Genomic DNA, 72,089 nt, shown 5'->3' on the forward strand with positions numbered 1-72,089 from the left:
CTTCCTTGTGAACTTCAGCTACAGTTTCATCTATGACATCACACTGGAAGATAGAATGATCTTCTGGAGGGTTGTTTATAACTCCATTCAGATTGAAGATTACTATTCGGCCATCTATTTCAAAAGTGTATGTTCCTGAAAAAGCATCCAATTTGAATTTTGATGTCTTCAGAAATGGTCTTCCAAGTAGGATTGATAATGGCTTATCTAGTCATTATGGGGCATCTCCAAGATATAAAAATCAGTGGGAAATGTAAGCCCTTTAATGTTCACCAAAACATCTTCAGCAACTCCAGTCACTATAATAATGCTTTTATCTGCTAACACAAAACGAGCTGCCGACCTTTTTAAGGGAGGGAGCCTCAAAATATCATATATAGACAAAGGCATTTTACTAACACATGCTCCTAAGTCACACATGCAATCATAAATTACTACACCACCAATAGTACAACTAACTATACAAGGACCTGGGTCACTACACTTTTCAGGTAGTCCTTCCATTAAAACAGATATGGAACTACCTAAAGGAATAGTTTCTAATTCATTAATTTTGTCTTTATGTATATATAAATCTTTTAGAAACTTTGCATATTTAGGTACCTGTTGAATAATATCAAAAAGAAGAACATTTACCTCAACCTTTTTGAATATCTCTACCATTTTAGGATCGGGTTCCAGCTACTTCCTGGGCTTCCTTGCAAGTTGTGGAAATGGAATGGGAAAGGTGTTTTCTGTAGTGTCTGTGCCTTTTGGTGCTTCCTCCTATGGTTGGGCTTCTTCTTTTTTAGCTATGTCCTGTATGTCCTCTTCCTCTTCAATATCTTCTATTTCTACTACCTCTTCAGCTGAGGCGTGTTCTGGTGGGCTTGGCTCCTCCTGATTCCTCTCCTGCAGTGTGGTTCCAGACCTTAGGGTGATGGCATTAATGCCTCCCTTTGGATTGGGTAATGGTTGAGAGGAAATTCCAGTGGAGCTCAAAGGTTGGTTACTGGGGTTATTCATTAATCCAATCTGTGAGGCGAGAGCTTGTACAGCAGAGGTCAGACCATTTAGAGTGGCACTAAGGTTGTTTTTCATGGCCTGTTGTCTCCTATCAATAGATTGTAGTAATTCATCATTAGGAGATGAAGAAGAATAAGTAATTTGAGAGGTCTGCTGTTGGGTATTCTGTGGTCCTTGGGATTGCCTTAGGTGAGGTGCTCTATAAGGTTAGTTCTGCTGCCTGTTGTTGTTATTATTCCACCTCTGATTTCCCTGATTATCTCTGCCTCCTCTGTTATTGTTATCCTTCCAATTCTAGTTAGAATTGTCTTGCCATCCATGGTTATGATTTCCACCTTGATTGTACCCTTGGTTGGGGCGGTCATAGAAGTTATGAGTGGATGCCACCATGTTGTCTTCCTGTTGGAGCTGCGGGCATTCATCAGTATAATGGCTATAATCAGCACAAATTCCACAAACTCTCTGTGGGACTAACTGTTGGCTTTCTGTGGTGGAGGAGGTTGAGCTTGCTGAACTTGTTGTTGATTCAATTGCATCTGCTTCAGTAAGTTGGTCATTTCACAGATACTCTGAGCTAGAGCAGCAGTCTCTCTGCTAGAGCTAGAGCAGCAGTCTCTCTTCAGCTAAGTCGCTGATCAATTACCATGCCTCATCAGTGGTCTTGTACTTCTTCATAGACCTATTGCTAGCACTTTCCAATGTGGTCTTATCTTGGGGCCTCAGGCCCTGTGTGAAATAGCTGAGTAACACTATCTTGTCAATCATGTGGTGGGGGCATGCTTCTAGAAGATTATTGAAGCATTCCCAGTATTCAAAGAGAGTCTCGTTGTCATCTTGAACAATCATGGAAATGTCTTTCCTCAGTTTATCAATAACTTCAGATGGAAAGAATTTTTCCAAAAATTCTTTTCTGAGTGTATCCCAGTTGGATACATTTGCTAGGGGTTGAGTGTAGTACCACTCTCTTGCTTTTCCCTCAAGAGAAAACGGGAAAGCTTTCAGCAAAATTGAAGTTTCATCTGCACCATCACGCCTGACAGTAGAACAGGCTGCTTGGAAATCTCTCAGGTGCTTGATAGGCTCTTGAGCAGGTAAGCCATGAAACTTGGGCATCAAATTGAGCAGTGCGGTCTTTATTTCAAAATCTGTAGCCACCGCTGCGTGATGCGCTTGAAACGGTTGCATTGTAAAATCAGGGGCTCCTTCCTCCTGGATAGTAATTCTCCTAGGTTCTGCCATGTCGTATGCACGTGAATCAACCAAATCAGTAGAACGGGGGCTGGTTTCTTCTTCAACTGACGTTTCAAATCCACCCTCAGAGAGGACTAACCGACGCCGAGCTCGCCTTATTCGTGAAATAGTCCTTTCAATTTTAGGATCGAATATTGGCAAGCTTGGATCAGGAAGTGAACGCGTCATTTGACGAAAGAAACATGCAGCTCATAGTAGCAAAATAAAATAAAATGCAAATAAATAAATTCTAATTAATAACTTTAGCACTCTATTGCAACTCCCCGGCAACGGCGCCAAAAATTGATGGTAGCAGAAATTGGCGAATTAAAAATTGTTAAAATATATACGTTGCAAGTATAGTTCTTAACTCGCCAGAATTCCACTTATCAATTTAGAAAGGTGTTAAAATACTGGGAGTATGAATCCCAGGTCATCTCCCAACGAGTTGCAGAAAAGTGTGTTATTTTATTAATCAGAGGTTTTCAAAAAGGTTTGAGTTGAGTAAGCAGGAAATTAAATTGGAGAATTTGAATAATGTAAATAAAAGCCTTGATTGGGAGTTGATTAGTTGGAATCCCTATTATTGTTGGAATACTCTCAAGATTAATTAACAATTAAAAGTTATCCTGTTTAGTTATCCTTTACTAGGTAAGGGAAAGTCAAACAAGTTGGAATGCTACGTCTGTTCACAAGTTGCAATCCACTTAATTAAAAGAGATTGGTGTTAGTGACTAGAAGGCAATCCAACCATAAACCCAATTACAATCTTTCTTTTAAGCTTTCCAACTCAAGGGTTCTCTTCAATCGACTCCCCATCAAGTTAGAGAATTACTCGCTCATTGTGAATGTAAAATTCATAGCATACGAAAAGGAATTAAAGAAAGACATTGTAAACAAAAATTAAAATGATTAATTAAAAATAAAGATAATCCTTATATTAAATAATCTAAAAATATATTCCAATGGTAAAATTAAACAAAGCAAAGAACATGGAAGAGTAAGCCAAGTAAAGAAAACGAACTAGAATGACGAAGTCTTGATGAGGTAATAACTCTTCTCAGTGTCCCGATGCAAAGAGCAATCGAAAAGTAAATCCTAAGAACTATGAATGTCTAGAGAGAAAACCTAGGGGAGGAGTAAAAACTAGATCTCAAAACTAAAACTCTATAGAATGAATGTTGTCTTTGGTTTCTTCATGTTCTCTGGCTCTAGTCTGCTGTTCTGGGCCGAAAACTGGGTCAAAATAAGGTCCAAAATCGCCCCCAGCGAATTCTGCAGATTATGCAGATCACGCATGTCACGCGATCGCGTCATCCATGCGGACGCATCATTCGCGTTTTTCCCTGCCACGCGTTTGCATCGTCCACCCCTCCGCGTCGCTTGTGCTTTTCCAATCCGCGCGGTCGCATGAGTCATGCGGCCGTGCCACTGCGATTTTTCCTCTTTCGCGCAGTCGCGTGAGCCATGCGGCCGCGTCACTTCTCGCTGGTTATCTCCTCAATTTCTTGTGTTCCTTCCATTTTGCTAGCTTCCTTTCTAATCTCCAACTCATTCATGCCCTATAAAGCCTGAAACGCTTAACACACATATGACGGCATCGAATGAAATAAAGGAGAATTAAAATGTATAATTAAAAGTCTCTAGGAAGCAGTTTTCAATCATGTAATAATTTCAGGAAGGAAATATAAATGCATGCTAAATTAATGAATAAGTGGGTAAGGATCATGATAAAACCACACAATTAAACACAATATAAACCATAAAATAGTGGTTTATCAGTGATCTCCCCACACTTAAGATGAAGCATCGTCCTCGATGCTACGTATCGGGCTCATGGTGAGGGTCAACGGTCATATCTACGTCCTGCTGGATCTCAGAATGGGGCACTGGCTCTGCGGCATGCTGTGGAATATCCTGGGTATCCTATGTCTGCGGAGGTGCCTCCTGATGAAGCGGCTCCTCAACATGCTCCTCTGCGTGTCCTGCTTCACGCTCCTCCTCATGATCTGGCTCATCGGAAGCGGGAGACTCGGTGAGAGGGGGTAGCTCAATGCCCTGTGATACAAACACTTGGTCTATGCGATCGAGATGTCGCATGATGCGACGCTCACTACGCTCCATGAAACGAAACAGGCACTATACTAGCAGGTAAGTTGGCTCGGGTGCTGGTGGTGGTGGTAAAGGTGCTGCTGCTGGTGCTGAAGAAGAAGAAGGTCTTGCTACTGCTGTGGAAGATGAAGGTCTAGCTGCCTCGACTACTGCTCTAGTTCGAGAGCGGTGCTTGGAAGGGGGGTTTCTCATGCACCCACGTACCCCACGAAATAGTAACCTCTTTCTCGTCCTTGTCTGGGGGTGGTGGAATCGCATCATCATCCCTCCATGGGGCGCCAGCTAGCTCAATCATCCTAGTGACCATGGTAGGAAATGGTAGAAGGCCGCGGATGTGTGCTCGCCACATGCCTCTCCTGATTAGTCGGGGGAAATATACCTCCTTCCCCTCCATGACATAGCCAATCAGGAGAAGCATATCCATCGGAATCTTAGAGAAGTGTGTAGTGGGCAAGACATTGTGGGCAAATATCTGCTGCCAAGTCTGGGCCTCCCTAGACACATAGGTGAATAACATCCCATTGGGCCTTGTGTTGCTAGAATCCATCACCCAAGAGGCGTCCGGTGTGGCAATAACACTCTTCAGTGCCTCATAGTCAAAAGTAATAGTATTAATTGTAGTCTCTGCCTGCTGGTATGCACATGCATCACCAGTCCAAGGTAGACAGTGCAAAACGCCCTCAATAGCTGCCTCAATGATCGAGATCTGCCCACCCCGTAGATGCACTGAATCCAGAGTCTCCCGAAAGAAGTTACAATAAAATTCCTTGATCCATGAAGTGTTAATCCGTCCCAAGTTCCTATCAATAAAGCCTAGGCCTAATCCCTGAATACAGGCCTCAATGGGTTCCTTCAAGTCGTCGGGTAGGGCCAATTTCTTCTCAATATTCAGGTTTGTCTTCCGATAGGCAGGAAAACAGAGCTCACAGTAGAGGTTGGGAAACATGTATATATCGGTGGGCGGTAGCATCTGATTTTGCTTATCCACTTTATTCAGTGGATTCCTTGCATAGTTGGCATAAGGAGAGAGGGTGGTGGCTTGAGATTTCTTCCTCTTCCTTGAGGTAGTAGCCATTTTTTTACCTTTATCAGCCATCCTGAAGGCAAATTTGATATGATATAAGCACTTAGGCAATTAGGAAGATAGCATGTAAGTAATGGCATACTCATGAAGTGACTTAAAAGAATGAAAACTTGGAATGCAAGTAACCATAACCAAAGAAGATAAAGTCACAAACCAAGAATTCCACCATTAAACACATCATGCTTGTTTATTAAGTTCAATGAGCATCATACCCAAAAGAATGGTCAATGGGTTAGCTTAAGCCAAAAGGAAAGTTTGTTAGGTAAAATGAGTTAGAAGTTAGAAAATCTAGTTCAAAAGTTAGGGATAAGATGGTCATTGTCTCAATCAAGTGAAATTCACAAAGCAAGGAAAACAAGCATGCTCACAATCATGAGGAGAGTGCAGTCATTGATGATGAAATATAAAATTACAAAAGAAGCAATTAATTGAAAACGAGTCATCAATCAATGCCTTGGTCATTAGGTTTGCAATAATTGGTGTTGCAAAAGTTGAAATGCACTTTGTGTAACACAAACCAAGATAGAAACTAATTTGAGTGAAAAAGAGTTACACAAGTTGAATTCACCAATTGTTGCAAAGCATGAACCATATTCAACAAAATCACATGTTAAATCAAATGATGAGTGAAGCACAAGTTAAAGACATTTGACTATCTTGAAAAGTGTAAGCATGGAATGGTTCAAAGCAAGTCATGGGAAATATATGAAATACGGAAAAACCGACCCAAAGGCACCCAAGAATGGAACTTGGTGTAACCAAGTGAGTATTCAATTCCAAAGGTAACAAGTTCAATTATAGGTGACATGTTTAAAAGCAAAGCAATATCTAGAAAATTGGGCAGCATTTCGGCAGTAATTTGGACGTTCCCGGATAGCAAATAGTAGTAGAAATTCAGTCATATGAGTTCAGCATATTAAACATGTAACACAATCAGGGAATTGATATGACCCAGCAGCATTAAGCAAGCAAGACAGTAGTGAAACAGCACATATAGAACATAGCATAGCACGCATCACTCGGCATGGAATATTCAAACAAATAAACACAAATGGAACAATTATCAGGCCTAGAATCCTCTAACCACATCCTAACTACCTGACCGCAGTTATATCTATCTATCCTAACATGCAAAATTATCCAACTAACTAACTAAAACTAACTAACAAAAATTAATAAATAGCAGTAAAGAAAACAGAGCAAGAGCGCAGGCTATGAAACCTGGAATGAAGTGCAGAACAGTATAGAGACAGAGGGGTGGGAAGAAGGGCAGCAAAGCTGTGCTACCAGAAGCGGCAGTACACGGCGACTATGGAGCCGGGGAGGTGAAATAGGGAACGAGGCCGTGAACCCAAGTAGGTGCAGAGGGGAGGTACGAGGAAGGCAGGAGACATGGATAGGAGAAGAGGGAGAAAAGAATGGTGATGAGGGTGGCTGCGGGTTCACCGGCGGTGGTTGGCGGCCGCGGCGGGTGGGGAGCAGAGAGAGAGGAGTGGTGAGAGAGGTGAGAATGAGAGGGTGAGGGAGAAGGAACGAGCGAGAGAGGAAGAGATATGGGAAGACGGAGAGGGAGGGCAATAGTGGTGACGGGGCCGGCGTGGTGGTGGTAGCTAGCAGGGGCGGTTATGGAGGAATAAGGAAAGGAGAAGACGTTAGGGGTAGGGGAGGCGAGGGGTGCGCGAATGCGCTGATCTCCTCGCGCAGGTAGGGTTTTAAATTTTTTTGAATCCGCGCCCTCGCGCACAATGCGCGTCCGCGCGGGAGGCAAAATGGACGAGGGGTGATAAACCATTATTTTATGGTTTATATTGTATTTAATTGTGTGGATTTATCAAACCTTTACCCACTTATTCACATGATTAGCATGTATTTACAATTCCTTCCCAAAAATTACTCCATGATTGAAAACTTGCTTCCTAGAGACTTTTAAATATGTATTTTAATTCTCCTTTATTCTATTCGATGCCGTGATCCATGTGTTAAGTGTTTCAGGCTTTATAGGGCATGAATAACTTGGAAATTGGAGAAGAGGCTTGCAAAAATGGAAGGAACATAAGAAATTGAGGAGATGACCAGCGAGAAGTGATGCGGACGCATGGCTCACGCGACCGCGCGAAATAGAGGAAATTGCAGTGACGCGCTCGCATGCCTGACGCGAACGCATGGATTGGATGCTGCACCAGTGACGCGAATGCGTAGACGACGCGCACGCCTGGCAAGGCAAAACGTTGGATGACGCGAACGCCTGGATGATGCGATCGCGTGACGTGCGCGATCTGCAGAATCTGCAGAATTCGCTGGGGGCGATTTTGGGCCCTGTTTTGACCCAGTTCTCGGCCTAGAAAAGCAGATTAGATCCAGGGAACATGCAGAGACCAAAAACAACAATTCATTCCGCATAAGTTGAGTTTTAGATCCAACTTTACTCCTCCTCTAGGTTTTCTCTCTACACATTCATAGTTCTTAGGATTTCGTTTTTATTGCTTTTTGGATTGGGATATTGAGAAGAGTTATTACCTTCGCCAAGACTTCGTCATTCTAGTTTGTTTCCTCACTTGTCTCTTACTCTTCCATGTCCTTAATTTATTCAGAGTTACTATTGGATTATTTTTAGAATTTATTAATACAAGAATTATTTTTATCTTCAATTGGTCTCTTTGATTATTATTATTTATCATGTTTCTCTTTATTTCTCTTCCTTATTTTGTGAAATTTACATTCATAATGAGCGAGTAGTTCCATAACTTGATTGGGAGATGATTGAAAGGAGAACCTTGAGTTGGAACACTCAAGAAAAAAATTGTAATTGGATTTATTGTTGGATCACCCTCTAGTCACTGACACTAGTCCCTCCCAAGAGAGAGGATTAGGACTTGTGAATAGAAATTGCCTTCCAACTTACTTGACTTTCCTCTACCTAGTAAAGGATAACTAAGCAGAACAATCTTCAATTATCATTTTGATCTTGGGAGAACCCCATCAAGGATAGGGCTTCCAACTAATCTACTCCCGGTCAAAGTTTTTATTTAAATTACATATACTCTCTGATTTAATTTCCTGTTTATCAATTCAAACCATTTTAGAAAACATCTGATTAATAAAATAGCACACCTTTCTGCAACTCGTTGGGAGACGACCTGGGATTCATACTCCCAGTATTTTAATTCTAATTTTGTGACAACCCCTTCTAAATTGATAAGCGGATTTTTGGTTGGTTAAGAACTATACTTACAACGCATTTCTTATAATAATTTCTTAACTTGCCAATTTCCGCTACGTCAAGGGGCGCGGAAGCGGCAAGTGCGTGCGCGCATAGACAGCAGATATAGGTATGGGTGCGGACGTGTACAGTGCGCGTCCGTGCGAACGGGAGTTGGGCTAAATGCTTAATGCGAGCCCAGAGCTGGCACAAGTCTCGGATCATTGGCCTGGAAATGGTTTTGGCGAATCGACGCACACGCGCCATGTGCGCAGGCGCGCGCATTTGCAAAATTTGGATATTGGCGCGTATGCGCGTAGTGCGCGCACGCGTACACTCGGTTGTGCCATTAGCCCAGAGTTGGCACGAGATTGGCCCAACTCTCTGGAAAGAGTATGGGCCTGCATATGCGTATGGGCACGCACGCGCACAGCGTGCGTACGCGTCCTTGACAAATTTTTTTTTCAGAAAAGGCAAAAACAGCTTAAACCCTTTTTAACACTACCTATAGCTCAAAATTAACTCCAAAAAAAAATAGCAACAATCTTTTTGGCTTTTTGAGAATTATCAAATATGAGCACGGGTTACTTGCCCCACAAGCAACCTACAACTAATTTATTGAACCAAGTATATGGAAAGAAAAACTAACTACAATGGTAACTCAATTCACTTATTAAGCAAAATTGCAAGAGGGTGGAAAGAGTTTACCATGGTGGGGGTGTCTCCCACCTAGCACTTTTAGTTCAAGTCCTTAAGTTGGACATTTGAGAAGTTCTTTGTCATGGTGGCTTATGCTTATTCTCATCCTTGAATCTCCAAGGATCTTCACTTCTCAAATGGTTGACAGAAGTTCCAACCGTCTTCACCAAGTTTGGATGGAGTTCCACCCAAGATATGAGCTCCCAAAGTTGGTCTTCGTGCTTCGATCTGGGATCCCATATCTTATTTTCGCACCCGTCTTCGAGTTGATCTTCATAAAATTTCCGTTTGGGCGATTGACAAATGGAATTCTCTCTAGCACACCAAGCTTTCTTCCTAGACCCATGTGAAGTAGCATTCATCCAATCATGGTCCCCATGCCTTGAAACTTTGACCTCAATGAGCCTAATTCCTAACTTCCAACCACTACACAACTCCTTTCTACTCTTAATTTCACAAAGAGCTCTAAGTTGTCCATCATTTTCAATCAAGCCATATTCAAGTGAGAAAGTGAAGTTTAAGAGTGAGAGTTTTACCCACTTGAATGGTATGTTGGATGGTGGCTTGGGAGGGAAACCTCTCCACACTTAGACAATGCACGGTCGGTTTCCTTTTGCTCTTCTTTGTATATTTCCACCTCTTGACAACTTCTTTCATCTTCTTCTTTCTTGTTGACTTCTCCCAATTCCTCCTTATCTTCAATCAAATCAAACTTAGGAGGTTGCGTGAAATCTACTTCCATATCAACTTCACCTTTTATGGAAGAGTCTTCAATGAGATTGTCAACAATATTTGGTGTTGAGTTGTCCTCAATAGCTTCAATTTCATGTCCCATGGGAGAGGATTCAATTATTGATAAGAAATCATTGATGATTAAATCCATCTCTTGATCAACCTTCTCATATTCTTCAATCTTGATATGCTCTGGAGGTTGTTGAGACTTCCATGGTAGTTCCGCATCTCCTAGATCTTCAACTACTTCTTCCTTTTCTTCAATGACCCTAGGCTTCTCCAATTGCTCCAATACAAAGTTGGACTCCTCCTTTTTTTCCACCAGATTTTCCAATTTCTCCTTCATACTTTGCTCTTCTTTTGATTTTTCACATGTGGCCACGGAAACACCTTGAGTATTCAAGCATTGGTAGGCTAAAGTATGCACTACCTTAGTCAAATTAGTCACAAACTCTAGGGTGTTCCTTTGCATATCTGCTTGGCCTTGAAGTAGCAAGGTAAGAGAATCATCTCTTGGGGCTTGGGGTGGATAGAAAGGTTCATTATTTTGGAGAGAGGGTTCATAGTAGGAAGGTGGTTCTTCTTGGTAAGGGTATGGAGATGGTGAATATTGAGGTGGTTCATGGTAGTAATCTTGATAGGGTTGTGGTGGTTCTAAAGGTTCTTGCTCATAATGGTCATGAGAGTATGGTATGGGTGATTGGTCATATGATGGATATGGGTCATAGGAAGATGCTTGGTATGGAAATGCTTGTGAGTATGGTTGATGTTCATGTTGAGGACAAGAGTCATAGGCATATGATAGTGGTAATTGATTGGCACAAGAATATTCACCATAGCCATTAAATTGACATGCATTAGGATGGTGATTGTACCTATAAGTATCCGGAGGTTGTTGCCAATAGGAGTGATCAATTCCTTGAGGCTCCTCCCATCTTTGTTGGTTCCATCCTTGATACATGTGGTCATTGAAGCTCACATTTCCTATAACACAATTAGAATCAAACTCATTGCCAAGAGGGTGAAAATTCATGATAGCAAAGACAAAAATAAAAGGCACAAATAAAATCTAGCTACTAAATCAAACAAGCAAACTATTCACAATATTCACATATGTACAATAACCAAGAACATAACACCATTGCAATTCTCCAGCAACGGTGCCATTTTAATAATGGGACTTTTGTGTGGTTTAGAATTCACAATAAACTCTCGTTGCAATATAGTTTCTAAACCAACATTAATCATTTCATATAAAAATTTGTTTGTCACAAGTAACAAACCCCTAAAATCTATAAACCGAAGTATTGAAACCTCGGGTTGTTCTCCCTAGGAATTGCAATGAAGTGTCTTGTTATTGGTTATGAGGTATGTTTGGGGTTTTTTTTATAAGAGACAGGAAATGTAGGCAATGAATTAAACTAATAGCTAAAAAGGCTCTTGGCAAGATATGAGAACTAGAAGTCCTATCCTAGTTATCCTCCTCAATTGTGACTACAAATTGTTCATTGCTACCACTTAGTTAACCTCTAACCATGGAGGAAAGTCAAGTGGATGAATCAAATTGATTCCACAAGTCCTAGCCAATTCCCAAGGGAAAGACTAGCGTTAGTGGTATCCAAATCAATTAGCAACTTCTAATTAGCAATCAACAAGGGAATTAGATAACTCAAGCGTCACTAATTACTCCACCTAAGCCAAGAGGAATAAAATCTATACTAAAATCCAACCAAGCATTTCATCAAACACTTGAGAGGCACAAAAGAAAAGCATAGTAAATTGATAACAAGAATAGAATCTAACAATAATTGAATGTAAGAAATCAACAACAACAATCAAAGAAAACAAGATCTACATGAATTACCTCAAATTACATTAAAAGAAAATAGAATGAACAAAAGTAGATCTACAAACAAAGTAGAAGAAAGTAATAATAAACAATAGAAGAATGATGATTGTAACAACAAAGAATTAAGAAAAAGAAGAAGAGAGTATGAATTAAAACCTAGATCTAAGATCTAAACCTAACCCTAATCCTAATTCTAGAGAGAAGTGAGAGCTTCTCTCTTTAAAACAAAACTAAAACCTAGCCTAATGTGTGTGTATGATTCTACATGATGCCTTCCCCTTCATCCCTTGGTCTTTTTAGCCTTTTTCCGCCAAAAACTCAGCTCCAAATGGGGCTAGAAACCCTCCAAAATTGCCAGGCACATGTTCCTGTTTAAAAATCACGTGCGGTCTTCGGTGCGTACGTGCACAGTGTGCGTGCGTGTCCCTGAAGAATTTTGCGATCTGCGCATAAGCGCATAGTGCGCGTGCGCGCCCATGGACTTTTCCAAATTTTTGGCTTTTCATGATTTCCCCATTTTGTATGCTTTCCTTTCACTCCTTTGATCCCTTCCTGGCCCTTTCTCAACCTAAAATCACTAGCAAACACATCAAGACATCTAGTGGAATCAAAGGAAGATTAAAACTATCAAATTAAAGGTCTAAAAAGCATATTTTTACATCTAAGCACAAATACAGAGACAATCAGAAAATCATGCTATTTCATTAAATAAATGTGAGAAAAGGTTATCAAAATACTCTAAATTTAACACAAGATAAACCCTACAAAGGGGTTTATCACGCATTCAAATTAAGCCCAATAAGTTGGTATTTTAATGCACCCAATAACATGGTGAGATAAATGAAAGAGGTTACTTAATTGTGTACACATAGGGTGGAAGTGGAAGGGTATAAAGAATTAAATTTCTTCCACTCATAATAAATATAATAAAGTCCAATCATGAGCACCAGTTATCAGATGCAATGAACTTAAGTTAGATGTCAAAAAGACACACAAAATAAATACCAATTATTTGGAAGAAAATGAAACAACCCTTTGATCACTAATGTGAAATTTGTAACTACAATTTCAGGAAGTGGCGGGGCCCACAAGGTATTGATCATTCATCAAGAGAGGGGAGTCAAAGTGTACTTCACACTTTGGAACTCACAATCTAAAGAAAGTTGAACCACTTTCAAGTGGCGCTTCTCCCACGCTAGGCGCCAATTCCCATCCTAAAAATTCAAGTTTGCCATAAATTACATACCCTTCCAGACTCTTCTTTCCCTCCCTATATATTGCATTCACCCACCCCTCCTCATCACACCATACCCACACATCCCTTCTCTCCTCCGAAACTCCTACTCTCCCTTCTTTACTTTCTTATTTTCTTTTCTTAATTAGGACAATTAAGTCCTAAGTTTGGTGTTGAGCAAAAATCCCTTTTGCTGTGCTTTTCTTCTTCTTCTTTCTTCTACCACCTCTTTATCATACTCCATAAATAGCACCACCAAAGATCTTTGGCTCAAAGAAGATAAAGACCAAGGAAACCTCTGGCTCTTCAAGCTACAATGAGCATAAGTTCCTCTCATTCTTCCACTAAAACCAATTCTTTGGGTGGGTGAGTGAGAGGCAAATCATCCTAAAGGTTGGCTTCCAACTTGGAAGAGATGAGCACAGAAAAATCAACATTGAGACTAATATTATGGGCTGGGCAATATTGTGCAATCCACCAAAGAAGGTGGTGGTGAGCTTGGTAAGAGAGTTTTATGCTAATGCTGTTCCACAGCCAAGGCAACAACTCACTTATCTAAGTTTTGTGAGGAAGAAAGATATTGATTACAGCCTTGCAAACTTAGGGAGAATGTTAGAAGTAAGGAACACAAGATCCTCTTGTAGCTATGAAGAAAGAATAAAGCAACTTGATCTGGGCTTTGAAGATATTCTAAATGAAATTTGTGTTCTCAACACTGAGTGGATCAAGGACAAGGACGAGAAGCCAAGCCAACTGAGGAGGAGAGATTTGTGTCCTCAAGTAAGAGGATGGCTGGACTTTGTAAGGAGGTCCCTCAACCCTACCTCCAACACCTCAGAGGTAACCATAGAAAGGGCAGTGCTAATCTATAGCATCATGAAAGGGGAGAAGGTAAATGTGGGAGAGATAATTGTAAACAACATCCATAGGATGCTAACAACCACCAAGGACAGCACAAGGCTAGCTTTCCCAAGCATCATTAAGCAATTATGTGATGAAGTAGGAGTGGAAACTAGTATAGATGAGACATTGCTAGAGCAAGACAAGCCAATAACTGCCAAGAAGATGGAAAAAGTGGTGGCTGTCAATCCACTACAAAGGGCAAGAGAGTAGAGAGCTCATGTGCAAGCATCACAAGAGCCACTACAACAAGAAGAGCCATATGTCCAAGCACCAATTCCACAAGTTCAAGCACAATTTCCAAAAGGTTTCAATTGGGAGGAGATGCAGGGGAACATCCACCACATGCAGGGAGACATCAACCAACTTATGGAGCAACAAAAGCACTAGGAACAAATGCAAGAGAGCATCCAGTAGCTTCAAGGAAATGTGGATCAAATCACGGAACAGCAAGGGCAATTCTATTGGGGAGAAATACAAGGCAGCCTCAACAAAATTATGGAGCAACAAATGGTTCAACAAAGGAACCTTGCTGAGTTTAAGTCCTTTTATGAGGCTAGAACCACTTGAAGAAGGAAATATAATATAAACACACAAGCAAAGCTGAATCACCTGTGCAATGTGGTAGCCACCCTGAATCCAAACTATCACACATTTGTACAAGGGACGGAAGAGCTAAGCGCTAGGCAAGAGGAGATTTTCGCTAAGAATAAGGAGGATGAAAGGACTTTCATAAGGAGGCTAGGCTTTTGGAAGCCAAAGGATACTCAAGCACAAGAAGGAGCCTCAACAAAGAAAAATGGTGATGAATCCTCCAAGAAAAAGGATAAGGGGAAGGGACCAATGCACTGATCAAGTGAGAAGCATCATGACAAGCAAAGGTTGTTGTGTTCCATTTGGAAGAAATTGTCTAATTTGATTGCCTAGTAGTTTCTTTTATTATGATAGTTGTTGTTTTCTTTTCTGAAGTAAGAATGATTTTATGAGTCCTTAGGTTGTGAGTTTTATTTTGAGAAAGATAATTTTAAATGTTAAGCTTTACAATATCAATAAATTTAGTTTGTTTCCAAAAGGAGTTAATGATGAGTTGCTTGCAAAACAAAAGTAGGAACTATGACTTAAGTGAGATTAATAAAAAAATAAGAAATGAAGAGTGAGTATAGAACCATAGAATGAAGTTTGGGAAGTGAGTAATCCATAATGAAACAACTAGACATAGATGACATAACAAGTAGATGCTAAGGATGACCCTTTGATGACTTGCATCATCTACCTCTTTCTCCTACCTAAAAGGACCATAAAAAGGGTGTAATCTCATTCAATCAATGCAATTTCATGAGTTAATGGTGAATATTATGGTACATTGCTTTGAAATGAGCATGTGTTGAATTTTAGGTGAAAAGAGCAACAAAGGAAGGAGGAAACAAGAAAAAGAAGCTGGGCGTGCCACTTAGTACAAATGCCACCAAATAGTATAGGCGTGGCACGCCAGCAATAGGGCGTGGCACGCTAGTTGACAATTCCAAAAAAGGATTCATGGAGCATTAATATGGGCGTAGCATGCCAGGGCTAGGCGTGGCACGCCAATTATACTTTCTAGAGAGCACTTTTGAAGACCATAAAGGGGGCATGGCACGCCAACCCCCTAGTCAACACTGGGCATGCCACTTGGGTTTGAAGGCATGGCACGCCAGTTCATTGGTCTTGAAAGGGGACTTGAAGGTTTAACACTGGGCATGCCACATAAGCTTGAAGGCGTGGCATGCCAACTCTACTCATGACTTGGGCGTGCCACTTGGGTTCAAGGCGTGGCACGCCAAGCTTGAAGGAGCTCACACCAACAAGGGGCGTGCCACTTGAACTCGAAGGCGTGGCACGCCAATACGTTTGACCAGAGGAACATGGAGGAAGTATCAACATTGGGCGTGCCACTTGGGTCCTAGGCGTGGCACGCCAATGCTTGCAGAGCTTAAGCACCAACACTGGGCATGCCACTTGTTGTCGAAGGCGTGGAACACCAACTCTAGCACCCTAGGAAGAAGAAGACTGGGCATGCCACTTGGGACTTAAGGCGTGGCATGCCAAGATAAAGATAACCATGGGCATGCCACTTGAATGCTGGGCGTGTGATGACCGGAATTCACTCCCCATATAAAATGAATCCGTTCTTTGGGAAGCGCACCAAATATCGTTAAGTAATAACCCACTAGGAGTAGGGTCGAATACCATAGAGATTAACGGATTAAAGCAAATAATAATTAGTTGATTATCCTAGTTATACTATTCAATTTTGAGTGATAAGAAACAAGAAACGTAAATGACATAAAAGTAAAAGAAAGCAATAAGTGTAAGAAAGTAAATGGCAAGGAAAGTAAAGTACAAGAAAGTAAAGTGCTGGAAATGTAAAGTGCAGAAAATGTAAATAACCATAAAGTAAGTAAAAGAAAGAAAGATGAAATAAGCATTGGGATCAAGAGATATTGCATTCTCCAGATTAGTTGATTTCATCTCATCTTCAATCATGCAACTCATCTCTCAAATCTTGATCAATAGCCAATTCCTTGGTCTAATTGCTCATGAGAAGAGATGAAGCTTGTTCCTTGATTATACCACACATCCTCATAGGTCCAAGTAGAGGGAAGATTATATGTCACCATATCCAAACACCAAAACCCAGATCCTACTCAAGTGTGAGAAAGAATTTTAAGCATGGTTTTATGTTTCCTCTTCCAAGGTACCCATAAAACCCAATTGCATTCAATCTCTTTTCCAAGATAATTGAATGCTAGAATGAAGAACGAAATTCTTTCTAGTAAATCAAAGAGAGATGAATAGAAGAAGAAGAATAAAAATAATCAATCCATCAAATAGTAATAGAGCTCTCTTTCCCAATGGAAAGAGTTAGTGATTCATAACTAAAAGATATTTACAAAAGTAAGAAAGAAAAGAAAGGAAGCTGATGGTGAATAGAGAGGGTTCGAAGACTCCCCCAATCCAGCATACCTAATTCTATGAAACTAAGGCCTTTATATAGGCTCTCCTAAATTACAAATTTAAAATGAAATTAAAAGCAAATTACAATAAAATGAAAATAAACTATTCTAGATGCTTTTTGTGGCCTTGATTGGTTGACAATTGTGGCTTGAATGAGAGTTGGAATGGGCTTGATTGAAGGTTGGGGGCTGCAGGGAGAAGTTGGTGTGTGATTTCAAGTGCCACTCCCACTTGATTTTTCCCTTTAGAGTATGACCCACTTTGCAATGCTGAATTGATGGATTTTTTTGGGCCTCAAATTGAATGTCCTCTATGAATTATTATATATTGTTGGAATGCCCTGGATGTTAGCTTTCCAATGCCTCTGGAATCAACTCATTTGGACCTCCATAGCTCAAGTTATGCCTATTTGAAGTTGAAAAGGTCAGTCTGTCAGTACCCCAGCGTGCCACGCCCACTCTTTGGCGTGCCACGCCTTCAATGATGCATAAAATCATGCTCTCTGGCCATTAGAACTGCATGCCACGCCTAAAACCTTGTGTGCCATGCCCATTATGAAAATAGAGCTGGCGTGCCACGTCTTCGATATCAAGTGGCACGCCCAGCTTTTGCAACTGAAATAATGGCCTTTTTCACCTCTAGTTTTAACGTTCACCCTATAGTGTTATATATCGTTGGAAAGCTCTTGATGTTCATCTTTCCAATGCCACCAAAATTAGATCATTTAGACCTCTACAACTCAAGTTATGTTTCTTTGAAGATGAAGAGGTCAGGCTAGTAACTCTGCAGTGACGTGTTTTTCTCCTTGTTCTTTTGGGGTCAAATCTCCCTCAATTCCAATGTCCATTATAAAGTGTTATATATGGTTGGAAAGTCCTGGATGTCTACTTTCTAATGGTACTAGAATTATCTCATTTGGAGTTGTTTAGCTCAAGATATCTTCATTTGAATGAGAGGAGGTCAGGCTGGCATATGCCCTGGTGTGGCACGTCCAATACTTGGCGTGCCACGCCCAGAGCTCCAAGTGGCACGCCCATGTAAAATTCTTCAACCTTCTTTGCTGGAATGTTGGCCTGGCATGCCACGTCCAGAGCTTCAAGTGGCATGCCCATTGTTGAGAGTTGGTTGAAAAGCTTGGCGTGCCACGCCCAGAGCTTCAAGTGGCACGCCCAGCTTTATTTGTTATTTTCTTTCCCTTTTGTTGCTTTTTTCACCTAAAATTCAGCACAAACCCATTTCAAAGTAATGTACCATAATATATATAATTTGGTTCATAAAATTTCATTGATTAATGAGATTATACTCTTTTTATGATCCTTGTAGATAAGAAAAGGAGTAAATGATGCAAGTCATCAGCGTGGCACGCCAGTCACTGGACCAGGGGAACTCTTTTATGCCTTATTATGGGCGTGACACGCTAGTGTTATTTTCCAGAGAAGAATGAGAAAGCCTTATTATGGGCGTGACAGGCCACCTACTGGGCGTGGGATGCCAGTGTTGTTTTCCAGAGAAGAATGAGGAAGCCTTATTATGGGCGTGGTACGCTACCTACTGGGCGTGGCACTCCAGTGTTGTTTTCTAGAGAGAAATGAGGAAGCCTTATTATGGGCGTGGCATGCCACTTACTGGGCATGGCACGCCAGTGTTGTTTTCCAGAGAGGAAGGATGAAGTGCTTATTATGGGCGTGGCACGCCAGACCTGGGCGTGGCACGCCAGACCTGGGCGTGCCACGTTAGTTCAAGATTCCAGGGAAGAAGAGCAAAGGGAAGAACTTGGGCGTGCCACTTGAGTTCGAAGGCATGGCACGCCAGGCTAACTAAGCAAAGGAGAGACCTTGGGTGTTGATGAACCCCAATTTTAGGGTTTATTTTGCATAGAATTTGGGGGGTTTTATTAATATTCTATCACACTTATCCACATATTTTTATCTCTCTCTATTACCATTCGATGCCATGATCTGTTTGTTGAGTGATTTCAAAGTTTATAGGGGCAAGAATGGTCTAGAAGAGAGGAAGAAAGCATGCATAAGTTTAAGGAGCATGAAAAATGGAGCTTTGGAGTATTAGCATTGACACACACGCGTGGGAGCTTGGATCTGGGAATTGCACGGGAAAGTGACGCCTCCGCGTGGCTGGGCAGAAATCTCATCGACGCGTACGCACATTTGACAAGTACGCATGGATCGCAAAAACCCAGACGACGCGTACGCGTGACCCACGCGTACGGATGACGCTCGGCACGTGACTTCTTTAATGAAATCGTGGCTGGCGATTTCATGGTAGCTCCAGGCCCAGTTTGAGCTAAATTCTGGAGGGAAAAAGACCCAAGGGACCAAGGATTGAAGGGGATTCACACATTACACACTTTCTTAGCTAGTTTTTGGAGTTTATGTTTCTAAAGAGAGAAACTCCAACTTCTCTCTAGGTTTTGGCTTTCTCAATTTCAATTTCACTTGGATCCTTTGGTTAGATCTGAATTTAATTCAATTCTACATTGTTCTAATTTGTATATCTCATTCTTCTACTCTTATTTTAGTGTTCTTGTTACTCTAACATTGTAGATCTTGGATTTGGATCTTGTTACTTTGATTTCTATTAATGCATTGAGGAATTTCATGTTCATTGTTGTTAATTGCTTTATGGTTGTTGATTGCTTGTAGTAGATATCTCTAATTTTGAATCCTCTTCTAAATTTCACAATGTCTTCCATTATTTCTCACCAAGTGCTTGAGAAAATGTCTACTATAGTTATGGAGTAGATCTTCACTCTTGGCTTGGGGGTTGGCTAATTGGAGACACTTGAATTGTCAAAGCCTTTTGTTGATTGATAATTGGAAACTGCTAATTGATTTGAATGACACTAACTCCAGTCTTTCCTTAGGATTTGACTAGGACTTGTGGACTCAAATTGATTACCTCCACTTGACTTTCCTTCATAGTTAGAGGTTAACTAAATGGAGCAATAACCAATTCTTATCACAATTGATGGAGTCCATGAGGATAGGAATTCCAATTCTCACCCCTAGCCAAGGATTTTACATTGATTGATTGTCATTCACCCTTGCTTGATTTGAATTCTTGTGTCCCTTAGTCTCATTGTTACTTGTTCATTGTTTTAATTCAAGTCTATTTGCATTTCTCGTATCCAATCTCAAAACACCAAGAGAACTCCTAACCAATGATGTGTATCTTAAGGCAACTCCTAGGGAGAATGACTCGGGACTACTACTCTCGATTATTGATTTTGAATTGTGGACACACATTTTCTATGTTTGATGTGCTATAGCTTGTTGGTTTAGACTATACTCACGACCAGAATTTATGGGTAAAATTCTATACCGATAAAATATCGCGCATCAAAATGGCACTGTTGTCGGGGAGTTGCATATGTGCCATGTTGTTGGTTAGTGTAAATATGTTGATATGTGAATACTTGCATTTTTCTTGATTGTTTGCTAGTTCAATTGTTAGTTAGGATTAATCTTTGTTTAGTGCATTTTATTGTCATGAGCTCTATGCTTCTTTCATTGAATGACACGTTCACTACCGGATCTGAGCTTAGCTACTTTTGATCCTGAAATTGAGAGAACTTTACTCCATATTAGGCAGGTGTCGGTTAACCTTTGGAGGTGGTGAAAGGGTTCCTACCAATTCACCAACCTTATTCGAGGTTGAATCGGAAGCGTCATTCGAGGAAGGAACTATCTACTCTTCTATTGATACTACTAATACCTCTTCCATTGATTTAGGTACCGATACTATGGCCGCTCCAAGAAGAGTTACTTTTAAGGAGGTCGGTGCTCTAGAGAGTTTGTTCTTCAACTGCATCAAGTGCGTCATCCGGAGTTGAATGCTAATTTTGAGCTCAAAACCGCCTTGATTAATCTTCTACCCAAGTTTCACGAACTCTCCGCTCAAGATCCTATTAGACACCTTAGAGACTTTCAAGGTGTATGTTCAATAACAAGGCGGGAGGGTTCCGATGAAGTTTTCATTTGGTTGTTTGCCTTCCCATTCTCTCTTGAGGGAAGAGCCAAAGAGTGGTTCTACACTTTGCCCGATGAGATTGTTAGTGATTGGAACTTGCTTAGAAGGGAGTTCTTAGATAAATTCTTTCTTCTGGAAGTGATGGATAGGTTGAGAAAAGAAATTTCATGCATTGTCCAAGGTGAAATGGAAACTTTATACGAGTATTGGGAATGGTTTCGGAGGCTTCTTGACTCATGCTCTCACCATATGATTGATACTCTAGTGTTGATTAGCTACTTTTGCCAAGGAATGAAACCACAAGACAAGATCCTTTTGGATGCCTCAACCAGTGGTTCCTTGACAAAGTATAAAACGGCGAAGGAAGCATGGTAACTAATCACCGATTTGGCCGAGTCCACCCAACATGTATGATAAACCACTATTTTATGGTTTATCTTGTGCTAAATTAAGTTGTTTTTATCAATTCTTTGCATACTTATTCATACAATTTGCATGATTTTACAATTTCTTCCCAATTTTGTTATATGATTAAAAACTTGCCTCCTAAGCCTTTAAATTGCCAATCTTTAATTCCCCTTCATACCATTCGATGTCGTGATCTGTGTGTTAAGTGTTTTCAGGCTTTATAGGGTAGGAATGACTTAGAGGATGGAAAGGAGGCTTGCAAGAATGGAAGGAACACAAGAAACTAAGGAGCTGACCAGCGAGAATCGACGCGCAAGCATGGCTCACGCGTGCGCATGACTTGGCGCATTTCACAGCGACGCGTGCGCGTACCTGACGTGTACGCGTGACACGCGAAGAAGACCATCGACGTGTGCGTGCGAATGACGTATACGCGTGACGTGCGTCACGTGCAAAAATTGCAGAACACACTGAGGGCAATTTTAGGCTGAGTTTGGATCCAGTTTTCAGCCTAGAAACACAGACTAGAGCTAGGGGACAAGCAGAGACTCAACACACATTCTTATTCACTTAGTTTTAGTTTAGTTTTTGGAATCTGGGAGAAAAAAATACTACTTCCTCTAGGGTTCTTCATATTCATAGATTTCTAGTTTTATGCCTTTGGATTGGATATTGAGAACTACCTCCGTTGAAGTCTTTATCATTCTAGTTTGTTTCCTTATTTCCTTACTCTTTTATTTCCCATTTACCCTGTTCAGAGTTACATATAGATATCTTTGATTTTAAAAAGTATTAATGCAAGAATTATTTTTACCTTTAATTTCATTATTTGTCTGAGTATCATCTTCCCTTAATTTATTATTTCAAAAATAGTTTTTATTAAATTAATCTTCGTTACCATGTCTCGTCTCTATTCCCATTATATGTTTGCAGAATTGGCATCCATGTCAATGGAGTAGACTCTTAACTTGACTTTGGAGTTGATTAATAGGAGACCCTTGAGTTGGAATACTCAAGTGTTAATTTGTAATTGGAAGTTTTTGGCTAACTCTCTAGTCACTAACGCTAATCCTTCCATAGGAAAGGATTAGGACTTGTGAATCAAAGTTGGCTCAATTACTTGACTTTCCTTTATTCGGTAAAGGCTAACTAAGTAAAAACAACAACCTCTTACTATTACACTTGGGAAAATCCAACAAGGATAGAACTTTCGATTAATCTTCTCCTGGTCAAGGCTTTTTATTTCAATTACATAATTTCTCTTGTTAATTTTTATTGCTTTAATTTATAACCATTTATTTTTCACCAACTCTAAAATTTCTCGAAAAATTCCTAACCAATAAATTGCACTCTTTTATCAACTCGTTGGGAGACGACCTGGGAATTCTACTCCCAGTAATTTATTCTCAAATTGTGACAATTCTTTCTAAATTCATAAGTGAAATTTTCGTCGGTTAAGAACTGTAGTTGCAACATTATTTCTACACTAAATTCTTAATTGGTAATTTTCCACCCATCAATGCTAGACAAAGAAACCATCATCCAAGAGCCATAAATGAAGTTTCTTCTAGTGGTGAGACCGTCGCCCTTACCAAGACCTTGGGAGAGATGACAAATATTCTCTAGCAACTCCAACTCAATCAACAACAACCTCCACCTCCTCAACAACAACAAAGTTAACAGTTGGTCTCCCAAAGAGTGTGCGGAATTTGCTCTTGTTACTCCCATTACACCGATGAATGCCCAAGTCTCCAAGAGGATAATACCTTGCTGGCTACTAATGCCTACTATAATCGTCTAAACCAAGGGTATCACCAACAAGGAGGCAACGATAATCCAGGGGGTAGTTTTAATCAAGGTTGGCAAGATAACTCTAACCAAGGATGGAGGGACAACTATAATCAAGGAAGAAGGGACAATGGTGGGAAACAAAAGTGGAATAACAACCACCAACAAAACCGATACCAACAAAACCCCCATATCAACACCAAAACCAAGGCAAACCATACCAAACCTACCAAGCACCTCATCAAAGGCAAGCACCTCAACTCAATCAACCACAAGCCCCTCAAATCATTTATGCCTCTTCTTCCCCAACCAAGATGAGACACTCTGCTCCATTCTCCAAGGACAAAGGGAGCTTCAAACCACACTTGCCTCAAGCCTTACCGGTCTTACCTCTAGTATCCAAGCCCTTCTTTCCCGTATGGAACCATCCTCTACTTCTACCACTCAACCCCCAAGTTCTAGTGCCTTACCCTCTCAACCTTTACCCAACCCCAAGGGTGGCATCAATGCTATCTCCTTGAGGTCTGACACCAAATTATAAGAGAGGTGTCCCAATGAGCCAAGACCAATAGAGGTCACTCAAGATAAGGATGTGGTTGAGATAGAAGAAGTCGAAGAGGAGGATGAGATCCAAGAGGTAGTTGAATAAGTGATTACAACCAAAGGGTGGAATTCCTAAGGATGGAGATGTTTTGCAAGAAGCTACTCCAATCCCATTTTCCACATTGGCAAGGAAGACCAAGAAGCAAGTTGAGTTGGATCCCAAAATAGTGGAGATATTCAAGAAAGTTGAGGTAACAATTCTTACCTTTGATGCTATCCGCCAAGTCCCTAAATATGCCAAGTTTCTAAAGGACTTATGTGTGAACAAGGAGAGGATTCATGATTTAGAAACTATTCCATTGGGAACCTCAATTTCCACTTTAATGGATGATATACCGGAAAAATATGGTGACCCCGGTCCTTGCCTAGTGACTTGCACCATAGATGGGGTACAATCTGTTGATTGCATGTGTGATCTTGGTGCTTGTGTGAGCATTATGCCTTTGTCTGTTTATGAGGTCTTGAAGCTTCTACCATTGAAACAGTCGGCCACCCAGTTTGTTTTGGCGGATAAAAGCATAATTTCTGTGGTAGATATTGCGGAGGATGTTCTAGTGAGTATAAAGGGGTTGGACTTCCCAATTGATTTTCATAATCTTAAGATGCCCCCTAGTGACTCCGGGAGGACATCATCTATCTTACTTGGGAGACCGTTCTTGAAGACCTCCCGGTTCAAATTGGATGTATTTTCGGGTGCTTACTCGTTTGAGATCGATGGAAGAGAAGTGAGTTTTAATCTTGATGAAGCCATGAGACACCCACCGGAGGATCATTCTATCTTCCGGTGTGATTTGATTGATAATGTTGTGGCCAAAGTTCACCAAGATGATTTTCATGGAAAGAGTATGATTCAAGACCCAAGTGTGGGGAGTTCCCATGTATGTGAAGAAGACACCTTACCACATTCGGTGCTACCGGATGATCAAGTGCCTAACCATGAACCAAGTGCAGATTTGAAGCCACTCCCAACCCACCTAAAATATGCCTTTCTTGAGGAGAACCAAAAGTTCTCGGTGATAATTGCAGGGGAGCTTACCTCCCAACAGGAGAAGAAGTTGCTTAATGTCTTGAGGAGGAACAAGAAGGCCATTGGGTAGAGCTTGGCGGACTTAGTTGGCATTAGCCCTCAAGTGTGTAAACACCAAATTTTTCTAGAAGAAGGAGCCAAACCAGTTAGGCAACCTCAAAGGCATCTAAATCCTACCATTCTAGAGGTTGTGAAGAAGGAGGTCACCCGGTTGTTAGAAGCCGACATTATTTATCCGATTTCGGATAGTGAGTGGGTGAGCCCCGTGTAAGTGGTCACCCCGTTGCTCTTCATCGATCAAATACTTGATCGTTTGTGTGTTAAATCTCATTACTGGTTCTTAGATGGCTATTCAGGATATTTCTAAATCCATATTGCTTCAGAAGACCAAGAAAAAACGACTTTCACATGCTCTTTCGGAACGTATGCGTACAAAAGAATGCCATTTGGCTTGTGCAACGCACCAGCTACGTTCCAAAGGTGTATGATGAGTATATTTGCGGATCTTTTGGAGCATTGCATGGAGGTGTTTATGGATGATTTTAGTATTTATGGGGACTCCTTTGACCTTTGCTTGGACAATCTTGCAAAAGTATTAGAGAGGTACACTAAATAAAACCTTGTGCTAAACTTTGAGAATTGTCATTTCATGGTAAGACAAGGTATTGTTTTAGGGCACATTGTCTCTAAAGATGGTATTTCTGTTGATCCGGCAAAGGTCAATGTTATTTCTAGTTTGCCTTAGCCCTCTTCTGTGAGGGAAGTCCGTGTGTTTCTTGGTCATGCAGGTTTTTACCGGCGTTTCATCAAGGACTTTAGTAAGGTGGTGTTACCTCTCTCTCGATTGTTGCAAAAGGGTGTGGAATTTGATTTGAGTGAAGAGTGCATGGAGGCATTTGACAAGCTAAAGATTGCTTTGACCCAAGCTCCTATCGTAAGAGGGCCTAACTGGAGTACGCCATTCGAAATCATGTGTGATACATCAAACTATGCGGTGGGAGCGGCACTAGCTCAGTGCGAGGGTAAAATTCCTTATGTCATTGCCTATGCCTCTAAGACTTTAGATGGAGCCCAGTCCAACTATACTACCACTGAGAAGGAATTGTTAGCAATTGTCTTTGCCTTGGATAAATTCCGAGCTTACTTACTTGGCTCTAAGGTGGTAGTATATTCAGATCATGCGGTATTAAAGTATTTATTGGCCAAAAAGGAATCTAAACCAAGGTTGATCCGATGGGTATTGCTTTTACAAGAGTTTGATATAGAGATCAAAGATAGGAATGGTTCCCAAAATTTGGTGACGGACCACTTGAGTCGCTTAGAGCACACAAAGGGCGATTCCACTCTTATCAATGATACATTCCCTCTGATCTTGAGGGCTTGCTAGCAATATCCGAAGTGATCCCTTGGTATGCACCTATTGCCAATTACTTGGTCGCTCGCACCTTTCCTCCCGATTTCTCTCAACATCAAAAGGATAAGCTCAAAAGCGAATCCAAATATTATGTATGGGATGACCCATACTTGTGGAGATGTGGTACCGATCAAATAATTAAGAGGTGTATACTGCAATCTGAGCATTATTCTATTTTGGAGGCTTGCCACTCTTCCAAGGGTGGTGGCCACTTTGGTCCTCAACGGACGGCTCAGAAGGTCTTAGATTGCAGATTTTGGTGGCCTACACTTTTCAAAGATGCATATCTCTTTTGTAGTTCTTGTCCACAATGCCTTAGGTTTGGAAATATCTCTAAGAAGAATGAGATATCCCAACAAACAATGTTGTTTTGCAAAATTTTTGATATTTGGGGTATTGACTTCATGGGGCCTTTTCCAAATTCTAACGATTTCATGTATATTCTGCTGGCTGTTGACTATGTTTCCAAGTGGGTGGAGGCAATTCCCACCCGAAATGATGATGCTAATGTAGTTCTTTCTTTTGTTCGGAATAACATCATTTGCCGCTTTGGATCACCACGAGCAATCGTGAGTGATCAAGGCTCGCATTTTTGTAACAAAAGGATGGCAAGTTCAATGAAGAAGTATGGCATCATCCATAAGGTGGTCACGGCATACCACCCCCAAATAAATGGCCAAGCCGAAGTCTCCAATTGGGAAATCAAGTGCATATTAGAAAGGATTGTGAAGCCTCATAGGAGGGATTGGAGTTCTAAGCTCAGCGATGCGCTTTAGGCTTACCGGACGGCTTATAAGACACCAATTCGTATGAGCCCGTTCCGGTTAGTCTATGGGAAGGCTTGCCATTTCCCAGTGGAAATAGAACATAAAGCGTATTGGGACGTAAAAGAATGCAACACAGGATTTGGGGTTGGAGTCGAAAAGAAGTTATAGTTGGTGGAGCTTTAGTACCTTCGATTGGAAGCCTATGAGAATTCAAAGCTTTACAAAGAGAGGATGAAAGCAGTGCATGATAGAAATATCAAAAGGAGAGAGTTTAGAGCTGGAGAGCTAGTCCTCCTCTATAACTCTAGGTTGAGATTGATGCCTGGCAAGTTAAGATTAAGGTGGGAAGGTCCTTATAGAGAGGAGAAAGTGGAGCCATATGGGGTCTACCACCTAAGCCACCCTTCAAGCCCCAAAATCTTCAAGGTTAATGGTTATCGTCTGAAGCTATACCATGGAGAGAAGATGAAAAGCAACAAAGAAGTTGAGGTGTTCCTTCTTGAGGATGCCCCCGAAGGTGAAGAGATCTGAGCTCATGACCGTCCAACTTAAGGTCGTTAAAGAAAAGTGCTACGTGGGAGACACCCCACCATGGTATGATCTTCTTGTGTATATAGTTTCTTGCACATAGTTTTCAGAGTCTTTGTGCCTTTTGTGATTGCTTGATTTGTGAGTTTGTTCATAGTATAGTTGATTTTTGCTTGATTTTTGTGTTAAATTGCTCATGAGGAGTTCATTGATAATGGTTTGATTGAATTAAGATGTTGAAGAAATGCTTAAGGTTGAGTGTTACATGAGATTTTTGACGTCTTTGACCACTTTAGCATGTATTACTACCAAATTGTGCTATAATTGCTCCTCCTCATGTGTATGAAAAAAAACGGGGTCTATCGACGGGCAAGCGTGCTACACGCGTACGCGTCGGCGCGTCTTCACAACTCCTGGTACTAAAACCAGAGAGTTGTGCCTACTGTGTGCCCGTTTTGTGCCAGCGGTACAACTGCGACCCACGCGTAAGCGTGGATGACGCTTACGCGTCCCTTGTCATTTCGCACACCCACGCGTAAGCATGAGCGATGCGTACGCGTTGGTTGCGAATTTTGGAATATCTGGTACAAAAACCAGAGACTTGTGCCTCCTTTGTGCCTACTTTGTGCTAGTGCGACCCACGCGTAAGCATGGTCGGCGCTTATGCGTCGGTCGCCAATCTTGTAATCCACGCGTATGTATGATAGATGCGTACACGTCGAATGTACTGCACCCAACTCCTGGTACAAAAACCAGAGAGTTGTGCCTATTTTGTGCTAACTTTGTGCCCAAGGCATAACTCTGTCCACGCATGCGCATAACCTGACGCGTACGTGTCATCTCTCCTTTCTGCAACCCACGCGTATGCGTGGGGGACGCCTACGCGTCACTTCCCTTCTCCATCCATCCACGCGTACACGTGGATGGCGCGCACGCGTTGCACCCCTGACGCACATAATACACAGCGCGCCCTGTTTCTTCAACTCTCTTCGTCCATCACCTCTTTCCTTCTTTTTCCATCTTCCACAACCCTATCTCCAGCAACCACCACCGCCTCCGATGACCATCGTTACCTCCGGCGGTCCCACTTTTTCTCTCTTCTCTCTTTCCTTTCCCTCTCCTCTCCTATTTTCCACTTACATTCCACCTTGCTTTCTTCTTCTTTTAAAGGTTTTAGTCCTACTCCTTCTTCTTCTTTCTGTCTCTTATTCTAAATTTTTTTTCTCTTCTTAGTTGTACTTAGTTTCTCTTTTTTTTCTTTTTAGATGCATTTTTCTTAATTTGTTCTTGCTTGTTTGCTTTCTCTCTTTTCATATTTTCCATGGGTGTTGAACTTTGAGTTTCTCTTGCTTTAATGGGGTCATTTTGATGTCTCTTGTTTTCTTTGTGACTATGTGGTGTTGTTTTGTTGTTTGGTATTCCATTTGGGATATTTTTGTATGAATTCCTCCCACTTGCTCATCATTGAATATTACACACCAAGTGTTTGTTGAAAGGCACCTACACCATTTTAGTTCAATTTTGACTTTGTGCTCTAACCTTGGTGCTTCTTCTTCATACACCTGCTCTTCTCTAAGTGTATTGAGCCTAGTTTGCTTCATGTTTACCATTCTTATGCTCATTGCCCATGACTTACGTCCTTATTGTGTAACACCCCAATTACCCTAAGCCTTACCTCTAGCTGTAAAGCTAAGGTTAATCATATGTTACGATAGTCCTATGGCTTATACATATTTATATATAGAAGGAAATAATATATTCTAGAAGCCTGATGAAGGATATAGCTCATTTAACAGGATTTGAAAAGCACAAAACGTACTAGCGAAACTACTAACTTAAAGTACAAGAAATAGATACCATATAACAAAATATCATAGTATAATATCATAAGAATCTAGCCACGGCTCGCGGAGTTTAAGCCAGCTAGCCATATAAAGACCATACATGAAACCAGATAGTAAAAACAGCTTATACAAGTTTCGTTCTCTCAATACATGCCTCTAGGCTAACCAAAATACAAAAGTGAGAGATGTATAGCAAAATAAATCAAGAGACTCAAAAGGTATCCGGATCCTTCGCTTCTGTCACCATCCAGACAACTCACCGAGGTGGGTTGTGACCTGCATCTGAAAAACAACAACAAAGTATGGAATGAGAATCAGAGGTTCTCAGTATGGTAACAGTGCCCAATGATGTAAGATGTAAGGATCCGGGATGTCGAAGGCAATCCTAGAACTTCACATCACATACGGATATTCAAGCTTAGAACAAAATAGATAAATATTTAAAGAACTTAAACCATAAACCGGGTTATCTAAACTTAGGGGAATTCTAACTAATACTAATCACACCGCTGTATCCCACAACCCTCGCCAACCTAACCTCCGTGCGATCCCATCGCCACCGCCTACCTAACCTCCTCCGCATCAGACAATCACAATTAATGCAAACAAGTAAAACATAGATAATATTCATATACAAAAAGTAGTTCAAGAAGCAGGTAGGCATGTTATATGATGAGCGGATAATTTATACGCTTTTTGGCATTGTTTTTAGTATATTTTTAGTAGAATCTAGTTACTTTTAGGGGTGTTTTTAATAGATTTTATGTTAAATTCACATTTCTGGACTTTACTATGAGTTTGTGTGTTTTTCTGTGATTTCAGGTATTTTCTGACTGAAATTGAGGGACTTGAGCAGAAATCAGATTCAGAAGTTGAAAAAGGACTGCTGATGCTGTTGGATTCTGACCTCCCTGAACTCAAAATAAATTTTCTGGAGCTACAGAACTCGAAATGGTGCGCTTCTAATTGCATTGGAAAGTAGACATCCAGGGATTTCCAACAATGTATAATAGTCCATACTTTGGCCAAGAATGGATGACGTAAACTGGCGTTCAACGCCAGCTTTCTGCCCAAATCTGGCGTCCAGCGCCAGAAAAGGAGCCAAAACCAGAGTTGAATGCCCAAACTGGCACAAAAGCTGGCGTTCAACTCCAAGAAGGACCTCTACACGTGCAACACTCAAGCTCAGCCCAAACACACACCAAGTGGGCCCAGGAAGTGGATTTATGCATCAATTACTTACTCATGTAAACCTTAGTAGCTAGTTTATTATAAATAGGACCTTTTACTATTGTATTAGGTATCTTTGATCAGTTGTATGCTATCTTAGATTACGTTTGAGGGCTGGCCATCTCGGCCATGCCTGGACCTTTCACTTATGTATTTTCAACGGTAGAGTTTCTACACTCCATAGATTAAGGTGTGGAGCTCTGCTGTTCCTCAAAGATTAATGCAAAGTACTACTGTTTTCTATTCAATTCATCTTATTTCGCTTCCAAGATATCCATTCGCACCCAAGAACGTGATGAAGGTGATGATTATGTGTGACGCTCATCACCATCTCCCCTATGAACACGTGCCTGACAAACACTTCCGTTCTATATGAAATAAGCTAGAATGAATATCTCTTAGATCTCCTAACCAGAATCTTCGTGGCGTAAGCTAGAATGATGGCGGCATTCAAGAGAATCCGGAAAGTGTAAACCTTGTCTGTGGTATTCCGAGTAGGATTTAATGATTGAATGACTGTGACGAGCTTCAAACTCGCGATTGTTGGGCGTTAGTGATAGACGCAAAAGGAGGGTGAATCCTATTCCAGCATGATCGAGAACCGACAGATGAATAGCCGTGCCATGACAGGGTGCGTGAGCATATTATTCACTGAGAGGAGGGGATGTAGCCACTGACAACGGTGATGCCCTTGCATAAAGCCAACCATGGAAAGGAGTAAGACTGATTGGATGAAGATAGCAGGAAAGCAGAGGTTCAGAGGAACGAAAGTATCTCCATTCGCTTATCTGAAATTCCTACCAATGAATTACATAAGTATTTCTATCCCTATTTTATTATATTAAATTCAAAAACACCATTATCCAGTTATATCTGCCTAACTGAGATTTGCAAGGTGACCATAGCTTGCTTCATACCAATAATCTCCGTGGGATTCGACCCTTACTCACGTAAGGTAATACTTGGACGACCCGGTGCACTTGCTGGTTAGTTGTATCGAAGTTGTGAACCATGGTATTGGCACCATGTTCTTGGCGCCATTGCCAGGGAAAGAAAGAGCCATGAATTTTACATAATTAAAGTGTAATCACGATTACGCGTACCAAGTTGCTCACGTTGCCAGGGATTATTTGAGCCTGGACATCACAACTTCGTGCACCAAGTTTTTGGCGCCGTTGCCGGGGATTGTTCGAGTTTGGACAACTGACGGTTCATCTTGTTGCTCAGATTAGGTAATTTTCTTTTTATTTTGTTTTCAAAAAAATTTTTCAAAAATATTTCAAAATTTTCTCCTTTGTTTTCGAAAAAATAAAATTATAAAAATGTTTTCAAAAATAAATTATTCTATGGCTTCAAAATTTTTAAGAATGAATTCTAGTGTTTCATGGAGCATGTTGAAGCCTGGCTGGCTGTAAAGCCATGTCTAATTCCTTTGGGAATGAGTATGTCAGGCGTGTCATGTCTGAGTTACATACTAAAGCTTGGCTGGCTATTAAGCCATGCCTGACCCTTTGATTGGAGCTTTAGAGCATAAGATTCCTGGAATTCATATTAAAAATTTTGGAATCCTTATTTTCTTTTTCAAAATAATTTTTCGAAAAATATAAAATAAAAATCCAAAAAAAAAATTAGAAAACCATAAAAATCAAAAATATTTTTGTGTTTCTTGTTTGAGTCTTGAGTCATGTTATAAGTTTGGTGTCAATTGCATGTGCATCTTGCATTTTTCGAAAATTTCATGCATTCATAGTGTTCTTCATGATCTTCAAGTTGTTCTCGGTAAGTCTTCTTGTTTGATCTTCATGATTTTTTGTTTTGTGTTGTATGGTGTTTTTCATATGCATTCTTGAATTCTTAGTGTCTAAGCATTAAAGAATTCTAAGTTTGGTGTCTTGCATGTTTTTTTTGGCATTAAAAATTTTTCAAAAATGTGTTCTTGATGTTCATCATGACCTTCATAGTGTTCTTGGTGTTCATCTTGACATTCATAGCATTCTTGCATACATTCATTGTTTTGATCTAAAAATTTCATGCATTGCATCATTTTTAGTGTTTTTCTCTTTCATCATAAAAATTTCAAAAATCTAAAAAATATCTTTCCCTTTTTCTTCTCATCAAATTCGAAAATTTGAATTGACTTTTTCAAAATTTTTAAAAATCTAGTTGTTTCTCATGAGTCAAATCAAATTTTCAATTTGAAAATCTTATCTTTTTCAAAAATCAAATCTTTTTCAAAATTCTTAGTTATTTTCGAAAATTCAAAAAATATTTTTCAAAAATCTTTTTCTTATTTTTATACCAAATTTTCGAAAATAACAATAACAATTAATGTTTTGATTCAAAAATTTCAAGTTTGTTACTTGCTTGTTAAGAAAGATTCAAACTTTAAGTTATAGAATCATATCTTGTGATTTCTTGTGAATCAAGTCATTAATTGTGATTTTAAAAATCAAATCTTTTTCAAAAACTGATTTCTATCATATCTTTTCAAAAATATCTTCTCATCTTATCTTTTTCAAAAATCTAATTTCAAAATATCTTTTCTAACCTCCTAACTTCTTATCTTTTCAAAATTTGTTTTAACTAACTAACTAACTTTTTGTTTGTTTCTTAACTTTTTCAAAACTACCTAACTAACTCTCTCTCTCTAATTTTCGAAAATATCTTCCCTCTTTTTCAAAAATTTCTTTTTAATTAACTAATTATTCTTATTTTTATTTTTGATTTAAAAAAAATATTTTCAAAAAAATTACTAACCTTTTTCAAAAACTATTTTCGAAAATCACTAACTCTTTTTCAAAAATTATTTTCGAAAAATCTCCCTCTCCCATCCTATTCTATTTATTTATTCATCTACTAACATCTCATCTCACATCTCTGCCATCCTCACAGTTGTGTTTCTTTTTTTACATCACACTCTTTGTCTCCCTCTTTTCTTCCACTCACAAAGGGATCCCTATACTGTGGTATAAAGGATCCATATTATTATTATTATTTTTTCTGTGCCCTCTTCTTTGTCATATGAGCAGGAGCAAGGACAAGAACATTCTTGTTGAAGAAGATCCAGAACCTGAAAGGACTCTGAAGAGAAAATTAAGAGAAGCTAAAATACAACAATCCAGAGATAACCTTTCAGAAATTTTCGAAAGGAAAGTGGAGATGGCAGCCAAAAATAATAATAATGTAAGGAAGATGCTTGGTGACTTTACTGCACCTAATTCCAATTTACATGGAAGAAGCATCTCCATTCCTGCCATTGGAGCAAACAACTTTGAGCTGAAACCTCAATTAGTTTCTCTGATGCAGCAGAACTGCAAGTTTCATGGACTTCCATCTGAAGATCCCTTTCAGTTCTTAACTGAATTCTTGCAGATATGTGATACTGTTAAGACTAATGGAGTAGCTCCTGAAGTCTACAGGCTCATGCTTTTCCCCTTTGCTGTAAGAGACAGAGCTAGATTATGGTTGGATTCTCAACCCAAAGACAGCCTGAACTCTTGGGATAAGCTGGTCACGGCTTTCTTAGCCAAGTACTTTCCTCCTCAAAAGCTGAGCAAGCTTAGAGCTGATGTTCAAACCTTCAGACAGAAAGAAGGTGAATCCCTCTATGAAGCTTGGGAAAGATACAAACAGTTGACCAAAAAGTGTCCTTCTGACATGCTTTCAGAATGGACCATCCTGGATATATTCTATGATGGTTTATCTGAGCTATCAAAGATGTCACTGGACACTTCTGCAGGTGGATCCATTCACCTAAAGAAAATGCTTGCAGATGCTCAAGAACTCATTGACATGGTTGCTAATAACCAGTTCATGTACACTTCTGAAAGGAATCCTGTGAGCAATGGGACGCCTATGAAGAAGGGAGTTCTTGAAGTTGATACTCTGAATGCCATATTGGCTCAGAATAAAATATTGACTCAGCAAGTTAATATGATCTCTCAGAGTCTGCATGGAATGCAAGCTGCATCCAACAGTACTCAAGAGGCATCTTCTGAAGAAGAAGCTTATGATCCTGAAAACCCTGCAATAGCAGAGGTAAATTATTTAGGTGAACCTTATGGAAACACCTATAACTCATCATGGAGAAATCATCCAAATTTCTCATGGAAGGATCAAAAGCCTCAACAAGGCTTTAATAATGGTGGAAGAAACAGGTTTAACAATTGTAAACCTTTTCCATCATCCACTCAGCAACAGACAGAGAACTCTGAACAAAATGCTTCTAATTTAGCAAATCTAGTCTCTGATCTATCTAAGGCCACTGTGAGTTTCATGAATGAAACCAGGTCTTCCATTAGAAATTTGGAAGCACAAGTGGGCCAGCTGAGTAAAAGGATCACTGAAATCCCTCCAAGTACTCTCCCAAGCAATACAGAAGAGAATCCAAAAGGAGAGTGCAAGGCCATTGAAATAAGCACCTTGGCCGAACCCAAAGAGGGAGAGGAAGACGTGAATCCCAAGGAGGAAGACCTCCTGGGACGTCCAGTGATCAATAAGGAGCTTCCCTCTGAGGAACCAAAGGACTCTGAGGCTCATCTAGAGACCATAGAGATTCCATTGAACCTCCTTATGCCCTTCATGAGCTCTGATGAGTATTCCTCTTCTGAAGAGAATGAGGATGTTACTGAAGAGCAAACTGCCAAGTTTCTTGGTGCAATCATGAAGCTGAATGCCAAATTATTTGGCATTGATACTTGGGAAGTTGAACCTCCCTTGTTCATCAATGAACTAAGTGATCTGGATCAACTGACATTGCCTCAGAAGAGACAGGATCCTGGAAAGTTCATAATACCTTGTACCATAGGCACCATGACTTTTAAGGCCCTGTGTGACCTTGGTTCAGGAATAAACCTCATGCCCCTCTCTGTAATAGAGAAACTGGGAATCTATGGGGTGCAAGCTGCTAAAATCTCATTAGAGATGGCAGACAATTCAAGAAAACAGGCATATGGACAAGTAGAGGATGTGTTAGTAAAGGTTGAAGGCCTTTACATCCCTGCTGATTTCATAGTCCTGGACACTGGAAAGGAAGAGGATGAGTCCATCATCCTAGGAAGACCTTTCCTGGCCACAGCAAGAGCTGTGATTGATGTTGACAGAGGTGAAATAGTCCTTCAATGGAATGAGGACTCCCTTGTGTTTAAAACTCAAGGATCTCCCTCTGCAACCATGGATAGGAAGCAGAAAAAGCTTCTCTCAAAGCAGAGTCAGCCAGAGCCCCCACAGTCAAACTCTAAGTTTGGTGTTGGGAGGCCACAACCAAACTCTAAGTTTGGTGTTGAACTCCCATATCCAAACTCTAAGTTTGGTGTTGGAGAGTCTCAACAAAGCTCTGCACATCTGTGAGGCTCCATGAGAGCCCACTGTCAAGCTATTGACATTAAAGAAGCGCTTGTTGGGAGGCAACCCAATTTTTATTTATCTAACTATATTTTTCTTGATTATATGTCTTTATAGGTTCATGATCATGTGGAGTCACAAAATAAATATAAAAATTGAAAACGGAATCAAAAACAGCAGAAGAAAAATCACACCTTGGAGGAGCATCTGTCTGGCGTTCAGCGCCAGAACAGAGCATGGTTCTGGCGCTGAACGCCCAAAATGGGCAGCTTCTGGGCGCTGAATGCCAGAACAGGCATGGTTCTGGCGTTCAATGCCAGAAATGGCACACAAATGGGTGTTGAACGCCCAAAATGGCCACCAACCTGGCGCTGAACGCCCAGAGTTGTGTGCAAGGGTATTTTACATGCCTAATGGGTGCAGGGATGTAAATCCTTGACACCTCTGGATCTGTGGACCCCACAGGATCATCTCAGGATCTGTGGACCCCACAGGATCAGCTCAGGATCTGTGGACCCCACAGGATTCCCACCTACCTCATCATCTCTCTTCCCATTCATGATCATCCCTTTTGTTTTCCATTTACCACTCACATCCATACACCCACTACCTTCAAAATTCAACATCTCTCTCCCACCCAATCCCACCCATATGGCCGAATACACACATCCATCCATCTCCTCCATATCTTCTTCTTCTTCTTCTATTCTTTCTTCTTTTGCTCGAGGGCGAGCAACATTCTAAGTTTGGTGTGGTAAAAGCATAGCTTTTTTGTTTTTTCCATAACCATTGATGGCACCTAAGGCCAGAGAAACCTCTAGAAAGAGGAAAGGGAAGACAAAAGCTTCCATCAAGGGTCTATAGCTCAGTGGTAGAACATTTGACTGCAAATCAAGAGATCCCTGAGATACCTCATGGGATACATTTTCTTCCACACAATTATTGGAAGCAACTAAGGGTGGAACATCAAGAGCACTCCATCATCCTTCATGAAATCAGAGAAGATCTAAAAGAAATGAAGGAGGAGCAACAAAGACAAGGAAGAGACATAGAAGAGCTCAAGGACATCATTGGTTCTTCAAGAAGGAAACGCCACCATCACTAAGGTGGATTCATTCCTTGTTCTTATTTCTTCTGTTTTTCGTTTTCTATGTTATGTGCTTATCTGTGTTTGTGTCTTCATTACATGATCATTAGTAGTTAGTAACTATGTCTTAAAGTTATGAATGTCCTATGAATCCATCACCTCTCTTGAATGAAAAATGTTTTAATTCAAAAGAACAAGAAGTACATGAGTTTCGAATTTATCCTTGAACTTAGCTTAATTATATTGATGTGGTGACAATGCTTCTTGTTTTCTGAATGTATGCTTGAACAGTGCATGTCTTTTGAAGTTGTTGTTTAAGAATGTTAAATATGTTGGCTCTTGAAAGAATGATGACTAGGAGACATGTTATTTGATAATCTAAAAAATCATAAAAATGATTCTTGAAGCAAGAAAAAGCAGCAAAGAACAGAGCTTGCAAAAAAAAAAAAATATAGGCGAAAAAAATAGAGAAAAAAAGAAAAAGCAAGCAGAAAAAGCCAAAGCTCTTAAAACCAAGAGGCAAGAGCAAAAAGCCAATAACCCTTAAAACCAAAAGGCAAGGGAAATAAGAAGGATCCCAAGGCTTTGAGCATCAGTGGATAGGAGGGCCTACAGGAATAAAATCCTGGCCTAAACGGCTAAACTAAGCTGTCCCTAACCATGTGCTTGTGGCGTGTAGGTGTCAAGTGAAAACTTGAGACTGAGCGGTTAAAGTCAAGGTCCAAAGCAAAAGAAGAGTGTGCTTAAGAACCCTGGACACCTCTAATTGGGGACTTTAGCAAAGTTGAGTCACAATCTGAAAAGGTTCACCCAATTATGTGTCTGTGGCATTTATGTATCCGGTGGTAATACTGGAAAACAAAGTGCTTAGGGCCACGGCCAAGACTCATAAAACAGCTGTGTTCAAGAATCATCATACTGAACTAGGAGAATGAATAACACTATCTAAACTCTGAGTTCCTATAGATGCCAATCATTCTGAACCTCAACGGATAAAGTGAGATGCCAAAACTATTCAAGAGGCAAAAAGCTACAAGTCCTGCTCATCTGATTGGAGCTATGTTTCATTGATAGTTTGGAATTTATAGTATATTCTATTCTTTTTATCCTATTTTGATTTTCAGTTGCTTGGGGACAAGCAACAATTTAAGTTTGGTGTTGTGATGAGTGGATAATTTATACGTTTTTTGGCATTGTTTTTAGTATATTTTTAGTAGAATCTAGTTACTTTTAGGGATGTTTTTAATAGATTTTATGTTAAATTCACATTTCTGGACTTTACTATGAGTTTGTGTGTTTTTCTGTGATTTCAGGTATTTTCTGACTGAAATTGAGGGACTTGAGCAGAAATCAGATTCAGAGGTTGAAAAAGGACTGCTAATGCTGTTGGATTCTGACCTCCCTGAACTCAAAATGGATTTTCTGGAGCTACAAAACTCGAAATGGCGCGCTTCCAATTGCGTTGGAAAGTAGACATCTAGGGCTTTCCAGCAATGTATAATAGTCCATACTTTGGCCAAGAATGGACGACGTAAACTGGTGTTCAACGCCAGCTTTCTGCCCAAATCTGGCGTCCAGCGCCAGAAAAGGAGCCAAAACCAGAGTTGAACGCCGAAACTGGCACAAAAGCTGGCGTTCAACTCCAAGAAGGACCTCTACACGTGCAACACTCAAGCTCAGCCCAAACACACACCAAGTGGGCCCAGGAAGTGGATTTATGCATCAATTACTTACTCATGTAAACCTTAGTAGCTAGTTTATTATAAATAGGACCTTTTACTATTGTATTAGGTATCTTTGATCAGTTGTATGCTATCTTAGATTATGTTTGAGGGCTGGCCATCTCGGCCATGCCTAGACCTTTCACTTATGTATTTTCAACGGTAGAGTTTCTACACTCCATAGATTAAGGTGTGGAGCTCTGCTGTTCCTCAAAGATTAATGCAAAGTACTACTGTTCTCTATTCAATTCATCTTATTTCGCTTCCAAGATATCCATTCGCACCCAAGAACGTGATGAAGGTGATGATTATGTGTGACGCTCATCACCATCTCCCCTATGAACACGTGCCTGACAAACACTTCCATTCTATATGAAATAAGCTAGAATGAATATCTCTTAGATCTCCTAACCAGAATCTTCGTGGCGTAAGCTAAGATGATGGCGGCATTCAAGAGAATCCGGAAAGTCTAAACCTTGTCTGTGGTATTCCGAGTAGGATTTAATGATTGAATGACTGTGACGAGCTTCAAACTCGCGATTGTTGGGCGTTAGTGACAGACGCAAAAGGAGGGTGAATCCTATTCCAGCATGATCGAGAACCGACAGATGAATAGCCGTGCTGTGACAGGGTGCGTGAGCATATTATTCACTGAGAGGAGGGGATGTAGCCACTGACAACGGTGATGCCCTTGCATAAAGCCAGCCATGGAAAGGAGTAAGACTGATTGGATGAAGATAGCAGGAAAGCAGAGGTTCAGAGGAACGAAAGCATCTCCATTCGCTTATCTGAAATTCCTACCAATGAATTACATAAGTATTTCTATCCCTATTTTATTATATTAAATTCGAAAACACCATTATTCATTTATATCTGCCTAACTGAGATTTGCAAGGTGACCATAGCTTGCTTCATACCAATAATCTCCGTGGGATTCGACCCTTACTCACGTAAGGTAATACTTGGACGACCCAGTGCACTTGCTGGTTAGTTGTATCGAAGTTGTGAACTATGGTATTGGCACCATGTTCTTGGCGCCATTGCCAGGGAAAGAAAGAGCCATGAATTTTACATAATTAAAGTGTAATCACGATTACGCGTACCAAGTTGCTCACGTTGCCAGGGATTATTTGAACCTGGACATCACAACTTCGTGCACCAAGTTTTTGGCGCCGTTGCCGGGGATTGTTCGAGTTTGGACAACTGACGGTTCATCTTGTTGCTCAGATTAGGTAATTTTCTTTTTATTTTGTTTTCAAAAAAATTTTTCAAAAATATTTCAAAATTTTCTCCTTTGTTTTCGAAAAAAAAAATTATAAAAATGTTTTCAAAAATAAATTATTCTATGGCTTCAAAATTTTTAAGAATGAATTCTAGTGTTTCATGGAGCATGTTGAAGCCTGGCTGGCTGTAAAGCCATGTCTAATTCCTTTGGGAATGAGTATGTCAGGCGTGTCATGTCTGAGTTACATACTAAAGCTTGGCTGGCTATTAAGCCATGCCTGACCCTTTGATTGGAGCTTTAGAGCATAAGATTCCTGGAATTCATATTAAAAATTTTGGAATCCTTATTTTCTTTTTCAAAATAATTTTTCGAAAAATATAAAATAAAAATCCAAAAAAAAATTAGAGAACCATAAAAATCAAAAATATTTTTGTGTTTATTGTTTGAGTCTTGAGTCATGTTATAAGTTTGTTGTCAATTGCATGTGCATCTTGCATTTTTCGAAAATTCATGCATTCATAGTGTTCTTCATGATCTTCAAGTTGTTCTTAGTAAGTCTTCTTGTTTGATCTTGATGATTTTTTGTTTTGTGTTGTATGGTGTTTTTCATATGCATTCTTGAATTCTTAGTGTCTAAGCATTAAAGAATTCTAAGTTTGGTGTCTTGCATGTTTTTTTTGCATTAAAAATTTTTCAAAAATGTGTTCTTGATGTTCATCATGACCTTCATAGTGTTCTTGGTGTTCATCTTGACATTCATAGCATTCTTGCATACATTCATTGTTTTGATCTAAAAATTTCATGCATTGCATCATTTTTAGTGTTTTTCTCTTTCATCATAAAAATTTCAAAAATCAAAAAAATATCTTTCCCTTTTTCTTCTCATCAAATTCGAAAATTTGAATTGACTTTTTCAAAATTTTTAAAAATCTAGTTGTTTCTCATGAGTCAAATCAAATTTTCAATTTGAAAATCTTATCTTTTTCAAAAATCAAATCTTTTTCAAAATTCTTAGTTATTTTCGAAAATTCAAAAAATATTTTTCAAAAATCTTTTTCTTATTTTTATACCAAATTTTCGAAAATAACAATAACAATTAATGTTTTGATTCAAAAATTTCAAGTTTGTTACTTGCTTGTTAAGAAAGATTCAAACTTTAAGTTATAGAATCATATCTTGTGATTTCTTGTGAATCAAGTCATTAATTGTGATTTTAAAAATCAAATCTTTTTCAAAAACTGATTTCTATCATATCTTTTCAAAAATATCTTCTCATCTTATCTTTTTCAAAAATCTAATTTCAAAATATCTTTTCTAACCTCCTAACTTCTTATCTTTTCAAAATTTGTTTCAACTAACTAACTAACTTTTTGTTTGTTTCTTAACTTTTTCAAAACTACCTAACTAACTCTCTCTCTCTAATTTTCGAAAATATCTTCCCTCTTTTTCAAAAATTTCTTTTTAATTAACTAATTATTCTTATTTTTATTTTTGATTTAAAAAAAATATTTTCAAAAAATTACTAACCTTTTTCAAAAACTATTTTCGAAAATCACTAACTCTTTTTCAAAAATTATTTTCGAAAAATCTCCCTCTCCCATCCTATTCTATTTATTTATTCATCTACTAACATCTCATCTCACATCTCTGCCATCCTCACAGTTGTGTTTCTTTTTTTACATCACACTCTTTGTCTCCCTCTTTTCTTCCACTCACAAAGGGATCCCTATACTGTGGTATAAAGGATCCATATTATTATTATTATTTTTTCTGTGCCCTCTTCTTTGTCATATGAGCAGGAGCAAGGACAAGAACATTCTTGTTGAAGAAGATCCAGAACCTGAAAGGACTCTGAAGAGAAAATTAAGAGAAGCTAAAATACAACAATCCAGAGATAACCTTTCAGAAATTTTCGAAAGGGAAGTGGAGATGGCAGCCAAAAATAATAATAATGTAAGGAAGATGCTTGGTGACTTTACTGCACCTAATTCCAATTTACATGGAAGAAACATCTCCATTCCTGCCATTGGAGCAAACAACTTTGAGCTGAAACCTCAATTAGTTTCTCTGATGCAGCAGAACTGCAAGTTTCATGGACTTCCATCTGAAGATCCCTTTCAGTTCTTAACTGAATTCTTGCAGATATGTGATACTGTTAAGACTAATGGAGTAGCTCCTGAAGTCTACAGGCTCATGCTTTTCCCTTTTGCTGTAAGAGACAGAGCTAGATTATGGTTGGATTCTCAACCCAAAGACAGCCTGAACTCTTGGGATAAGCTGGTCACGGCTTTCTTAGCCAAGTACTTTCCTCCTCAAAAGCTAAGCAAGCTTAGAGCTGATGTTCAAACCTTCAGACAGAAAGAAGGTGAATCCCTCTATGAAGCTTGGGAAAGATACAAACAGTTGACCAAAAAGTGTCCTTCTGACATGCTTTCAGAATGGACCATCCTGGATATATTCTATGATGGTTTATTTGAGCTATCAAAGATGTCACTGGACACTTCTGCAGGTGGATCCATTCACCTAAAGAAAATGCTTGCAGATGCTCAAGAACTCATTGACATGGTTGCTAATAACCAGTTCATGTACACTTCTGAAAGGAATCCTGTGAGCAATGGGACGCCTATGAAGAAGGGAGTTCTTGAAGTTGATACTCTGAATGCCATATTGGCTCAGAATAAAATATTGACTCAGCAAGTTAATATGATCTCTCAGAGTCTGCATGGAATGCAAGCTGCATCCAACAGTACTCAAGAGGCATCTTCTGAAGAAGAAGCTTATGATCCTGAAAACCCTGCAATAGCAGAGGTAAATTATTTAGGTGAACCTTATGGAAACACCTATAACTCATCATGGAGAAATCATCCAAATTTCTCATGGAAGGATCAAAAGCCTCAACAAGGCTTTAATAATGGTGGAAGAAACAGGTTTAACAATAGTAAACCTTTTCCATCACCCACTCAGCAACAGACAGAGAACTCTGAACAAAATGCTTCTAATTTAGCAAATCTAGTCTCTGATCTATCTAAGGCCACTGTGAGTTTCATGAATGAAACCAGGTCTTCCATTAGAAATTTGGAAGCACAAGTGGGCCAGCTGAGTAAAAGGATCACTGAAATCCCTCCAAGTACTCTCCCAAGCAATACAGAAGAGAATCCAAAAGGAGAGTGCAAGGCCATTGACATAAGCACCTTGGCCGAACCCAAAGAGGGAGAGGAAGACGTGAATCCCAAGGAGGAAGACCTCCTGGGATGTCCAGTGATCAATAAGGAGCTTCCCTCTGAGGAACCAAAGGACTCTGAGGCTCATCTAAAGACCATAAAGATTCCATTGAACCTCCTTATGCCCTTCATGAGCTCTGATGAGTATTCCTCTTCTGAAGAGAATGAGGATGTTACTGAAGAGAAAACTGCCAAGTTTCTTGGTGCAATCATGAAGCTGAATGCCAAATTATTTGGCATTGATACTTGGGAAGTTGAACCTCCCTTGTTCATCAATGAACTAAGTGATCTGGATCAACTGACATTGCCTCAGAAGAGACAGGATCCTGGAAAGTTCATAATACCTTGTACCATAGGCACCATGACCTTTAAGGCCCTGTGTGACCTTGGTTCAGGAATAAACCTCATGCCCCTCTCTGTAATAGAGAATCTGGGAATCTATGGGGTGCAAGCTGCTAAAATCTCATTAGAGATGGCAGACAATTCAAGAAAATAGGCATATGGACAAGTAGAGGACGTGTTAGTAAAGGTTGAAGGCCTTTACATCCCTGCTGATTTCATAGTCCTGGACACTGGAAAGGAAGAGGATGAGTCCATCATCCTAGGAAGACCTTTCTTGGCCACAGCAAGAGCTGTGATTGATGTTGACAGAGGTGAAATAGTCCATCAATGGAATGAGGACTCCCTTGTGTTTAAAACTCAAGGATCTCCCTCTGCAACCATGGATAGGAAGCAGAAAAAGCTTCTCTCAAAGCAGAGTCAGCCAGAGCCCCCACAGTCAAACTCTAAGTTTGGTGTTGGGAGGCCACAACCAAACTCTAAGTTTGGTGTTGAACTCCCATATCCAAACTCTAAGTTTGGTGTTGGAGAGTCTCAACAAAGCTCTGCACATCTGTGAGGCTCCATGAGAGCCCACTGTCAAGCTATTGACATTAAAGAAGCGCTTGTTGGGAGGCAACCCAATTTTTATTTATCTAACTATATTTTTCTTGATTATATGTCTTTATAGGTTCATGATCATGTGGAGTCACAAAATAAATATAAAAATTGAAAACGGAATCAAAAACAGCAGAAGAAAAATCACACCCTGGAGGAGCATCTGTCTGGCGTTCAGCGCCAGAACAGAGCATGGTTCTGGCGCTGAACGCCCAAAATGGGCAGCTTCTGGGCGCTGAATGCCAGAACAGGCATGGTTCTGGCGTTCAATGCCAGAAATGGCACACAAATGGGTGTTGAACGCCCAAAATGGCCACCAACCTGGCGCTGAACACCCAGAGTTGTGTGCAAGGGCATTTTACATGCCTAATGGGTGCAGGGATGTAAATCCTTGACACCTCAGGATCTGTGGACCCCACAGGATCAGCTCAGGATCTGTGGACCCCACAGGATCCCCACCTACCTCATCATCTCTCTTCCCATTCATGATCATCCCTTCTGTTTTCCATTTACCACTCACATCCATACACCCACTACCTTCAAAATTCAACATCTCTCTCCCACCCAATCCCACCCATATGGCCGAATACACACATCCATCCATCTCCTCCATATCTTCTTCTTCTTCTTCTATTCTTTCTTCTTTTGCTCGAGGGCGAGCAACATTCTAAGTTTGGTGTGGTAAAAGCATAGCTTTTTTGTTTTTTCCATAACCATTGATGGCACCTAAGGCCAGAGAAACCTCTAGAAAGAAGAAAGGGAAGACAAAAGCTTCCATCAAGGGTCTATAGCTCAGTGGTAGAACATTTGACTGCAAATCAAGAGATCCCTGAGATACCTCAGGGGATACATTTTCTTCCACACAATTATTGGAAGCAACTAAGGGTGGAACATCAAGAGCACTCCATCATCCTTCATGAAATCAGAGAAGATCTAAAAGCAATGAAGGAGGAGCAACAAAGACAAGGAAGAGACATAGAAGAGCTCAAGGACATCATTGGTTCTTCAAGAAGGAAACGCCACCATCACTAAGGTGGATTCATTCCTTGTTCTTATTTCTTCTGTTTTTCGTTTTCTATGTTATGTGCTTATCTGTGTTTGTGTCTTCATTACATGATCATTAGTAGTTAGTAACTATGTCTTAAAGTTATGAATGTGCTATGAATCCATCACCTCTCTTGAATGAAAAATGTTTTAATTCAAAAGAACAAGAAGTACATGAGTTTCGAATTTATCCTTGAACTTAGCTTAATTATATTGATGTGGTGACAATGCTTCTTGTTTTCTGAATGTATGCTTGAACAGTGCATATGTCTTTTGAAGTTGTTGTTTAAGAATGTTAAATATGTTGGCTCTTGAAGGAATGATGACTAGGAGACATGTTATTTGATAATCTAAAAAATCATAAAAATGATTCTTGAAGCAAGAAAAAGCAGCAAAGAACAGAGCTTGCAGAAAAAAAAAAATATAGGCGAAAAAAAATAGAGAGAAAAAGAAAAAGCAAGCAAAAAAAGCCAAAGCTCTTAAAACCAAGAGGCAAGAGCAAAAAGCCAATAACCCTTAAAACCAAAAGGCAAGGGAAATAAGAAGGATCCCAAGGCTTTGAGCATCAGTGGATAGGAGGGCCTACAGGAATAAAATCCTGGCCTAAGCGGCTAAACTAAGCTGTCCCTAACCATGTGCTTGTGGCGTGTAGGTGTCAAGTGAAAACTTGAGACTGAGTGGTTAAAGTCAAGGTTCAAAGCAAAAGAAGAGTGTGCTTAAGAACCCTGGACACCTCTAATTGGGGACTTTAGCAAAGTTGAGTCACAATCTGAAAAGGTTCACCCAATTATGTGTCTGTGGCATTTATGTATCCGGTGGTAATACTGGAAAACAAAGTGCTTAGGGCCACGGCCAAGACTCATAAAACAGCTGTGTTCAAGAATCATCATACTGAACTAGGAGAATCAATAACACTATCTGAACTCTGAGTTCCTATAGATGCCAATCATTCTGAACCTCAATGGATAAAGTGAGATGCCAAAACTATTCAAGAGGCAAAAAGCTACAAGTCCCGCTCATCTGATTGGAGCTATGTTTCATTGATAGTTTGGAATTTATAGTATATTCTATTCTTTTTATCCTATTTTGATTTTCAGTTGCTTGGGGACAAGCAACAATTTAAGTTTGGTGTTGTGATGAGTGGATAATTTATACGCTTTTTGGCATTGTTTTTAGTATATTTTTAGTAGAATCTAGTTACTTTTAGGGATGTTTTTAATAGATTTTATGTTAAATTCACATTTCTGGACTTTACTATGAGTTTGTGTGTTTTTCTATGATTTCAGGTATTTTCTGACTGAAATTGAGGGACTTGAGCAGAAATCAGATTCAGAGGTTGAAAAAGGACTGCTGATGCTGTTGGATTCTGACCTCCCTGAACTCAAAATGGATTTTCTGGAGCTACAGAACTCGAAATGGCACGCTTCCAATTGCGTTGGAAATTAGACATCCAGGGCTTTCCAGAAATGTATAATTGTCCATACTTTGGCCAAGAATGGACGACGTAAACTGGCGTTCAACGCCAGCTTTCTGCCCAAATCTGGCGTCCAGCGCCAGAAAAGGAGCCAAAACCAGAGTTGAACGCCCAAACTAGCACAAAAGCTGGCGTTCAACTCCAAGAAGGACCTCTACACGTGCAACACTCAAGCTCAGCCCAAACACACACCAAGTGGGCCCAGGAATTGGATTTATGCATCAATTACTTACTCATGTAAACCTTAGTAGCTAGTTTATTATAAATAGGACCTTTTACTATTGTATTAGGTATCTTTGATCAGTTGTATGCTATCTTAGATTACGTTTGAGGGTTGGCCATCTCGGCCATGCCTGGACCTTTCACTTATGTATTTTCAACGGTAGAGTTTCTACACTCCATAGATTAAGGTGTGGAGCTCTGCTGTTCCTCAAAGATTAATGCAAAGTACTGCTGTTTTCTATTCAATTCATCTTATTTCGCTTCCAAGATATCCATTCACACCCAAGAACGTGATGAAGGTGATGATTATGTGTGACGCTCATCACCATCTCCCCTATGAACACGTGCCTGACAAACACTTCCGTTCTATATGAAATAAGCTAGAATGAATATCTCTTAGATCTCCTAACCAGAATCTTCGTGGCGTAAGCTAGAATGATGGCGGCATTCAAGAGAATCCGGAAAGTGTAAACCTTGTCTGTGGTATTCCGAGTAGGATTTAATGATTGAATGACTGTGACGAGCTTCAAACTCGCGATTGTTGGGCGTTAGTGACAGACGCAAAAGGAGGGTGAATCCTATTCCAGCATGATCGAGAACCGACAGATGAATAGCCGTGCCGTGACAGGGTGCGTGAGCATATTATTCACTGAGAGGAGGGGATGTAGCCACTGACAACGGTGATGCCCTTGCATAAAGCCAGCCATAGAAAGGAGTAAGACTGATTGGATGAAGATAGCAGGAAAGCAGAGGTTCAGAGGAACGAAAGCATCTCCATTTGCTTATCCGAAATTCCTACCAATGAATTACATAAGTATTTCTATCCCTATTTTATTATATTAAATTCAAAAACACCATTATCCATTTATATCTGCCTAACTGAGATTTGCAAGGTGACCATAGCTTGCTTCATACCAACAATCTCCGTGGGATTCGACCCTTACTCACGTAAGGTATTACTTGGACGACCCAGTGCACTTGCTGGTTAGTTGTATCGAAGTTGTGAACCATGGTATTGGCACCATGTTCTTGGCGCCATTGCCAGGGAAAGAAAGAGCCATGAATTTTACATAATTAAAGTATAATCATGATTACCCGTACCAAGTTGCTCACGTTGCCAGGGATTATTTGAGCCTGGACATCACAACTTCGTGCACCATTATACAATTAGGCAAACTCAAGTAAACAAAGTAAGAAAGCATATAGAAGATGCATATGATGAATGTCTGTCCTATTGGCTGTGATATCACATGTCGGTTATTGCCAAATCCGATAGAAAATCCAGTAACAACTCCCGGATTAGTCTCTCTATTGCGCATAAGGAGGAGTAATTCCGAGGGATGAGTGCCCTACCACCTTCCCTTTCAGAGGGAAACATTCCGAGGGAGCGTGCCCTACCACCTTCCTCTGGTTGCTGCATGATTGATGAGTCCATATTTGATGGTGTATTTTGACTCACTTCGGATGGATTCTAGCACATGAACTCACACTTAAGCACCCAATTAGCATACTTTTGTTTTGGATCCCTAATTTGATTCTAAAAGTGAAAACATGCATTTTAATGCCTAGATTAGTGAATTTTAATTCCACTTTCATGTCATTTGATGCTGTGATATGGTTTGTGAGTGATTTCAGGCCTTGAAGGCATGAATAGATGGCCAAAAGTGGAAGAAAGCATGTACAAGGGATAAAATATGAAGAAAATGAGGAAAGCACAAACAGCGATGTGTACTCGTGCAAACAGGAGAATTTCCAGCCGCTTGTGCGGACGCACACGTTTGTGCATTTGCACAGGTCCCAACACGTAATTTCATTAATGATGTACGTGCTTCGCGATTTCTGAGGCCCTTGGCTCATTCTTGGAAGGCTGAAATGCTATTTTGGAGTGCTATATAAAGAAGACTTGAAGACTTATCAAATGGGGGCACATTGGAGCATAGTTTTACATAGTTTTACATAGTAATTAGGAGTAGGAATAGTGTAGAGTAGATAGCTCTCCTAGGGTTTATCAATTTCCATTGTAGCATTTTATAGCAAGCTTTGATCTTTCATTTTGCTTCCTTAATTGTAAGTACTCTCAATTTCCTTTTAATTAAAGAATTTTCATTTTCTTGGTTCAAGTTACTTTGTTTATATTGCAATTTTGTGTTTCTTGAAGTTTTGATTAATGAATTTTATGATTCATGCTCTCTTTATGTTTTGTTGCTTGTTTATGTTTGGTTTTGTTGATAGTTGGTTATAGTTTTCTAATTCCCTTTACAATTTCTCATGCTTTACTTTTATGCACACAAGGTGTTTGTGAAAATGCCAACTCTAGATTTTGAGTAGATTTTCCCACCTTGGCTTGTGGGTTGAGTTCCTAGGATACTAGAGTCATGATGTCCGACATTTAGTGGTAATTCTTGGGTAGTTAGTTGACTCTTGTTTCCATTGACGCTAGCCTTTTGTCAACTAGTTTGGTAAGTTAGTTAGGACTTATGGATTAAGGTCAATTATGCTTGCTTGATTTACTCCTCGATGGTTGGGGTTGACTAAGCGAGATTGACTCATCATAATTATCATAGTTATGGTTATGGCAATGATAGGGTTCTTAGATTATCATTCCCAAGTCAAGGCTCTTTTATTCCATTTATAGCATTTTCACTAGTTTGATCTCATCTCTTCTTTACTTGCATAAATTACAATTTTGAGCATCTCTTAGTTCTTTTATTGCTTAGTTCTTTTAATATTTCATTAATATGCTTGAAAACCCCTTTTTCCTCACAACCGAAAGAGAAAACATTTCATTTGCATTCCTGGAGAGAACAACCCGAGGTTTTATTGCTGTTGGTTATATTTTGTTTTGAATTGGAATATTTGATTTGAGCATTACTTGTTGGCTTGGAACTATACTTACAACGCCAATCTTATTTTGAGATAAAATCCCTAGCTGATGGAAATGTTCATCTATCAATGATTCCGTAGGTTAGTGCCCTACCACCTTGCAATCAGAGAGAAATCACATTTTCAGGAGAAATAATTCCAAGGGATGAGTGCCCTACCACCTTCTCCTTTCGGAGGGAAATATCCCGAGGGAGCGTGCCCTACCACCTTCCTCTGGTTGCGAGAAATAGGAGTGAGAAGACTAGCTTCAACCCTCACATCCGAACGTAGGCGGGAGACTGCCACAGCCCTTATGACAGAGAAATATTCATATCATAATCACATATTCAATCTCAGAGGCCGCTGCTCATAACACCCTTCCACTCATACTCGTCACAACCATCATTACCTCATAAGTTCCATTCCAAACTCCTTAGTTCATCAGTTTCTCAAATTTGTTGTCAGTAATCACTATATTCACCACTCTTCCTTCTCTCTCAACCAACTCGTTTTCACTACACCAGAAACCTAAACCTCCGTTTGCTAACTTATCAAAGTAAAACCCAAACCAAACCTCCTATGACCTTTCCTATGTTCCAATATCCAAAATTGAGCCCAAGAGTCTTAAAATGGTGTTACAGAGGCTTACAAGCTTGCTAGGAAGGTGAAATAATTGAAAACAAGTTTTAAATTTTTGAAACAAGGCATGTGCGTACGCACAGGGGTGTGCATGTGCACGCCCATGCAGATTTTTAAAGTGTGCATACGCACAGGGGTGTGCGTATGCACAGGTACAAAAATTCACAAGTCTGTTCACTCGCACAAGCTGTGCTAGTGCCCCAAAAAGACTGACCTTCCCAACGTGTGCATGTGCACAGGGCTGTACATACGCACAAGTTGTAAAACTTCATTGTGTGTGCGTGCGCACATACCAGAAATCACAAAATTCTGCCCTGCAGAATTTCAGATTTCGACACCAATCTTTGAATGATCATAACTTCCTCTACAAAATTCCAAATTTTACAAAGTTTATATCAAATAGAGGGGTTTTCAATAATCTTTAATTCTAAACCAAATTCAGTAGATTTTGAAAAATGAGGTAAAAGTTATGATCAGACAAAGTTCACCAAAAATCTATTTTTACCCAAAACCTCATAACCTCAAATTTTTAACCAATCTCAATCCAAAACCAAATCAATCACATATCAACCCTACCATAACAACCCAAAATTCATACCAAATACTACTTCAACCATTTCTCAATCTTAAAAACCTCTAAGCCATTCAATAACTCTAAACCCAACCCAATTTACATATCTCAATTTACCAACTTTCACAAACCACATTCAACCAAAACAAGATCAAACTTCCAATTACAACACAATCTATCCCTTTGGATTACCATTCATCATTCACACCAATTTTTCCATCACACTTCCACATTCTCAATCTCAATTCTTAAACATATAACTTTACAAATAATTTTCCAACCAAAACATTCACAATCATTATTCTATCATCAATTTCAATATCAATCTCCCGTATCCAACTACTAACATCAATATATCCATTTATCACCCATTCCAAATCATTAATTACTATGCAACACTTTCATCAACATATCCAAAGTTCATCCATTCATCATAATTCATCATACCTCAACATTTAACAACTCAACAACCATATCAATAACCCTCATCCATAACACCAATCATCAATACTCATTAACACCAACAATTCACAATAATCATCATCAACCACACTAATCCAATACAACCAACAATTAATATCAATTCACATTTAAATATTTATACACCAATAACATTCAATCCTATCTTAGGGTCAACTAGCCTAAGTTTCCATAAACATTACATATTATATAAAAGAAACTGAAACCTTACCTTGGTCGATTCCCAAACGCTCCAAACACCAAAACGAAACCACCAAACTTGATCCAAACCCTCAACCAACTCTAACAAACATCAAAGCTCAAACTAACAACACATATCAGCAAAATAAAAAAAATCTAAGATACATAAAACAACTAAACACAAGGGTTTAGTGAAACTTTACCTAACCCAACGAGATTAGGGGTAAAATCCAGCAATTATCCGCTACTAGAGATCACCTAAACAAGAAAAACCACAAAATCTACTCAACCATAACCTCAAAAATGCATAAATCTAGGTCACAAAACTGGAAAGTGAGATGTGGTTTCTTACCAGATTTTCTTAGATAGAAACGTAGAGCTTGACGAGAGCTTCGTGTGGCCATAAACGGCTCGTCAATTGGAGCTCCAGATCAAAAGTTATGGAGCTTTGAAGGAGGAGGTGAATAGTGCTTCTTCTCTCTTCTCCCCTCTCCTTCTTGCAGCTGGTGTGTGTGTGTTTATGGGTGTGTTGTGTTGAATGGGTTCATTAATGAACCCTTATATATGTTGGATTTGGGCCCAACTTGGGCCCAGTCCAACCCGTTAGCGTTTTTAGCCCGTTTTGCCCCAACTTTGTGCTAAACATTTAACACTAACGCCCGGTTTCCCATTTCTAATATGTTTCTAGGATTTTTTACTATTTTCACTTTTTCTCGCACAGAACAGGGTAGACTTAAACCAATTCGATCGGTTCAACTGCTGGTTCGTGGTTCTTTAGGGTTTTTCGCAGAAAACACATTTTCTGACTCAAAAAGACCTACTTAGTCGAAAAATCATATTTAAATCCCCAAATTTTCATTCTAACTTTCCGGAACTTAATTTGGACATTTAAAATATTTTATTCGTGAAAACTCCGGTTCTTACATCCTCCCCTCCTTAAAAAGATTTTCACCCTCGAAAATCGTATCACGCGATGTAATATATATATATATATATATATATATATATATATATATATATATATATATATATATTCTCCACGAAGCATTCTCCTTTCAACGTTGTCAACCCGACAAGTTGCCAAAGCATCTCGTTCACCATCACCCTACCGTGTCGATGTGCTCTCTCGCCTTCCGCTGCGTTACTCTGATTATCGTTGTTAAGAATTTGAAATTTTTCCTTAAACCAAATACTGATTTTGTAATATTTTTCAAAACCTTTAAAACAAGTTCACTCTAAATGAGTCCATTGTTAAAACCTTATCAAAAGAGTCCAAAACCTTGTATGTGTAAACCAATCACTTTGAAACATGATTTTTCCTAAACTAATTAGAATCCTTAAATCTAAAACCTTTCGATTTGAATCCCTTTTGATAAATCAAATTTGGAAACCAAAAATACAAGTTAACAAAATCTTAGGACTCACTTTCCCTTTTTAAATTAGATCATTTGACCAAAAGTTTCAGTCCTAGTTTCAAAACCAAATCAATCAAATCAGAGTTCCAAACCAAGTTTAAAAATGATTATAAGCTTTAAAACCTTTTCAATACGAACGGCGATAGCCTGTACTATGAAGATAAGTTGAGATTTGGTCATCGGCTTCATAATTACCTCAACCCTGTTGTTGTGATCTATCCGCCCCACGTGTTCCTCGGTGGGACTTTTTCAATACGAACGGCGATAGCCTATACTATGAAGATAAGTTGAGATTTGGTCATCGGCTTCATAATTACCTCAACCTTTTTGTTGTGATCTCTCCGCCCTACATGTTCCTCGGTGTGGACAATCTATAACCAAATGTCCCGGTGCACCACACTTGTAACATAGTTTCTTACCCAATTGGCATGGCCTATTCGGATGGTAGTTCCTACACTCATGACATTTCATATCAGGGGAGTAAGCTCTTGACCGCTTCCCTTCACCATATCTCTTGAAGTTCTGTCCCTCGGCCCAAGGTAATCGTCGCATTCTCTACTAGTGTTTTCTCTATGAGTGTCCCTTGACGAGGCTACTGTCCTTGTGAATTCCTCAACCACTCTTGCCTTGTTCACCGGATTAGAGAAAATCCGAATCTCCATAGGAGCCACAATAGTCATGATGTCATCCTTCAACCCCCTTTGATACTGGACACACTTCCAACTTTTATAGGTCTCTGGGGCACCCTGACACGCCCTAGAGAACCTACTGAGTTCCTCAAATTGGCTGGTGTCGTCCGCCACAGATAAAGAACCTTACTTCAGCTGCAAAAGTTCCTTCTTCTTCGCTTCCCTTGCAGACTCAGGAAAGTACTTCTTGTAGAAGGCCGTCCGGAATACATCCCAAGGAACATCAAAGTTGTGAAGTTAGAGCGAACGGCATTCTGCTTGCCACCAATGCTGGGCCTCTTCGAGAAGCTGATAAGCAGCAAACTCCACGTATTGGTTGTTCAGGACATGCTCTGCTTGCAGTGCACGCTCCATAGCTTGGAACTAGTTATCAGCTTCCGTGGGATTGGTCGATCCTCTGAAGGTCGGTGGGTGAACTTTCAGAAACGTAGCTAGGGTCATCGGAGCACCTCCCAAGTCATCACCATTTTCGTCTTCATTCCCTGCCGATTGGCCTAACCTCTGTGTAGCTTGTGAAGTCGCAGCAGCATTCGCCTCCATGGTGTTTACAAGATTCACCATTGCCGCTATGAACTCGGTATGTTTATCGGCTGGTTGCTCGTTTCTACTCTCTCTTCGTGAACGCGTATGACCTCGTCCGCGAGTAGCCATTAGGGTTCATGTCTACACCAAACAATCGATATCAAGGTGACCAGTCTCAATATCAAAAGCATAGTGCTTCCATTATCCCAAAGAGGCACTCACAAACAAGAATGCTATACAATATAAAGTAGATAACCTAATAGCATAAAAAAAAAAGACACACATAGTATGCAACGAGGCACAATCAATCCATCCTTCAGGCTCACAAGGACGAACCGCTCTGATACAACTAAATGTAACACCCCAATTACCCTAAGCCTTACCTCTAGCCGTAAAGCCAAGGTTAATCAGAGGTTATGACAGTCCTAAGGCTTATACATATTTATATATAGAAGGAAATAATATATTCTAGAAGCCTGATGAAGGATATAGCTCATTTAACAGGATTTGAAAAGCGCAAAACGTACTAGTGAAGCTACTAACTTAAAGTACAAGAAATAGATACCATATAACAAAATATCATAGTATAATATCATAATAATCTAGTCACGGCTCACGGAGTTTAAGCCAGCTAGCCATATACAGACCATACATGAAACCATACAGTAAAAATAGCTTATACAAGTTTTGTTCTCTCAATACATGCCTCTTGGCTACCCATACTACAAGAAAATAGCTCTATTGCCATGCTTTTAAAGCGTGGCGAAAATCTGAAAAAAGCGTGGCGATAGCTTTTTGCCACGCTTTTTGAGCTACCGCCACGCTTTTGAAAGGGTGGCCTATCAAAGGGTGGCGGTTGCTCTATCGCCACACTTTTGGTGACCTATCGCAACGCTTTATTTTTTGCCACGCTTTTGCAGATTGTCCCGCTTAAAAAACGTGGCCATATGCGAGAGATACGGCCACGCTTTTAAAGCGTGGCCATAGAGAGATATAGCCACGCTTTTAAAGCGTGACGATAGCAGAAAGCATGGCGATAGCGGGAGATACGGCCACACTCTTAAAGCCTGGCGATAGCGAGAGATACGGCCATGCTTTAAAAGCGTAGCGATAGAGAGATACAGCAACGCTTTAAAAGCGTGGCGATAGCCTTGTCAAATTTAAAAAAAAATCTTTTTTTTTTATTTTCAATTCTTTTGTATTACCAAACCTATAAATATAGTATGCAATTTTTATTGGAAGATAAATTAAATAGTAATTAGTGACAATTTTTTGTATAATTGTTTTATACACTAATCCTTATACAAAACTTTCCAGGTTTTTTCAGTAACAAAAAACCCTTCAACCTCCTATCCAGCCAAAATTCACTAACTAAGCAAAACGCATGTATAATTACAAAAGCAATGGAAAATTAATAGCAGGTCTGGGGTCTCAAGATCACGTCAGGGTCCCTCATTTTCTGTATTTTATATTTTTCTTACAACCTTGTGCCCAACAAGTACATAACTGAGCTCAATATCGCCCTATCAGAATGATTCCCAGCAATGTTTGGTGGAGCTGAAAAAAATAATACCAACATCAACAAAATGATTTCATTTCCATTTCACAGAACATAATAATAAAAATGCTGACAATCACCGACCAATGACATAACAATGAAGAAACAAGGAATAACCACATTGGCAAGCAAGCTCAGTGCTTTTTTTTTCTTTTGCAAAAAAAGAAACAAAAAAAGGCAAAAGGAATTATTGAATTACCATGCAAAAGGGAGAAAGGAATCTAACCAATTGGCATTGCAGGATGCAATGCAAGTAGGTAGAGATCAAATTTCAGGAAACAATTTAAGCAGAAATTCAGTATACTCGTCATGTTAATACGAGAAGGTTCCAAAACTCGACGGACAGAGTCAGAATTACCTCTTAAATGGTTTTCTTTAGATCAAAGGAATCTTTCACTCGAGCATCCAAGAAGGCCCATGAATCATGGAAGTCTAACAAGAAACAAACGAAAGATGTATTAAGAAATATCTTCACTTGTTACAACACCACATCAGAGCCACAAACAGCTTGTTATCCATCTAAATATAAGATACTATATTGATGGAGTGAGGTGGGGTGGGGCATAAAAGAATAAATTCGATTATTTTCCCCCTGATTACATACTTTATCAAGATACTACTCAAATTCATTGCCATGAGAAAATTGGCTACTATGACAGGCTCAGTTCAAGAAAATAAGGAGAGTTTGAGAGAATGGACAATTGAACCCAGTTAATATTTTCTGGCTATTCACATACTGAAAAAGAGAGAAGGAGCGAAGGGGGGAATCAAATGAAACTGAATGATCGATGAAAGATATCACAATCGACAGAGTGATTACCATAAAAAGAAAAGCACAAAAAAACACAATAATGGATGGAAAGCTTAAACCAACCAAAAAATACAAGAAAATTTGTATGCTCAGAAAGAAGGGGCAAAAAAATAAACCAGGAGATGTATCTGTCAGCATATAAATCTCGGTTGTCGAGTATATTCCTGCCAGGACAGTGCGCTTGGCATACCAATCAATATCAGAAGCATTGTCACCTGCAGCATGCGAAATCTCATCCACCAGCATTGCCCTCTGCTTAAAACTAGTTGGAACATTCACTGGTTGCGCCTGTAATGCAAGATATATATATATATATATATATATATATATATATATATATATATATATATATTTATATATATTAAAAAAACTCAAAAGCTGCATGCAAGATTTGGCATTTGTGTTGCAGGAACTTCTAGATAGCTTTGGCCCTCCAAACTAGCTTTCATGGTTTTTTAAAAAAGAATAATCGTTAGAAACCTTGAATCTATGATAAACAAATTTGAATTTTCTTCAAGTATACCTATCATAATGTAAAATCCTGAAAATTTTATAAGGTTTAGCCACTTCAATATCAGAAGATGTGAATTTAAGTCCAAACCTTAGCAAATTTGTCTCGAGTTTGAGTCACTATAAACCAAATTTTCAATTTTTTTATTAAAAATATTGGTTTTCTAACATTTTCGTTTAAATAAAAAGATAAAAGAGCAAGAATGAAAACAGAACCGTACCTCGTCAAAGACACCGGCGGGACTGTCCTCATAGCTATCTAGAAAGAAGCCACCCAAAGTGTTTTTGTATCAAGTAATAATTAATGCAGCCTCTGTTTAATTTCAAAGTTTAACATAATTTACAAGTCCTATCAAAATTCAAAAGATTTTAGAATGATTTTACCAGTCTTGAAAATTAACCAAACAAAAATATCCCTGAGTTCACGTCAGCAACAGTTAGTCTTCTAAACTGACTACATTTCTTGGATTCAATATTTACAAATTGCCTAAAGACTCAAACCCATAAAAGAATTGCTGCATTTATAATCTAGAGAGATAAATGACAATATTGGACCTACCCAAAAGCTTCAGCCAATTTGAATTCTCTTGGAATGTATCTTCTAGCTTTCTCTGCCTTCACAAGATGGAGTTAATACAAGGCACTGATAAACAAAAAAACAGAACAGTTAATGAAAGAAACAATTACCAATTCCCACAAATTAAAGTTGAACATACATAAACAACACTTAGAGAAAGATTCATTGACTAAAACCATGATAAATTTGACAAAATCGAAAGTAAAAACAAATACTTAGAAATGGGAAAATTGGATAAAAAGGAAAACATACCACATTCAACAGAGAAGCAACAGTTTTTAGGTGTCCAACAGCCACATAACCCAGCGCTAAGACATCCAGAATTGCAGCTTCTTGAATGCCTTTTGAGCCGGCATTCATCCGATCTTTGACCACTTCATCATTTGCATTAAGTAGGTCAAGAGCATCATCTCTTTTTCCCTCAACTCTGTCTCAAATTCGTTTATTCTGTGAAACACAACTTGCAGAGTCAAGGGTTATTGTTGGAAGAGGTGAAAAACATGATGATTATGATAATGAGATGATGAGTAATAGAAGAAGACTCAATTTTCATGAGAAAGTGAAACTTGATAAGATAAATCCCTAATAATTCCAGAATCATTCCCTAAACCAAGAACAAAAGTTGTATCTATCATCACAGAATAACCAAATATTTAATCATTGAGTCAACACTCAGAATTCCCAGAGTTGAAGAAAGTTGATAGGTCTAATGATCCATTCATAAACTAAATGGTCAAGGATCATTGCTCAATTAAAAAAACAACAATTAAAAAATCAAATACCCAATAAATTTTGCGGTGTAAAGGCCTTCTGCCACAATAGAAAAAGAGCTCTACGAAGAGGAATCATCAGATCAACAGAAACAAAACCCGTAATATGAAGAAACCATTGTCAAAATAATCCAATTCCAACAGTGAAAAAGGTAGAATCAATCAAAAAAATATGCTCATAGTATATGCTACCAAAAGCCATTTAAGAAGGACAATAACAGAAGGAAAAAAAGAAAAAAGAACAGATGGGGAAGAAAAACACATTGAACAAACAGAATGACAATTTAGGAGCAACCAAGTTTTCCAAAAGTTTGAAACTTGCAGTTGTTCATTGTTGGGGGTTGCTTACTGGTTGGGTTAGCCATGGAAATGGCCCTTGAATACAAGTCCACTCTTTGTTTTATGAGTCTTGTTCCTTCGCCGAATGAACATATATACATATGAACCAAATAATTGGTCATAACTTTTCTCAACCACATGGTAGAGTCATTCAAATGAGAGCGTAAATATTGGACTCATCCACGAATATTCCACGCACAAATGAATAATAGTTTCGTAAATCTCAGAACATTTTTCCAATGCTGAAAGTAATGTATTAAAGTGAAAATTAAATTGGGAAATATACTTGTAATTAGTGTCAGTAATTGGCTTTACTATCAGTATTGGGAATAAGATATTTATTATGAAACTATATAAGACTTGTTAAAAAAATATCTCTACATAATCAAATTATCAATGGTAAGGATGAACATGCACAAAAAATGAACCACATGGGATGAACTCCAAATAAGATTTCACTAGCTACTAATTAAGTTTTAATTGCTATTCTACTGGTTGCAAGAGTTAATGCATCCATTTGACTCGTTGAGTATATCTATCTGAAATCCATATCCCGCACAGATTTGTGTGCTCTTGGTTCATCCAAAATGTTGTTCATGCTAGGCCACTCCATAATTCTGATATGCCCATCCTGTACTTGTTCCAGACAGAATTCAAACATACAAGATCAAACTCTAGAAACGAACGCTAGAAATGCCACACAACAAAGAAACACAATTGAATTGAATGGATTTCAAAGCGATACTTACTGAACCACCGGTGGCAAATTTAGATCCATCAACACTAAAAGTAATGCAGTTTTGAGACCCGATATTCTGCAGAGAGGCCAGTTCTTTGGCCAACAGCTTCATTTTTGTTTCATTACCATACAGCTCAAACAATCTACATGAGCACATAGAAATACGTCGACTTATATTTGATTTCTCAGTTAAGTAAAAGTGAAATATAAGCTAATCATGCTTAAGAAGAAACTATGGCTATTGTCAAGCATTCCCCTACTCCAAGGAAACTAGAACAAGAAACCATCAAAATAGTATGGTAAATTGATATAAGGTATCGGAATTCTGATTGTGAGATTATTGAAAGTGACAGTAACTGCAACTATGAAATGCAAAATTGAGACAAATCATTAAAGAACTTTTCAACCGATAAATTTAGATAATAGGTTCAATCTCGAAGCTCATAAGTAAAGACACTTACTTGCAGCTACCATTGATGAGAGAGCACACAAAATCGTCCTTTTTTAATATTAATAATGGAAAACCAGCTAAGCTATTGCAAGTATGATATGAGAGACTGTGAGGGATTGCAGTTACAATTAGAGACAAGAATTCACATGAAAACGCGACGAAGAGGAAGAAGAAGCGTTACCTGAGAGAAATTGAAAAGAGAAACAAGGTTGAAGAGTGAGGAGCTATTGCCACACACACACTGAAGCACCGTCCTTCTCTTCGCTTTCTTCCATTACCGTTTTCATTCTATCCAAACATGAACGACAAGGAAGGCAATGGTGGCCAGAGCAGGAAGATGGAAGGAGAGCGGCGAAACGACGACGCTGGCGCGTAAACGACAAGGAGACGATGAGGAGACAGTGAGAAGCTAATGACGCTGACGCTGTTGGATGCTAGGGCAGAGGCAACAAGAGACAAGGCAGAGGGGAGGCTAACGGCGCAGTGAGGGCGGTGCTGGTGATGGCGGAGATCTGAGCTCTTCCAGGGTTGCCATTGATGAGAGTGACGGTGAGAGTTGAGAGTGGGAGAGTCCCGATCGAAGCTTTTGGCCAAGTTTGAGGGTGATTAGGAGGATTCAGGAGTTACTGGGTTGGGGGCCAGGTTATTAGGGTTTTCCTTTAAAAACCTTTTGGCCACCCTTTTAAAGCGTGCCAAAAGAGTACCAGGATATGGCCACGTTTTGTAAGCGTGGCCGTAATGAAACCCTATCACCACGCTTTTAAAATGTCCCTCTTTCTCTCTATGGCCACGCTTTTGAAGCATGGCAGAAAAAAACGTGGCCGTTTCTCTAATCAATTGCCACCCTTCAAAAAGCATGGCCGTTGATTCTTTTCGCCACGTTTTTGAAGGGTGGCGAGAAAAAACGTGGCCAAATCTCTATTCAATCGCCACCCTCACAAAAGCGTGGCCATTGATCACTTTTGGCCACGCTTTTAAAGCGTGGCAAAAAAAAGCGTGGCCATAGGCCTTTTTTCTTGTAGCGAGATGGGTTGCGACCTGTGATAATTTATAGTAGGATCTAGCTACTTTTTAGTATATTTTTATTAGTTTTTAGGTAGTTTTTAGTAGGATCTAGCTACTTTTTAGTATATTTTTATTAGTTTTCAAGCAAAATTCACATTTCTGGACTTTACTATGAGTTTGTGTGTTTTTCTATGATTTCAGGTATTTTCTGGCTGAAATTGAGGGACCTGAGCAAAAATCTGATTTAGAGGCTGAAAAAGGACTGCAAATGCTGTTGGATTCTGACCTCCCTGCACTCGAAATGGATTTTTTGGAGCTACAGAACCCAATTGGCGCACTCTCAATTGCATCGGAAAGTAGACACACTGGGCTTTCCAGCAATATATAATAGTCCATACTTTGCCCGAGTTTTGACGACGCAAACTGGCATTTAAACACCAACTTCCTGCCCTATTCTGGCGTTAAAAACCAGAATTGAGTTACAAGCTGGAGTTAAATGCCCAAACTGGCACCAAAGCTGGTGTTTAACTCCAAGAAGAGTCTCTACACGTGAAAGCTTCAATGCTCAACCCAAGCACACACCAAGTGGGCCCCGAAAGTGGATTTCTGCACTATCTGCACTTAGTTACTTATTTTCTGTAACCCTAGCTACTAGTTTACTATAAAAACTACTTTTAGTGATTTATTTTATATCCTTGATCAGTCTTATGCTATCAGAGATCATATTGTACATGTTTGGAGGCTGGCCTCACGGCCATGCCTGAACCTTTATTACTTATGTATTTTCAACAGTGGAGTTTCTACACCCCATAGATTAAGGTGTGGAGCTTTGCTGTTTCTCATGAATTAATGCAAAGTACTATTGTTTTTCTATTAAATTCAAGCTTATTCTTACTCTAAGATATTCATTCGCACCCAAGAACATGATGAATGTGATGATTATGTGACACTCATCACCATTCTCACCTATGAACGCATGCCTGACAACCACTTCCGTTCTACATGAAAACGAGCTTGAATGCATTTCTCTTAGCCTCCATTCCGAAAGATCGGAGTCTTTGTGGTATAAGCTAGAATCAATTGGCAGCATTCTTGAGATTCGAAAAAGTCTAAACCTTGTCTGTGGTATTCCAAGTAGGATCTGGGAAGGGATGACTGTGACGAGCATCAAACTCTCGAGTGTTGGGCGTAGTGACAGACGCAAACGGATCAATGGATCCTATTCCAACATGAGTGAGAATCAACAGATTATTAGCCATGCGGTGACAGCGCATTTGGACCATTTTCACTAAGAGGACGGACGGTAGCCATTGACAACGGTGATCCCCCAACATACAGCTTGCCATGGAAAGGAGTATAAATGATTGAATGAAGTCAGTAGGAAAGCAGAGATTCAGAAGGAGCAAAGCATCTCCATACGCTTATCTGAAATTCTTACCAATGAATTACATAAGTATTTCTATCTTATTTTATATTTTATTTATATTTTAATTATCAAAACCTCATAACCATTTAAATCTGCCTGACTGAGATTTACAAGATGACCATAGCTTGCTTCAAGCTGACAATCTCCGTGGGATCGACCCTTACAAACGTAAGGTTTATTACTTGGACGACCCAGTGCACTTGCTGGTTAGTTGTGCGGAGTTGTGACAAAGAGATGAAATTACATTCGTGCGTACCAAGTTTTTGGCGCCATTTTAGAGATCACAATTTCGTGCACCAAGTTTTTGGTGCCGTTGCCGGGGATTGTTCGAGTTTAGACAACTGACGGTTCATCTTGTTGCTCAGATTAGGTAATTTTATTTTAATTTTAAGCTTTTTATTTTCGAAAAAATTTTCAAAAAAATAAATTATTCTATGACTTCAGAATTTTTTTGAATGAATTCTAGAGTTTCAGATGATGCTTTTATCATCACAGGAGCTTGTTGATTCCCATCAATTTGGCTGTTGTATGTAATGTCCTGCTGAAGCTTGGCTAGCCATGTCTAATCTTTTTAGACTGAAGCTTTAGACTAACATTGCATGATTCCTGGAATACCAATTAAAAATTTTGAATTTAATTATTTTCTCTTTTTCAAAACAATTTTCGAAAAAATTTTTTTTAATAAAATCATAAAAACCAAAAATTTTATGTTTCTTGTTTGAGTCTTGAGTCAAATTTTAAGTTTGGTGTCAATTGCATCTTTTTAATTTTCCTTTAATTTTCAAAAATTACATGCATTGAGTTCTTCACTAATCTTCAAGTTGTTCTTGATGATTTTTCTTATTTGATCTTTAAATTTTCTTGTTTTGTGTCTTTTCTTATTTTTCATATGCATTCTTGAATCATTAAGTGTCTAAGGTTTAAAAATTTTTAAGTTTGGTGTCTTGCATGTTTTTCTTTTCTTAAAAATTTTCAAAAATAAGTTCTTGATGTTCATCTTGATCATCAAAGTGTTCTTGGTGTTCATCTTGACATTCAAAGTGTTCTTGCATGCATTTTTGTTTTGATCTTAATTTCTTGTATTTTACATCATTTTTATGTTTTTCTCTCTCCTCATTAAAGTTCAAAAATAAAAAAAAATATCTTTCCCTTATTCTTCTCATAAATTTTGAATATTTGAGTTGACTTAGTCAAAAATTTTAAAATTTAGTTGTTTCTTATGAGTCAAGTCAAAATTTCAATTTAAAAATCCTATCTTTTCAAAACCTTTTCAAAAATCAAATCTTTTTCATTTTTCTTTCAATTTTTTTCAAAAATTTTAAAAATTAATTTTCAAAATCTTTTTCTTATTTTTATTTCATATTTTCCAAAATCTTTACTAACAATTAATGTGAATGATTCAAAATTTTAAGTTATTACTTACCTAGTAAGAAAGGTTCAATCTTTAAATTTTAAAATCATATCTTTTTGTTTCTTGTTAGTCAAGTAATTAACTTTAATTTCAAAAATCAAATCTTTTTAAATTTATTCTTCCAAATCTTTTTCAAAATAATTTTCAATCATATCTTTTTCAAAACTTAATTTCAAAATCTTTTCTAACTTCTTATCTTTTCAAATTTTCAAATCTTTTTCAATTAACTACTTGACTTTTTGGTTTAATTTTAAAAGTTTTCTATTTCAATCATATCTTTTTCAAAACTATCTAACTACTTTCCTCTCTCTGATTTTCGAAAATCACTAACCACTTTCTCAAAAATCTTTTTAAATTAAATGATTTAATTAGTTTTCAAATTTTATTTTGTTTCTCTTTTTAATTTTCAAATTATAACTCATTTTTTTAAAATAAAAACAAAAATATTTTCCTTCTCTTTTTGATTATTTTTGAAAACCCTATTCTCATCTCTCTCTATTTATTTATTTATCTACTAACACTCATCTTCCACTCAAAATTCGAACCCCATCTTCTTCTCTGTGTTTGAATTTTTCTCTTCTCCTTCTTCTATTCTTCTCTTCTTCTACTCACATAAAGGAATCTCTATACTGTGACATAGAGGATTCCTCTTCTTTTCTGTTTTCTTCTTTTTCATATGAGCAGGAACAGGGATAAAGACGTTCTTATTGAAGCTGATCCTGAACCTGAAAGGACTCTTAAGAGGAAACTAAGAGAAGCTAAAGCACAACCCTCTGGAGAGGACCTAACAGAAATTTTCGAAAAAGAGGGAGACATGGCCGAACCCAATAACAATGGTGGAGATGCAAGGAAGATGCTTGGTGACTTTATTGCACCCTCTTCTAACTTCTATGGAAGAAGCATCTCAATTCCTGCCATTGGAGCAAACAACTTTGAGCTTAAGCCTCAATTAGTTTCTCTAATGCAATAGAATTGCAAGTTTCATGGACTTCCATTGGAAGATCCTCATCAGTTCTTAGCTGAATTCTTGCAAATCTGTGACACTGTCAAGACCAATGGAGTTGATCCTGAGGTCTACAGGCTTATGCTTTTCCCTTTTGCTGTAAGAGACAAAGCTAGAACATGGTTGGATTCACAACCTATGGAAAGCCTGAACTCTTGGGAAAAGCTAGTCAGTGCTTTCCTGGCCAAATTCTTTCCACCTCAAAAGATGAGCAAGCTTAAAGTGGAAATCCAAACCTTTAGACAGAAGGAAAGTGAGTCCCTCTATGAAGCTTGGGAAAGATATAAGCAATTGATCAAAAGGTATCCTACTGATATGCTTCCAGAATGGAGCATCATATGTATATTCTATGATGGTCTGTCTGAGTTGTCAAAAATGTCATTGGACCATTCTGCAAGAGGACCTCTTCATCTGAAAACCCCTACAGAAGCTCAAGAACTTATTGAAATGGTTGCAAATAACCAGTTCATGTACACCTCTGAGAGGAATCATGTGAACAATGGGACGCCTCAGAAGAAGAAAGTTCTTGAAATTGATACTCTGAATGCCATATTGGCTCAGAATAAAATATTGACTCAACAAATCAATATGATTTCTCAGAGTCTGAATGGATTGCAAGCTGCATCCAACAGTACTAAAGAAGCATCTTCTGAAGAAGAAGCTTATGATCCTGAGAATCCTGCAACGGCAGAGGTGAATTACATGGGAGAACCCTATAGAAACAACTATAATCCTTCATGGAGAATTCATCCAAATTTTTTATGGAAGGACCAACAGAAGCCTCAATAAGGCTTCAACAATAATGGTGGAAGAAATAGGTTTAGCAATAGCAAGCCTTTTCCATCATCTTCTCACCAACAGACAGAGAATTCTGAATAGAGCCATTTTGGCCTGGCAACCATAGTCTCTGATCTATCCAAGACCACACTAAATTTCATGAATGAAACAAGGTCCTCCATTAGAAATTTGGAGGCACAGGTGGGTCAGCTGAGTAAGAAGATTACTGAAACTCCTCCTAGTACTCTCCCAAGCAACACAAAAGAAAATCCCAAGAGACAGTGCAAGGCCATAACCATGACCAACATGGCCGAACCTGGAGAGAGTGAGGAGGACGTGAGTCCCAGTGAGAACAACCTCATGGGACGTCCTTTGGACAGATAGGAGTTTCCCTTTGAGGAACCAAAGGAATCTGAGGCTCATATAGAGACCATAGAAATTCTATTAAACTTCCTTCTGCCATTCATGAGCTCTGATGAATATTCTTCCTCTGAAGAGGATGAAGACATCACTGAAGAGCAAGTTGCTAAATATCTAGGAGCAATCATGAATTTGAATGCCAAGTTATTTGGTACTGAGACTTGGGAGGATGAACCCCCCTTGTTCACCAATGAACTGAATGCATTAATGAGGCAGACATTACCTTAGAAGAAACCGGATCTTGGAAAATTCTTCATACCTTGTACCATGGGCACCATGACCTTTGAGAAGGCTCTATGTGACCTGGGGTCAGGGATAAACCTCATGCCACTCTCTGTAATGGAGAACTGGGAATATTTTAGGTACAAGCTATAAGAATCTCACTAGAGATGGCAGCCAAATCAATGAAACAGGCTTATGGACTAGTAGAGGACGTGCTAGTAAAGGTTGAAGGCCTTTACACCCCTACTAATTTCATAATCCTAGACACTGGAAAGGATGAGGATGAATCCATCATCCTTGGCAGACCCTTCCTAGCCACACCAAAAGTTGTGATTGATGTTGATAGAGGAGAGTTGGTCCTTAAGCTAAATGAGGACTACCTTGTATTCAAGACTCAAGGTTCTCCTTCTGTAACCATGGAGAGGAAGCATGAAAAGCTTCTCTCAATACAGAGTCAAACAAAACCGCCACATTCAAACTCTAAGTTTGGTGTTGGGAGGCCACAACAAAACTCTAAGTTTGGTGTTGAGAAACCCCAACCCTGCTCTGATTATCTGGGAGGCTCCATGAGAGCTCACTATCAAGCTATTGACATTAAATAAGCGCTTATTGGGAGGCAACCCAATGTTATTTAAATATATCTATTTTCGATTGTTATTTTATGTTTTCCTTAGGTTGATGATCATGTGAAGTCACAAAAATAACTGAAAAATCAAAAACAGCATGAAAAACAGCATTAAAAATAGCTCACCCTAGAGGAAGAGCTTACTGGCATTTAAACGCTAGTAAGAGTAGCAGAATGGGTGTTAAACGCTCAGTCTGGCACCATTCTGGGCGTTTAACGCCAGAAACAAGCACCAGACTGGCGTTTAATGCCAGAAACAAGCAGCAGACTGGCGTTAAACGCCAAGAAAGGGAGAAAAGCTGGCGTTAAACGCCAGAAACAAGCAGCAATCTCGCGTTTAATGCCAGAATTGCACTCTAAGGGCGTTTTGCATGCCTAAATGGAGTAGGGATGATAAGTCCTTGACCCCTCAAAATCTGTGGACCACACAGAATCCCCACCAACCTCAACTCACTCTCTCTCTCTTCTTCACACCTTTTTCATAATATTCTTCCCCAAATACCCTTCACCAATCACCTCCATATCTCTTCCCCAAATACCCTTCACCAATCACCTCATTCACTCTCCCCCAAAACCCCATCTACCTTCAAATTCAAAACCCTTTTTCCCTCCCAAACCCAACCCTAAATACACGAACCTAACCCTCCCCCCGCTCCTATATATACCCCTCATCCCTCCTTCAATTTCACACATCACAAACACCTTATACCCCCTTGGCCGAATTCAGCCTCTCCCTCCATCTCCTCCATTTTCCTCTTCTTCTCCTTCATTCTTTCTTCTTTGCTCAAGGACGAGTGGTGCACGAAAATTACTTCACACTATGTAATTCCGCACAACTAACCAGCAAGTGCACTGGGTCGTCCAAGTAATACCTTACGTGAGTAAGGGTCGATCCCACGGAGATTGTTGGTTTGAATCAAGCTATGGTTATCTTGCAACTCTTAGTCAGGATATTAATTAGTGGCTATCAATTGACTTGCAAATGAACAAGAGAGCATGAATTAAAGGTTACTTGTTATGCAGTAAATGAGAATATGTTGGAGTTTTGGAGATGTTTTGCCTTTTGAATCTCTGCTTTCTCTCTATCTTCTTCTTCACGCACGCACGTCCCTCCTATGGCAAGCTGTGTATTAGAGGATCACCGTTGTCAATGGCTACCATCCTTCCTTTCAGTGAAAATGGTCCAGGTGCGCTGTCACCGCACGGCTAATCATCTGTAGGTTCTCGATCATACCGGAATAGGATTCGCTATCCTTTTGCGTCTGTCACTACGCCCAGCACTCGCGAGTTTGAAGCTCGTCACAGTCATCTAATTCCAGAATCCTACTAGGAATACCACAGATAAGGTTTAGACTTTCCAGATTCTCAAGGAGGCTACCAATGGATTCTAGCTTATACTACAGAGATTCCAATTAAGGAATCTAAGAGATACTCATTCAATCTAATGTAGAACGGAGGTGGTTGTCAGGCACATGTTCATAGGTTGAGAATGGTGATGAGTGTCACGGATCATCACATTCATCATAATAAGGTGCAAATGAATATCTTAGATAGGAACAAACATGATTGAATAGAAAACAGAAATACTGGCATTAACTCATCGAGGTACAGCAGAGCTCCTCACCTCCAACAATGGAGTTTAGAGACTCATGCCGTCAAAAGGTACAAAGTTTAGATCTAAAATGTCATGAGATAAAAAATAAATCTCTAAAAGTTGTTTAAATACTAAACTAGTAACCTAGGTTTACAGAAAATGAGTAAACTATGATAGATGGTGCAGAAGTCCACTTCTGGGGCCCACTTGGTGTGTGCTGGGGCTAAGACTAAAGCTTCTCACGTGCATAGGGCTGTTTTGGGCGTTCAACGCCAGCTTTGGATCCAATTCTGGCGTTGAACTCCAACTCCTAACTTGTTTCTGGCGCTGGACGCCAGACAGCAGCATGGAACTGGCGTTGAACGCCATTTTACGTCATCTATCCTTAAGCAAAGTATGGACAGCTCCAGAAAATCCACTTTGAGTGCAGGGAGGTCAGAATCCAACAGCATCAGCAGTCCTTTTTCAGCCTGAATCAGATTTTTGCTCAGCTCCCTCGATTTCAGCCAGAAAATACCTGAAATCACAGAAAAACACACAAACTCATAGTAAAGTCCAGAAATATGAATTTTTCCTAAAAGCTACTGAAAATAAACTAAAAACTAACTAAAACACACTAAAAACTACATGAAATTAACCCCAAAAAGTGTATAAAATATCCGCTCTTCACAACACCAAACTTAAACTGTTGCTTGTCCTCAAGCAACTAGATAAATAAAATAGAATACAAATAATTTAAGAAGCAATAATATCTCAAAGTTTTTGAGTGAAGCCCAGATTCTAATTAGATGAGCGGGACTAGTAGCTTTTGGCTTCTGAACAGTTTTGGCATCTCACTTTATCCATTGAAGCTCAGAGTGATTGGCATCTATAGGAACTCAGAATTCAGATAGTGATATTGATTCTCCTAGTTTAGTATGTTGATTCTTGAACACAGCTACTTTATGAGTCTTGGCCGTGGCCCTAAGCACTTTGTTTTCCAGTATTACCACCGGATACATAAATGCCACAGACACATAATTGGGTGAACCTTTTCAGATTGTGACTCAGCTTTGCTAAAGTCCCCAATTAGAGGTGTCCAGGGTTCTTAAGCACACTCTTCTTTTTGCTTTGGACCTTGACTTTAACCGCTCAGTCTCAAGTTTTCACTTGACACCTTCACGCCACAAGCACATGGTTAGGGACAGCTTAGTTTAGCCGCTTAGGCCGGGATTTTATTCCTTTAGGCCCTCCTACCCACTGATGCTCAAAGCCTTGGGATCCTTTTTATTTACCCTTGCCTTTTGGTTTTAAGGGTTATTGGCTTTTTCTGCTTGCTTTTTCCTTTTCTTTCTATTTTTTTTCTGCAAGCTTTGTTCTTTGCTGCTTTTTCTTGCTTCAAGAATCATTCTTATGATTTTTTAGATTATCAATAACATGTCTCGTGTTCATCATTCTTTCAAGAGCCAACATATTTAACAGCCTTAAACATCAAATTCAAAAGACATATGCAATGTTCAAGCATTCATTCAGAAGACAGAAAGCATTGCCACCACATGTAAATAATTAGAATGTTCTTATTAAAAACTCAAAAATTATTGCCTCTTATTCTAAAGAAATTCTTCTATTTTATTCATGTTTGATGATGATGAGAAAACTAAATTATATCTTAATTGGAGATAAAATCAAAAATATAGATACTAATTACTACTATATGACTCCTAAGTTAAAACTAGAATAAGAACAGTTATCACAGAGTTAAGGCTAAGATTGGAATTTAACAACCTTTGTTCTGGGGAGTGGATGTTCCTCTAATCTGCGGGGTGCTTGGTCCTTCAAGAGAACATTTCTGGCGCTTCAATTCCCTTAAGTCGCGCCCTTGCTCCTCCTGTTCTTTAATAAAATAGCAAAGAATGCTACTTTGTTCCTTCTGTTCTTTCATTATTTGTTCCATAGCTTCTTGCATCTTGGTAACTGATGTTTCAAGATACTCCCAGTATTCAGATTGAGGGATTTCTGGGAGAAATTCCTGTGTTTTCTTCTTGATGGGGTCATCCTGTGCTTGTTGTTTTTCCATTGATGCTTTGGTGATTGGTTGCTCAAATGAGATATACTCAGTTATTCCCATCCTTACTCCAGCGTCCTTGCAGAGCATAGAAATCAAGCTTGGATAAGCCAACCTAGCATCTTTGGAATTTTTGTTTGCAATTTTGTAAAATTCAGTTGAAATCAGTTGATGAACTTCCACTTCTTTTCCCATCATGATGCAATGGATCATCACTTCTCTTCTAATAGTGACTTCAGAACGGTTGCTAGTGGGCAGCAGAGAATGCCCAATGAAGTCCAGCCATCCTCTGGCGACTGGTTTGAGATCTTCTCTTTTGAGTTGATTTGGAACGCCCTTCGTGCTGGTGGTCCACCTGGCTCCAGGGATACATATATCCTCTAGAATCTTATCCAGGCCCTTGTCTGTTCTCATCATTCTCCTATTGAAGGAGTCTGGATCATCTTTCAGCTGAGGTAGCTTTAAGATCTCCCTGATCTTGTCAGGGTGGGTGTGAACAATCTTTCCTCTGACCACGGTTCGATAGTCATAGATAGCAGATCCAGATAGTCTTTGCCTGTCTGTATGCCACATATTAGCATAGAACTCCTGGACCATATTCCTTCCCACTTTCGTTTCAGGATTGGCTAGGATCTCCCAGTTCCTGATTCGAATTTTCTCCTGGATCTCCGGATATTTGTCTTCTTTCATATCGAATCTGACTTTCGGGATCACTAATCTTAGACCCATTATTTTGTAATAATGGTCTGAATGTTCTTTAGTTAAGAACTTCCCTTGATTCCAAAGTGGTTTTGGAACACTCTCTTTCTTGCCTCTTGGAGTGGGTTGTTTTCCTTTAGGAGCCATGATCTTAGTGATCACGGATAAGCACACCAAACTTAGAGGTTTGCTTGTCCTCAAGCAAAAGAAAAGAAAGGAGAGGGAGAGAAGGAGAGCTAGGTGCAATGGTGGACGGGAGGGGAGGGAGGCCGAACCCATATTTAAAGGGAGAGGGGGGGTTTTCGAAAAATAGGAAGAAAGATAAGATAGAAGATATGATTTTTAGAAAAAAATATGATAAGAAAAGATATGATTTAAAATTGGAAAGATATGAAAGATATTTAAAAAAGATAGATTTGAAATTTTGAAAAAGATAGTATAGAGATTTGAAAAAGATATTGCTTAGTTGAAAAGATTTTTGAATGAAAAGAGAGAGATTTGTTTTGAACATTTTGAAAAAGAGTTGCGTTGGGTTGAAAAAAAAGGATTTGTGCTTATGGATTAAGATACATTTAATATTTTTTTAAGAAGGGTTTTTAGAAATTAGGGATTTTAGAAATCATGGTTCTTAACATGTCTATGCAAGAAATCATGAATTGGAACATGAAAATTAGGATTAAAATGAAAAATATGAAGAAAAAATGAATTTACCTCCTCCCCACCATCCTGGCGTTTGAACGCCCAAACGCTGCATGTTTTGGGCGTTCAACGCCCAAATGCTGCTTCTCCTGGGCGTTCAACGCCCAGCTGCTGCTTATTTCTGGCGTTGAACGCCAGGAAGTC

The 72,089-nt window shown here is 39.2% G+C and overlaps 1 protein-coding gene and 3 non-coding genes across 4 annotated transcripts; 1 reads left to right on the forward strand and 3 right to left on the reverse strand.

Annotated features, from left to right (window-relative positions):
- Positions 1-24,147: 24,147 nt before the first annotated feature.
- On the forward strand, positions 24,148-24,921 carry LOC107620690 (uncharacterized). The gene has a single exon (XM_016322819.1). It carries the CDS (start codon positions 24,148-24,150, stop codon positions 24,919-24,921), a length of 774 nt encoding a protein of 257 aa, XP_016178305.1.
- A 9,268-nt stretch (positions 24,922-34,189) lies between these two features.
- LOC148580165 (small nucleolar RNA R71) lies at positions 34,190-34,297 on the reverse strand. The gene has a single exon (XR_015895810.1). It is a non-coding gene; the product is annotated as a small nucleolar RNA R71 (small nucleolar RNA).
- An 8,038-nt stretch (positions 34,298-42,335) lies between these two features.
- Positions 42,336-42,443, reverse strand: LOC148580166 (small nucleolar RNA R71). The gene has a single exon (XR_015895811.1). It is a non-coding gene; the product is annotated as a small nucleolar RNA R71 (small nucleolar RNA).
- Positions 42,444-65,078: 22,635 nt separating this feature from the next.
- Positions 65,079-65,186, reverse strand: LOC148580167 (small nucleolar RNA R71). Its single transcript, XR_015899064.1, has one exon. It is a non-coding gene; the product is annotated as a small nucleolar RNA R71 (small nucleolar RNA).
- Positions 65,187-72,089: the final 6,903 nt, after the last annotated feature.

This window comes from Arachis ipaensis, chromosome B10 (genome assembly GCF_059453495.1).
Source record: "Arachis ipaensis isolate K30076 ecotype BB chromosome B10, ASM5945349v1, whole genome shotgun sequence".
Classification (NCBI taxonomy): domain Eukaryota; kingdom Viridiplantae; phylum Streptophyta; class Magnoliopsida; order Fabales; family Fabaceae; genus Arachis; species Arachis ipaensis.

Excerpts from the sequence above, each read along its gene's own strand:
- LOC107620690 (XM_016322819.1), top strand. The coding sequence starts at position 24,148 with ATGGATGATATACCGGAAAAATATGGTGACCCCGGTCCTTGCCTAGTG.